We start from the raw sequence: 72,089 nt of genomic DNA on the forward strand, positions 1-72,089 counted from the left end.
GACCTGTCTGTGATTGACTGAAGCGCATCAGAACTGTCTGTCATTGGCTGAAGCGCATCAGACCTGTCTGTGATTGGCTGAAGCACATCCGACCTGTCTGTGATTGGCTGAAGCGCATCAGACCTGTCTGTGATTGGCTGAAGCGCATCAGACCTGTCTGTGATTGGCTGAAGCGCATCAGACCTGTCTGTGATTGACTGAAGCGCATCAGAACTGTCTGTCATTGGCTGAAGCGCATCAGAGCTGTCTGTGATTGGCTGAAGCGCATCCGACCTGTCTGTGATTGGCTGAAGCGCATCCGACCTGTCTGTGATTGGCTGAAGCGCATCAGATCTGTCTGTGATTGGCTGAAGCGCATCAGACCTGTCTGTGATTGGCTGAAGCGCATCAGACCTGTCTGTGATTGGCTGAAGCGCATCAGACCTGTCTGTGATTGGCTGAAGCGCATCAGACCTGTCTGTGATTGGCTGAAGCGCATCAGACCTGTCTGTGATTGGCTGAAGTGCTTCAGACCTGTCTGTGATTGGCTGAAGTGCTTCAGACCTGTCTGTGATTGGCTGAAGTGCATCAGACCTGTCTGTGATTGGCTGAAGCGCTTCAGATATGTCTGTGATTGGCTGAAGCGCTTCAGATCTGTCTGTGATTGGCTGAAGCGCAGGGCTCCACCGCAGTAGTTTGAGAAGTGTCTGTCAAATGTCAGCTCGCCCTGTTGCTCCGTCGGCACCTTTGTCAAAGTACTTTGTACTTTTGGTGAAAAATAAATGTAGCGAAGTTGAATACTTCATTTTTATTCTACTCAAGTAAAAGTAAAAGTACCACAATTTAATTATACTCAAGAACAGTGGTTCTCAATTCCAGTCCTTGTGACCCACTGCTCTGCACATTTTGTATGTCTCCCTTATTTAACACACCTGAACCAGATCATCAGCTCATTAGGAGAGACTCCATGAACTGAACTGAGTGTGTAAGATAAGAGAGACATACAAAATGTGCAGAGCAGTGGGTCACGAGGACTGGAATTGAGAACCACTGCTCAAGAAAGTAGAAAATCAAAAAATCTACTCAAGTACTGTAATGAAAGTATTTGTAATTAGTTACTTTCCACCTCTGCTCAAGGATCATGTGACACTGAAGACTGGAGTAATGATGCTAAAAAATGCAGCTTTGATCACAGGAATAAATGACACTTTACTACATCATATTACTGTTTTTACTGTAATTTTGATCTAATAAATATAGCCTTGGTGAGCAGAAGAGACTTTTACCGACCCAAACTTTTGAATAGAAGTGTTCATTTTCATGATTAATTCTTGTCGTGACAGGGATCGCAGAGAGTTCACATGAGAATGGTGTGGCCTGGGAAGAACTGTAGGGGATGCCTCAGGAGGAGCAGGAGAAGTGTGTGCAGCCCAAACACACAAGATGGTGTTTGCCATCACTGGAAGAGCAGCCGACGGTGAAAGGAAATCCAGGACCACCGGATTTGAGACCACTGGACTTGGAAGTGCTGAGACCACTGGACTTGGGAAAGCTGGGCTTGAGAGTGAGACTGCCAGGCTCATTAGCACTGCTCGTAGGGCTGGGCGATAAAACGGTATCAGTATTTATCAACGGTACACCATTTTCGGTAACGATATAAAAAATGTTCGATATAGCAATCGATATTTTCAAAATGCGAGCACATCACCCGTAGATCTTAGATTAGATTAAAAATGTGTGGAAAGCGTGGCTGTGCCGCTTTCTCCTCCTTTACAAAGCACTTGCGCTCCCGTTATCGACAGTACATAGCATCTGTCGTTGCTATGCAACCATGAACTGCGCTCTTTACATCATGTTGACTGAAGCTGCATTCCATTCAACCGTAAGTGGACTGCGAAGTTAAAGATGGCGCGACCACCACAGTGTTGCCCAACATCAAATGGCAAACGTAATGAAAGCGGAACGAAACCGCGCTACTCATTATTTTGTGCTCTGACCAATGTCAGTGCAGCGCGAGCCGATCTTGATCAATCGACACTGTTACTACCGGTTACTACAGCACACAGCACTAAGAGATCCAGTAAAGGAAGCATTTGAGCATTGGAATTCGCCACTGAAGTGATAACATCCCTGCAAGATCTAGTGAGAAGCATTCACATTTCTCCGTTATTAACAGACTAAACAGCGCTGATGTGCAAACCAGGAGAAACATTGTGCCATGAATGAACTAGTCATAGGCTTTAAGTCCACAGATCAGCAACATTCACCATGGATTTACTGTAGTAACACTCACTATAGTCTTGGAAGTGTGGCAGGAATAGTAAAATGCTTTCAAGTACGTCACACATCTTTTTCCAGCACTTCAAAACTATTTAAATGTTATTTTTAATGTGATGACCAAAACATTATATTTTCATCCTTCAAATATTACCCCAATTTATAAAACTAAAAGTTTCAAGATGTAGAACTCAAACTTAGTTTTTTAACTAAATCATTTTTTGTTTTTGTTTTAAATCAAGGAAATTTCTCTGGCATTTCTTTCTTTTTGCTGTATCGAAAACGTACCTAACGTGACGCCTGTCACAGAGTCAGCCACAACGTCACCGTTCACCTCTCACTCCTTGTCTGGTCTCGTTGCTGTATACACTGCTTTCCTGATCTACTCACCCGAGATCGTCTCATCCTGTATCCAGTCTCCTATCTGTCATCCTGATCCAGATATAAAAAATAATAATAATAATTATCGATACCGAACGGTATGAAACATTATATTGTGATACATTTTTTAGCTATAACGCGCAGCCCTAGCTGCTCGTACTGACATCATCTGTGGATCAGCAACCTTAGATGCCGCTAACAACCGCCTCGGATGTGCATATAACGGCGGTGCACACTCCAGAACCACGGAGCTTGTGGTGATCCCTCTGGTGTGGTCATGGGAGTTGGTATGTGAGTGGTGATCCAAGTTAAAGTCCTTTTCAAGGAGAGTCTGTTCACTTGGCGGCCATATTTGTAATGCCTCCAGGTAGATCCAAGATCAAGCCCTATGTATTTGAATGGGGGAATCCTGAAATCGGTCATCGTTCTGTTACGGTAGAGAAGAGGAGAGGATCTAATTGCAGCAATTTTATTAAACAAACACTCAAAGATAATCCAAACGGGGATGAAGAAGCTAATAATCCAAACAAGAAAACGGTAACACTTTACGGTAAGGGTACATGAATTACCATGAATTCATGTATAAATTCATGCATGAATTATGCATTCATTCATGCATTAATATCTCATGAATCATCAGGAACTAACACGAGTTCAACGTTTTTCATTCATGACTTCATGTATGAACAACACCTTAATTAAAACTTTAACTAAGAGGAGTACATCATCATGAATTATGATTTATTGCGCATGATCATGATGTTTTCTTTGTTCACAGTTATGCCACCATTAATATCACATTGTTCATCAGTGTTTCAAAGGACCTAGTCAACACTTTAGTTGAGGGGCCACACACATGATGAAGTCATTGATAGATAATGCATAGTTAATGATGACTACTGTATTGGACAGACCCCAAAATAGACCAATCACAGCTCATAGCACACAAATTCTGTTGACATTCAAATACAGTAGTCATCATTAACTAAGCATTATCTATCAATGACTTCATCATGTGTGTGGCCCCTCAACTAAAGTGTTGACTACGTCCTTTGAAACACTGATGAACAATGTGATATTAATGGTGGCATAACTATGAACAAAGAAAACATCATGATCATGCGTAATAAATCATAATTCATGATGATGTACTCCTCTTAGTTAATGTTTTAATTAAGGTGTTGTTCATCTATGAAGTCATGAATGAAAAACGTTGAACTTGTGTTAGTTCCTGATGATTCATGAGATATTAATGCATGAATGAATGCATAATTCATGCATGAATTTATACATGAATTCATGATAATTCATGTACCCTTACCGTAAAGTGTTACCAGAAACGAAAATCCGAACCGGAAAGAAGATAATAATAAACCAATGGGGAACAGAAATGCAACAACTTTACAAAAACACATGTAAAGACAATGACCAACATATGAAAGCTGGAACACAGGATAACAATAGGCTTGACCAGGAACAGGTGTGGGTAATGAATCACTATGGAGACTAGCAAGGGTAACAAAAATACACTTCAAAATAAAAGTTCTAGAACACACAAAACAAATGGGAAATCATGACAACATGTTATTACAAGTTTGATAGTTACTACATTAACTTTTAGGGGTAAACTAATTCAATCAGGATCTATAAGAATAAATAAGAAATCATCTGACTTTGAATTATACATGATTTAATAACATCATTTTAAACTGTTAATCTGCAGCTTTGTGACATAAATAATTGGAATGGCCCATGATTGTTTTGCCATTATTTACAATGATCTACAATGGTCTAATTTAACATGGAAAAACAGACTAATAATTACCACTTGTCAGAGAAGGATGGCTGTACAAAGTGTACAACGCAGGAGTTTCACACAAACAGTCTTTAATCCAAAAATTCAACAAATCATAGGTCATAGAAACACATGGAAACAAGAAAACAACCCCTTTACATTGACGAGACCAGGCAAAGAGCTGAATACAACAAGGAGTATTTACAGTATACACAACCACATGAGGGAACTAATGAGTAAATTAATGAACAACCTGAATCAAACTGACACATACTTGGAAACTAGGTCAACAGGCAAGGACACCGCTAAGGGTACGTTTACACGACAACGATATGCTTAAAACGGAGAAGTTTTTCCTTTGAGTTTTCCACGTACAGACGACGCCATTGTCAAAACAATGTCCATTCACACGGATCCACAAAAACAACTAAAAACGCAGTAGGCCAGTAGATGGTCAAGTCAAGTCAAGTCAAGTATATTTGTATAGCGCTTTTCACAATACGTGAAAAGCAATACGATGGTGATGAAACACTACAGACTGAACACGTAATACGCATGTGAATGACGTCCTTGTTTTCAGAGATTCACATTTTTGTTGTTTACACGGAGACCGTTTTCAAAAACTTTTACTTTGAAACCCGTTTTCAAAAGTTTGCATTTTCAGGCATCATTTCAAACGCATCATTGTTTTTATGTTTTTAGTTAAAAATCTGTGTCATGTAAACAGCCCCTAATATTGATCTCTAAATTTGATCTCAACCAATAGAATGGTGTGTAAAATAAATTCATAAAGAAAAAAACTATAAATAATAAATCAGCTCCATAGCGGATTCAAAGTGATCAAGGGCTTAGGGCGTTCCATTTAAACACATATCAAGGGTTCTGCCAGTGGTGTCCACTCGTGCAACGCCAGCAATGACGTACATCTGTGCGAGCGAGCGAGACAGAGGGAAGTTAGCGAGAGAAGGATGTAAAAAAGTGCACTTTAACACAGCCCTGGTAATGCTGGCCTTTTACTCTAATAAATGTTGTCTGCAACACCTTTACATGTGTGTTGTATTGGGATTTTTCACAAAGTTAAGTACAATAATTAACAATTTTTTTGTGGTTTGAATTGATATGGTTTGCTTATGGATTTATGGGCTTATGGATACGCCATATTTTACATGTAAATGTGCCTTATGTGTGTCTTCACAGGTATGTTTGGGATTTCTTTTTATATTATTTTCTATTGTAATTTTCATGACCCATTGGCAGGTGTTTTTGCAATAAATCATTAATCTCACAAGATTTTGATACATTTCTCTAAAAGCAATGGTTAAATTTATAATTTATAAGTATAATAAAGTATAATATTTATAACATCTTTATATATTAATAAGAACATATATCTTCATATCTTCATTTAAATATTTAAAGGTTAATATACTGAGTATGACAATGGTCACCGGGATTTTGCCAGGTAAGACATGATCCTGAAACAACATTCCTGTTTGAAAATGTAGCCCTAACCCTACCCCTACACCCTACCCCTACAAACCCCTATATCCATAAGTAATCCCTACAGTCAGAGGGAAATGATTGTGAACAACACTGATGTAGAAGCACCTAACCATTGTTGTAAGCCTAAACTTGACATAAATTGTAAACTTGTCCCTCAAATCTGATTGGTTGATTAGAATGTTGTTCCAGGATCAAGTAAGATGTTTATCCAGGAACATGTTGTACTTAGTGAAATCATGTTCACTATGAAACCATAGGTAGGAGGGCCCTCTTAAAAATTATGCCTTGTGAATGCATTATTTTGTCATGAGTTCACTTGAGGGGACACATCATAATTAACTCAGTTAATTACTTAGTAAATTCAACTTAAGATTTAGTAAAAATGTGCTTATCACATACACATGTTCTAGTACACATAGTATTGAGCCCAGTTAAGTGTGGAGGAACAGTATCATCACGGCCTGCATCTGGATAGAGAGTGAACTGTAAAGATATCAAGCAAACACAGACTTGGAATATATAGTCTAATGGATGACCTTTATCACGCTTTCACGGTGTAGTTTTTGGATCTTAACAGCCTCTGTCCTAAGAGCAGCTTGAACATTCTGCCAAACATCATATGCTACATGATTGTGGTGTGTCTTTGGCAAGAAATGAGTAGAGGAGAAATCAGCAAAAGCCTCATTAGCCGGCTCATCGCAGCGGGCTCTTCTCTGTGTGTCAGTGTCAACTCAATACCCTTGGCATGTGTGCGGTTAACAGATGCCTTCTGCTGTCAGACAAACGCCTTCTTTAGATTTTACACACCACTGGTTACAGACGCATGTCGCTATGGAAACATTGTCCATCTCTACATCACACCAGAAATACGTTCCCTTGTCAAACTAATTATAGCATATTGCTTTTCTTGTCAAACAGAAGAGGGGTGGAAGTGCTTTGGTGTAATTATGGGGACACAATGTTTGTCGTTCTGTGTGGCGAAATTAAAGAGCACTGTGATGGACTTTGCATGTCAAAATATGTATTGATGAAAAGACCCATTCTGCAGTCATAGGGCCTGTGATGGAGGATTAATAAGGCCGGCCATGGCTGGGATGAGGAAGAGAAGATATACATGAAGTATCAAGGCAGTGCGCATCTAAAATGGTCATGTTAAAAGAAACTCTTTCCCAAGAGTCCCGTGCATCCGTCTTCAGCTGAAGATAAAGCCGTTATATGAATTCCATTGCATTTTACTTCTCTTTATTTTCAAATTACAATTCTTCCTTTTCTCTCCTTTTTGGCTACAACAAGATTTGTACTGGAATTTAAAATCCATTCATAATTAAATCTTAATAAGTGCAAACCACTGGTTAATATGTGAATTATAATGTGTAACATTTAATACCAACAGCTCTTGTTCACTTATGTCCTAACAACACACTCTACATAGACACATGCACATTTAAATTAAAAAGAAAACGTATCATTTCTGGGTAACTTTCTGGGTAACTTTCTGGGTACTTTTATTTATAATTACGTGCTTCCTTTCATGCAGCATATATCAGAATCCGATAAAAGTGTTAGATGAGACACTTCAGAAGAAACATCATATGAATGTCATTTTATTAGACTATTTCACCAGTATTTTAAGCAACTGAGATGTTGAAGACAGGCAGAGAGGGAAATAGAGGAAGACAAAAATAAGAGAGAGATGTGCTGCAGGAGAACGAAACAGTGTGATTATACTCTAAAGCGAAAATTACTACCCATCAGAAAACTAAAGGCAGTTGACACTCTACAATAAGGCAAATAATTTCCAGTTGAAATCCCTGAAAATGTTAATATGAGGCTTGAAAATAGGAGTGAAGATCTCTGGGAAAGGAAGTGGCTAATAAGGTTTAATGATCCGTGTCAGGAAGCCACAGTATGGAGGGAAACACAGCTGCTTTCATTTTGTAAACTACTTGAAATACACCTCCATCTAGAGAATAGATGTCTGTGGCCCCAGGGCAAGCAGGGACGGTTTAGGCTGTGATCGACCTGGATAAACAGAAAATACATTAATATAATCTCACTATAATGACAGGTGCACATGAGTCTATGGGCTAAAGGAACTGAATTTATGTTCTCAGTTAGACGTTCTGGATATTGTTGAGCCCAGAGGAGATGATCAAGGATCAAGTGGGGCTGCCCCGCCACAAGAATCAATGGCAATCTTATTTCAAGCTAATATCTCCTCATGTTTTCCTATAGTGCCATAATGAATACGTATCACTGCTGCTATTGTATTTGATGGCTCAATGTAACTGATTTGTTGTTTGCTGTAATCCACAACATGACTGTCCTGATAAGTATCGCAACATTTCATTTTCTCTGTGTATTAAGAAAAAATTGTTTAAAGCATATAAGGCAGCAGCACCTACATACCCAGACACTGTACAGAGAGACACACAGATACACACTGAACAGAACAGGCTGAGCAGCAGATGGCCACACAGTCTTTGATTGTGTTTCTGTGCGATAGAGTTTATTTGGCTATAGACCTTATTCACAGCAGCACCATCTTTGATTTTGATTTCATGTGTTTTTTCATTTTTCTTCTGACGAAACACTGCAAAAATATTTTCCAAGAAATTCCAGTGGACAGAAAACTCCAGACAACATGAGCTGTGGAAAATAATAAGTGATCTAGAAGCTTTATACAGCTTTTTTTTTTCTTACTCAGTACATTTATCTTTGGGGATATAAATATGAGGACATATTTACTTCTGAGGCAAACATTTAAGATTTAAAAAATATTTTAAAAATATAATAATTTTTAGAAATGTGTCAAATTTTAGTGAGATTAATGCTTTAACCAAGCAAAAATCTTATTTTTATTACCATATTGGAAGAAGGTTTTGTTTGTTTTAAGCATAAATCTCATAAAATTCTGATACATTTCTCACACCATCATCTTACATTGGATATAAAAACTGTACACACCCCTGCTGTTTTTTTGTTGTAATGTGGCTGTTATAGAAAATAGCATGTTGGATCCATAAGCAGTTTATGAGTTTATTTAAACAAAACAACAGAGGTAAATCCAGACAGAGAACACAAGAGTCTAGGCGATGAACAAGATTCTCCATACAAGGGAAAAACAGGAACTGGAACGCACATGATACATCCGAGTAGGACAACACCAGACAAAGAACATGAGGAACACTGGGTATTTATACACAGGGCATAACAAGCTAAATTGGGAACACACAAGGATAACCAAGGGAACTAACAAGAAACACCTGGGGAGACTAATCAACATGAAAAACTACAATGAACTACAAAACATGGCACCAGACAGGAAATAACTAAAGTCCTCACACAAGACAGGGGAACACAGGCTGGGATCATGACAGAACAACAACAGTCCAGGAGAGTGGTGGAACAGAAGTGGAACAGGGGGAGGGATGGGCCAGGCCAGTGTGGATCTGGAGACTCAGGAGGATGGAGTGAAGCGTGAGTACCCCAGAGTAGAGTAGACAGAGCCAGAGATGTGGAGTAACTGGAGACTCAGGAGGATGGAGTGAAGTGTGAGCACCCCAGAGTAGAGTAGACAGAGCCAGAGATGTGGAGTAACTGGAGACTCAGGAGGATGGAGTGAAGCGTGAGTACCCCAGAGTAGAGTAGACAGAGCCAGAGAGGTGGAGGATCTGGAGTCTCAGGAGGATGGAGTGAAGCGTGAGCACCCCAGAGTAGAGTAGACAGAGCCAGAGAGGTGGAGGATCTGGAGACTCAGGAGGATGGAGTGAAGCGTGAGTACCCCAGAGTAGAGTAGACAGAGCCAGAGAGGTGGAGGATCTGGAGACTCAGGAGGATGGAGTGAAGCGTGAGTACCCCAGAGTAGAGTAGACAGAGCCAGAGAGGTGGAGGATCCGGAGACTCAGGAGGATGGAGTGAAGCGCGAGTACCCCAGAGTAGAGTAGACAGAGCCAGAGAGGTGGAGGATCTGGAGACTCAGGAGGATGGAGTGAAGCGCGAGTACCCCAGAGTAGAGTAGACAGAGCCAGAGATGTGGAGTAACTGGAGACTCAGGAGGATGGAGTGAAGCGTGAGTACCCCAGAGTAGAGTAGACAGAGCCAGAGATGTGGAGTAACTGGAGACTCAGGAGGATGGAGTGAAGCGTGAGCACCCCAGAGTAGAGTAGACTGAGTCAGAGAGGTGGAGTAACTGGAGACTCAGGAGGATGGAGTGAAGCGTGAGCACCCCAGAGTAGAGTAGACAGAGCCAGAGAGGTGGAGGATCTGGAGTCTCAGGAGGATGGAGTGAAGCGTGAGTACCCCAGAGTAGAGTAGACAGAGCCAGAGAGGTGGAGGATCTGGAGTCTCAGGAGGATGGAGTGAAGCGTGAGCACCCCAGAGTAGAGTAGACTGAGTCAGAGAGGTGGAGTAACTGGAGACTCAGGAGGATGGAGTGAAGCGTGAGCACCCCAGAGTAGAGTAGACCGAGCCAGAGAGGTGGAGTAACTGGAGACTCAGGAGGATGGAGTGAAGCGTGAGTACCCCAGAGTAGAGTAGACAGAGCCAGAGATGTGGAGTAACTGGAGACTCAGGAGGATGGAGTGAAGCGTGAGTACCCCAGAGTAGAGTAGACAGAGCCAGAGAGGTGGAGGACCTGGAGTCTCAGGAGGATGGAGTGAAGCGTGAGCACCCCAGAGTAGAGTAGACTGAGTCAGAGAGGTGGAGTAACTGGAGACTCAGGAGGATGGAGTGAAGCGTGAGTACCCCAGAGTAGAGTAGACAGAGCCAGAGATGTGGAGTAACTGGAGACTCAGGAGGATGGAGTGAAGCGTGAGTACCCCAGAGTAGAGTAGACAGAGCCAGAGAGGTGGAGGACCTGGAGTCTCAGGAGGATGGAGTGAAGCGTGAGCACCCCAGAGTAGAGTAGACAGAGCCAGAGATGTGGAGTAACTGGAGACTCAGGAGGATGGAGTGAAGCGTGAGTACCCCAGAGTAGAGTAGACAGAGCCAGAGAGGTGGAGGATCTGGAGACTCAGGAGGATGGAGTGAAGCGTGAGCACCCCAGAGTAGAGTAGACTGAGTCAGAGAGGTGGAGTAACTGGAGACTCAGGAGGCTGGATTGAAACGTGAGCACCCCAGAGTAGAGTAGACCGAGCCAGAGAGCTGGAGGATCTGGAGTCTCAGGAGGATGGAGTGAAGCGTGAGCACCCCAGAGTAGAGTAGACAGAGTCAGAGAGGTGGAGTAACTGGAGACTCAGGAGGATGGAGTGAAGCGTGAGCACCCCAGAGTCAGAGAGGTGGTTCCCATACTTTTATGGGAATTACTAATTATTTGGATCCGTATTATAAAGTGAAGATCATGATAACTAACTAGTTACTGAAGTCATTTTAAGCTTTTGAGGTTTTTGGTGAAGTTTTAGTTAGTTTCCATAATTCTTACAGTAGTTACTAATGAAAAGCCAATCCTAAAGTGTAGAATCTTCTAATCATTCACAAGATATTCACACACACACACACACACACACACACACACACACACACACACACATATATGTATATATGACAGCTTTCTCAAATCATAAGTCTGCTATGCTATTAAATATTGATAATGTAAATTACCTTGTGTATTTGTTTACAATATCAGTTAAAATGTTAATGTAGTGCTAGACATTTGTCCTGCATTAGTTATTGATTAGTTTTGCATAAATTATTAAACTTTTTTAGTAGTTCTCTGGGAAGCATTAAAAAAATAGTAGTTATTGATTAGTTAATAGTGAACTAACACTTTCATCCATGTGCTATTACTTACTAATTCATTAATCAGAGTTTCTTGTTAGTTAATAGTAGTTACTAGATTGTTAATACTGTTTCCCTAATTTGTTCCTTTTGTAGTTATTCATTAACGAAGGAACCTTATTCTAAAGTGTTACCAATAAATGTTGTGACTACATCTATCTTTATACATTACATGCCTGTTACATTATTTATATTGTTTAGGTTAGGAGCTCAGAAATATGTTGTGAAACCAAATGTCATATCTCAACATATCATGCCATGATGACAAAATGAAAAAAAATAAAATAAAGACACAATGGTGGAGGATGACAGGACTTGGACTTCACAACAACACAGTACAGTGATACAATCTTTAAACCTGGAATCTGATTGGCTAAGAGGAGATCAGCACCATGCGATATTCCCCCAGTATCAGAACCGGGACTATTCACCATTTGTATCCCTCCACTTGTCTCTGCTGGGTCTAGACAGGCAGCATTTGTGCATCACGGAATGTAGTTTTAAGAGTTTTTCATGTTTAATGTGGTTGTTTAAACCTCAAATATGCAGTTTATTTATAAAGATAGTGCTTATTTGAACATTTGCTTGGATGTTTTGTGAGGTCTGGGCCATCGCTGGGCACTCCGCCGAGAGCTGCCGGCTCTAATGTCTCTGTAGTGCTTAAACATCAGATATAATTTGTATTAGGGGTGTCTAACAGGAAATCTTTGGTCTCATGAATATGTTATTTCTTCCCAGGTAAATCATTTTGACTGAGGGCAAAAATAAAGGTGAAGTATGTAGTTTCTAAGATAGGGATAGGGAGATATTGAGTCCGGTGCACAGCCTTACCCAATCTTCACAAATCTGAAATAATAATTATAAAAGTAATAATAATGCGTATTTTCAAAATGTTTGGGCTAATATAGCTAGCTAGTCTAGTGGTGTACTGTAGCTTTAATAACATGATCCCTTTGGGTGGGCAATATGCAATAAGCAAACCACAGCAAAACACTTGCCATATAACAAATACTTGCATATAAGTAAAAAGTTCTCAAATAATTTAGTAATCAAGTAAAAAGTCAGTAATAAATAAGAACAAAGAAGAAATAAAAAACAGACAAACTTGTGTGAGTGAACTGTTTGTTCACTTAAGCTATATCTGCCAATATGGACATTTTGACATAATAATGTGTCTCATTTTGAAATTGTTTCCCCAACTCATTTTAATTATTTGCACATTGTTGCTTTCTAACATATATTTGTGAATCTTTGTAGATCTTTTTCTTAATTTATATATTTCAGAATCAAGTATCTGTTGGTGAATTTCTGTTTTAGTTGGGAATATGAACCTATTCCAGCCCTATCCCTCTAGGAAAATGGTTGGGAACCGCTGGTCTAAAAGAGAGACCAATGATACATGAATTAAGAATAATAAACAAATGAGAATGCAAACAAATTGTAATACTACTAAATCAGTCGTCATTTGTTTTATGGTGTATGGAATCACTCAGTTCTTGTAGTTTTACAGTAATATAAGTTGTAATATTCTTCAACAGGCAATCATAAGATAAATAATATGATGATGTCCAGATGGAATGAACGTGAGTAATGGCCAAGACACGGAAAGAATGACCAGCTGGTGATGCCAGTGGCGGCAAGGAGCCTTGGAGACATTTCCATCATATCTCTATGTTGAAATTTGCATCTATCATGCTTGTAAGGACTCCCAAATGTTTTCATAATTTGGTTTTATTATAAGCAACTCTGGCCCATGTTGAAATATGAAGGTAAAGAACAACACAGCGGCTCTGGCGGTCATCCGAGAGGACCACACACAGAGCATGAGCAAAGCATTTCAAAGCACATTTAAGCAATCACTAATTCTTCAAATTACTTTTCAAATGTTTGCTTTGTATTGTTTTTTTGTTTGTTTTTTGTTATTGGGTTTTTTTTCCACCAAGGAATTTCTTAAACATCCTGCTCTCATATGTGCGTGTCCAAAAATGTTTCAGGAGCCGAATAAACTGGAAAACTGGAAAAAAATCTGTATCATCACAACTTAATAAACAAACACTGTTTAGAATGTATTTACATTTTCTGTTTGGTATAAATAAAATGAAACCACAGTAATGTAGCTATTAAATCTAGAAGTGACACTCTGTTGATACCTTACCCACGATGTGCATATTCACAGCCTGTGCAAAAACTTAGAGAAGGAGAGTAAAAATACAAGTCAGCGTAATGTTGCCCTATTGGCAAAGGCTGGGTCAGACACAGATGAGCAATGGACTCTTGCCTGGGCTTCATGGCTTCCAGTGTGAAGGAATGTGATTCGCTAGTGTCCGGTAATGTATATTTTTCTCACACAAGAAGATTTTAAAATCTGAGCAGTTTTTCAGTGACAAGAAGAAGAAATATTCTGAGCATACAGTGTACAGCCTCTTCTAATTTCAATCAACTATTAAGTTTTTAAAACTTTAATCCAGCCCAAGTAGATCAGAGAAAGCAGTGGTTCATAAACATTTGCTAAACATTCATGCATTTCCCATCATCCTCCCTGGCATTTAACCATGCACACTGATATCTGTGGTTATGCCGGCATTGTTGTTCCTGCAATACTTTCATAGTGTCACTAAAGAGAAACTTTCCTTCGCAGAATTTTCATATTGCATTCCTGCAAAGATGAAAGAAAATTTACTCGCAAATGCTGTCCGGCGGCAAAACATGCTGTCAATTGAACTTTAGACCATGTGATTTTGCAGCCTGGATGCAACACTGAGTGGTGAGTGGTTTATTTAGCTAATAAAATGAATTAGCTAAATAACTTTATTATGTCTGCTCTCTCTCTATCATATCTTGAGCTCTAAGTATATTTTATGCATGCGCAGTACAGTGATTTAAGCATTTTCAGACGTTTCAGAGTGGATGAGTAACTTTTGGAAATGTATCTGGTTTAATGTAGATGTAGCCTGTGTTATCTTTTGCCTTGTAAAATCATCTTCCAAACACTCATTTTACGAAGCCATTCAGGAATCAGGTAAAAGGGCACGCTGTAAACACATATAACTTGGAAACTAAAAGGCTGTTTTATTTTAAAGCGGAAGTACATCATGAAGCTGCAGGAGCATTTCTTTGAGCATGTGTCGAGCCATGGATGTGTTGTGGGTGAGGCGGGGGGGAAACTGAGACAAAGCTGAATCTGCGTTACTCAATAGGCCTTTTTCACATGAATCAGAAATTATATTAGCGCAGAGCAAGGCTAGTTCTGCTACAGGTCTGCGCCTATTATAATAATGCATCTTACCTATTATTTTATGTCTGTTTTCTAAGGTGTTATATAATCTACTGACATACTATTTCACTTATATTTTACTTTATTTACTCACTGCAATTAAAGTTTTCTTTCGTTTTTCACTTAGGGGTAAAACAAAGTTCGAAATATAAGGGGGCGGATTCAGTGGAATGTTTTGGCTAATTACGCCACAGCACTTATATGATTGCACTGATTGGCTATAGCTGTGAGCAGACAGTGTCAAACAATGTATTGGAGATTGAGAAAACGGCACCCATGACCATAGATGTAAAGAAAACGAAGTTGCTTGTCAGATTTTCCTAACAAGCAACCATATTTTTGAGAGTTGAAATAAAGAGTTGAAATAAAAGCTATTTTTGTGAAACTATAAGAATTGAAATTATGATATGATTAGCAGAGGCAATATAACTTTTTAATATATATATATATATATATTTTTTATTATTATTAGTGGTGCTTGCCATAGGCAAATATTATTATTATTTTACCCTTTTTGTGAACTATTGTAGTACTTGTACTTAACAGGCATGTTTCTGAAAACCACTGTTTTTTTATCTGCGCTTTTTTTCCAAATGGTGTAGCCTACATTTGTGAATGCGTCATCTCTTTCCGAATTGGAGACACTAAATTTACGGCAGGGATAGCAAAAGCTGGCATCACGTAAGATAGAATATTCGAGCCATGGTCGAGACTGAACTTTTTTTAAAATAAAAATTGCTGATAACTTCTGGATTTGAAACAAAAAAAAAAGTGAGTATGTGTTTCTGGTTTCGCGGATCAGTTAACCTACAAACTGCAAACGCAGCATATGTGAAAGCACTATAGCGCGTGCTGCTCCTGTACCGCATACGCACTGCACACGGCTTTCTCGTCTTACACATCACACACTCCACTGTTATGGTGGCCATTTCAGTAGATTTATTCACTAACATTGTTGTGGAAACACATTAAGCATGGAAACTAACATATGGTAGTATCGTGCTACAGCGCGCATTCTATCAGCTGCAGTTCTGGCGCCTCAGTCCCAATACTGTAAAACTCGACGTACATTCACATCACATGTTAATGCAATGCAGCGGTAGAGTTACACTCACAGGACAATGCACTTATTCGCAATCACAAAAGTTCATATTTGCTCGTGCTTTAAAGCTCTGCCAGGTAAACATTTCATTGGCGTTCTGTTCTCACATGATGCACTTTTTCTGAGTGCGTACCCCCGAAGCGCACGCGCACTGTCAAACAGCGGCAAACTGGATTTTTGCTGGGTCAGACCCATCTGCTAGCGATGGAAAAATATGCACAAAACAATCCACTTTTAAATTTTAATTTATCATCAGATGGACAGATCATTTCTCAGGGGAGGCAGGGCTTATCCTAGGGGAGGCACTGCCTCCTCCAGCCTCCCCCTAGACACGCCCCTGCACCCGACATGAACGGCCATAGAAGTAGTAGTAGGTCATGACGTCCCCCGACCGTGACGCTAACTCTCGCCAATGGACTAGTTGACACGTGCTTCAGACGCAATCACGCAGGGGCGTTCCCAAGGCGTCATTGACGCAGAGCGAGTTCCCTCGAAAGGGAACTCCTTTATATCAGTATAAGTGTGAGCAATGTAGCAGTTTTTTGTCCACTACCTATATGAAAAGGTGTATCATGTATTGGATGAAAATAGTGTAATCATCATTGTCCAATAAAATGTTATAACATGCTTTTTTAGTTAGATGAAGTAGGTAGAAAAACATGGGTTTCCTGCATTAGTTCTGTTGTATTTTTATGTTTTTTCTAGTGTCTAGGAAGGTCAAAGTGTAGGGGATATAAGAACGTTCACATCTATTCTGAATCAGAGATTGAGAGAAAAAACACGATTCATGGTACACATCAGTCAATAAATTGATAATATATTCAAGAGAGCTACATTGTGTCTGTATATAACATACAGTTGGAGTGATCTTTGATCTTGTTTAGATGTTCCTGTTTAATACAGCAGTGGCAGAGAGAATCTGTAACTATTGTAAGTTAACTTTCAATACCTCTGTGATAGAAGATGAGAAGCATTTCTTGTATGATTGTTCTTTGTATGTGGCTCTGCCTAAGAAATATTTGGGTGATCTCGCTCTTGTTGGTGATTTTTTTTTTTATGTGTCACATGTTTGTGATTCGGAGTATGCATGGAGATTGCCACTGTATACAGTATATACTTAATATAGACCATAAAATGAACAAAAGAGCATCTGCCATGCTACTGTGATTCTGTGGAACTATGGGCTGAGAGGCCTTGTATTCCTGAAATAATCGTGAAAAAAAAAAAAGTATTAAACATGAAAACCAGTGCCAGAGTCTCATTTCTTCAGTATAACAACTCCATTTTCTACTATAAAGCGGTTTTCCATTGTGTTCATGTTTTCACGCACGGATGTCTGACCCCGATGGACTGAACAGAAGAAATTAACCAGAGCAGATTTCCATGTGAAAGAAGATGGAGCCGCAGAGCACACTTACCTATTACGTAATCACCACGGACCAATGGTAGAACGAAGGTGATCACCAACCGGAGCGAACTTTTCTGTGCCCAAGAAGACTTGGAATGCAACACGAGTTGTTTGTCATACATTTATGCTTTTTTTTGGATCAGTTTTTGCAATAAATACTTGTGATTGTAGGTTTATATGCCTGTCACGTGTTTTATATAGTTGAGAAGTGGGTAGGTTTAGGGTAGTGGTGGGGTTAAGGGCTCCAAAATATCTATGAAAGTATAAATATTGATAAAAACATTGCTACTTTTACAAATGCATGAAAATAATTAAATGTGTCTTGATCTGACGCATAAGGCAAACAACTGAAAGCAATGAAGTACCCTGCATGTCAAAGGGGTTCCCTGTGCCTTAAAATCCTGACCAAGCGTTCATACTAACTGAATGAAGCTAGCATTTGTGACGGCCCAAACAGACTCAAAAAGTTAATATATTGCAGGATCATAGTTGTGATATGTTCAAAGTTTGTAGAGTAAAAGCACTGGTAGTTCAAGCATTTTCACAATATTTAATTTGTAAAAAGACTCCCAGAGTTGTTTGACACTGCAGTTGTTGCCATGGAAAAACGTTCACAGAAACACAAGTATGAAATCGACTGCACTTATATTCGCTTGTGATGGACAGGATGGACAGGATTGAATGATCAGGCTGCTTCCCAACTTTTTTTTAAGGCTACTGTGACTAAAAATGCTAAACTGATGAAGAGTGAAATCATAAGTTTTTGGTTAAATCATTTGTGCAGGATTATTGCATATGACAGCAGATTTGTATAATGGCTCAAATGAATCATTAAAGCTGTTTATTAAGACAGTATTTCAGTGATAGAAATGGGATTTCTCAGTATAAATCCACACAGGCAGTTGCAGATTCGAGCCAAACCTCTCACCACACAGGCTGAGACTGGCACAAATAATTAATGTTGCTCCCTGTGAGAGGAGGTGTCCAGTATCGCTTCACCTGCCCAGAGGATTCACGACTGAATTATACTATACAGGAATATAGCTTCTCGCTGTCACATTTCAAAACACACTTGCAAACATACATTATACCTGAAAATGAGGTAAAAAATAAAAAAAGTGTATGAACACGAACACATCACACAAACTCATCAGAAATGGATTTTTGCTGATTGTCAGTTGCAAGTTGAAATCACGTCTACAGCAGCGATCCCTACTGCTGTCAATATCCCCATGAGTGTTGGCTGAGAGTGTGGCTTAAAATTGATTGTAAGTGTTACATTATTTAGGCAGGTTCTTACAGTTTAAGAGAGTTTCTTTGGTTACATTAGAAATGCTTTGATAGCAAAACAAGGGAATATTAGACCTCGCAGGGCCCCTGTGGACAGACCGATATCTTTCAGCCAAGAGACAGAGAGGGATCAGTATACTGAGTGAAAACACAAACACAAGTCCGATGCAAGCAGAGACGGGAAGATATAACGAGTGGCCACTTGATATCAGTTTATGCATATACACATGTATTGAAGTGTATGCTGGCCATTCATTTGTTCATATTTCAGAAGCACTTCAAAAGCATTTGATCATGGCGGATGGGGGTATTTGGGAAGGGGGAGGATTTCGCCATGGGGCCGGCGGAACTGATTTTAAGTTTTATTTTTTAATCATTCACTTAACCAATTAATTAAAAAACAATGATTAATTCATGCATAAATACCACTGCTTTGTGTTGCTCTGAAACACTTGATTCACATCTCACGGTGGTAAATAACAAAAAATATTGCCTCCACGTGAAGCACCGGGACTAAATCTTGCAACACGGATTGTTGTATAATAAGTTTCGCTCATCTCCCAGACATGCACATACAAAGCACACACCTCCACCTTTACAACCTCATCATCACCTGATATAGACCAAGACTATCCAGGCTGAAGACTTCATGTCATTGAAGACAATGATGGCTTAGATTCCAAAAGTATTTATCCACTAAGGATCGATTGTCCATCTTCACACCTACAGAACCTCATCGCCTCACACACATAGGACAGAAGCATAATGATCAAGCACTGTACCTCTGCCATTGGGCTGATGACTTGCGTGGCTCGACCTGAACAGACAGGACCAGTGGCAGGGTTCCAGAGTCATTTGATGTTGATGCTGTTTGTTCATTAGCAGATTTCCCGTGTTTTATTGATGGCGATGGCTCAAGCTCATTAGAAGGAGGTTGAGGTTCATTAGCAGCTGCAGGTGGTCTTGTTCCACCTTTTGTTTCTTTTTTTTGTTTCATATATATTCTTTTAAAATATATTAATAATAACAAAATATAAAACATTTATGTGAGTCCCAGAAAATAAATCAAATAAGAATTTGATAGGGGATGTGATCGCAGGGGTTTGCATCTTTGGGTAGACAGAAAAATCGATTTGACTCATGATTCAAATGTCTTAGATTTGATTCTAATATGTTTATATTCAATTCAGGTCCGTCTTAGGTAAGAAAAAGAAAATGTCAAACTTGGTTTATTGCACCAACTGAAAGGGATAGTTCTCCCAAAAATTTTTTTTTTTCATCATTTACTCACCCTCATGTCGTTCAAAATCCATAAGACTTTCGGTCCCTCTATTGACAGTCCACACAACTACCACTTTGATGCTTCAAAAAGTGCATAAAGAGATCGTAAAACTAATGGATTATGTGCTTGCTTGAAGCATGAGAACAAACCTAATTGGTTGTTACGGAAGCTCAAACGTGATGCGTAACACGAGAATGAACCTCATTGGTTCTTGCAGAAGCTCAAACGTGCTGCTTAACTCGAGAATGAACCTCATTGGTTCTTTGAAAACCTAAAAACTGAAGTTTAATAATTGCCTTGATACTGCTGTGTTGTCATTGCTCAAATAAAGCACTGGGTTATCACTTATCCAGCTCTCTTGAGTCTGCTATATCCTGACATCAACTTCAAAATGAAGTCAGTCCTGAAACTACAGTAAAAGCTGTTGTTTAAATCACTTTAATGCAGTCATATGACTGTCATTAAAGCAGTTGTGTTGATATGCCATATCGATCGCTTTCTGTATCTATGCAGAAATGTTCTCTGAAAACACCTGAAAGAGAAATAAACTAACACAAGTCAAGGGTCAAGAGTCCAACAAAACCAAACACTGATAACCATAATGGTGACTTCAAACGAAACTTATTTTCTACCAAACATCAACATCTAAACCTATATTATTGTCAATAAGAACTTGTGTAGATGTATGACATAAATAAAGTCAAACTGGTTAGTAATAAGTGAAGCTGGTAATGCGTCAGATTAATCCTCAGATCATCATCCTCAGATTAAATCAACTGAAGATAAATGACATTCAATCTTTCAAGATCTCAGCAAAGGCTGTGGCTGGAAGTGAGTTCTAGTGCTTGTGTTCCTGCTTGTCTCTTCTCTTTTTTTCTGTTCTTGTTTCTCTTTTCTTCAGTGATTCTGCTTGTTAACAGCAGGTGTTCGAATGTTTGTTGAAAGCTATTTTTCCTCTGAAAAAGATGACACCTTGCACATGAAGAGAGCACATTGTTTTAGAATTTTACAGTCAAAAAAATCAAAATATGTGAAAAACACCTATTTTAGCTTCAGGTTCTAAAGGGTTAAAGAATGTTTCATGGACATCATCCTAACCTTTAAATTACATTTTATAAATGATAAGAAAACTGGATTCATAAATTTGTATGTTCTTGGAATGATACAAATCAATGTTACTATTGTCATGGAACAGAAGATTGCAAACACAGGTAAAATCTGAATAGAGTTTATTGAATGACACACAGGTTAAAAGTAGGTGATTCCCTGGATAGCAGATCATTCTGGTGATACTGGCATATGAATGAATAGTCTCATCTTGTGTGAAGAAGAAGACAACAGTTCAATGCACAGATAAGTGTCCGAAAATAAGTGGCCAGGTTGTGGTTCAGTATAGAACGACGAGACCAGACATTTGCGGTATGGAAGGTGACTGCTTATGAAGGGTGAGATGAGAGGTGCAGATGAGGGCAAACACAGACAGGAGTGGTGATTGAGAAGTGAGTGCAGGAGATGACCAAGGAGGATTGTGGGAGATGTAGTGCACATAGGTGATAGACTGGTGACTGAGGATGTGACAATGTTTAGTTGTTGATCAAAATTAAGTAGAATGTTTCAGGAACATCATGCTAACCTTTTAAAAAATGTTCCACTGAAATTAAGAAAACTGGACATTTTAACATTCTCATAACCAAAACTGTTAGCTGGGCTCCGGTTTCCCCCCACAATCCAAAAAATAAATAGAAAAAGAAGAATCTTTGGGGGAAACAATAGAGCTCTGTACAATCTTATGGTGCATGGTAGTAATATCTCACATTAATGTACTAACATGAACCTTTTAGGGGTAAATAAGGTGCAAAGCTGTCCTTTTAAGGGTCCTGCTCAGAGTAAGCTGTTATACCCCTTAAGATACAATGTGTGCCCATTTCTGTTTTATTTGATATTTTGAAACCGGATTGAAGGAGTTCCCATGTATGCTGAACATTTGTTTGGCTTATTTTCCACCTCAAGGTTTAATATGTAGTAGCTGTTTTATAAAAGCAATAAGACAATCATAGCTGTGCTACTGTATTTTGTGAGTACATGGCCACAGAAACCCAAAACCTGCATCTTGCATCCCGAGACCCAGGTTGTCACTAAATGATGTGTTGAAAATTTAATTCTCTGATCACATTAAGTGCTCTGAGAAGACAAAATCTGAACAGAAGATCTTGGCAGTGTCATCTTTTTTTCTGGAGTGAGATAGGCAGTGGCCCTGTAAAGTCTGTGTTATTGTGGTGTCTTGTGTCACCCTGCACATTTAGATGATGAAGGTTGATGAATCAATTCATCAGGAAAACGTATACACCACCAAACGTCATGTTTTACTAGACACTCTCAGTACCAGCAATGAAACATCATCAAAATGCATAATTAAAATAAGATTTGGTATTTACTATTATACTATTTTTTTTAAATTACTAGTTGTTCTGTGTAAGACATTTTCTTAGTTCTGAATTTAACATTTTAAAGATAGGGGACATCCTAATTTCTGAGAGGACTGAACTTTATTGACAACTATTCTGTCTTCTATTTGAGGTTCTTCAAAGAGGTATTAGCATCTGGCACCCCAGATATGGCTATGGCCAGACCTGCAAATACTGGTATCCTACTTCCCCCTGGTCATCATGATTTGAAGCATTAATGAATGCGGGTGTAGAATCCTCGATCGGACATAGATCACATCAACCAGCAGCTAGCATTGCAGCTAGCAGGCACTCAAGGTTGAGCAGACAGCATCATTCAGTTGTTTGTGCAGCAGAGCCCAGCACTCTGATAGTGTGCTTCATTATCAGAAACATTCGTAGCAGGACTACAACTACATGCTATTTTCCTCAAACAGCCGTTTCTGCTGTAAACAGGGAAATGAAAGCTTTAGCGTTCTTCCAGGAAGACTCAATTGTTACTTCACTTATTACCTTCTCATCTATCGAATCGTGTTCTAATACTTGTAGTATAAAAGATCGGTACTTACACATGTCTGAGTTTGCAGATGCTGACGCCTACATTCAATTGGCAGAAACCGACTCCGGCGTTAGCTCACCCCCGTCTCGACTGCAGGCATAACAATACAAAATCATATCATGGATTTTGATCTCACCAACTCTGGCGGCCGCGCCAGAGCAAGAGCGAGACCGTGTGTAGGAAACCAGTGCATGGAGATTCTAAAAAAAGAGTCGATCTCCTCACACTGTTTTTCAAGTTCAATTCTGTTGTGTTCTAGTGTCCTTTTATGTTTAATTGTGTCTTGTCACTATATTTAATAACACACCATGAGACCAAAACTCTGAGCACTGTGCATCCTTCTTTACTGAACTCTCAAACAAGACACAGACATGAGCAATCAACAGATGATCAGTCTAACACATAAGTCAATTTAATCAGACACAGAGAGTGTCAAACCAAATCCACCACAAGTTCCACTTCCAAGACTTTCAAGTTGGTTTTCAAGTTTTTGCTAGGCGCTTCTACCAGCCACTGTTAATATGTACTCTCTACCATGATCAAACTTCATTCAGGTAAGTATATTAACTTGGCTACTCTACTGCTGCGGTGACTTTGCAGTTTTCTTAAAAACTGTTGATATAGACTGTAACGCTTTAAACAGTAGGGCCGGATAGCTTGCCTGAATGGTTGTAGCAAAGATTAATTTAACTGATATTCCACAGTGCAGTGGTAATTTATTTGTGGCGTCGTCTATCCCATGCACACATGGGCAGTTTTGCAAATATTTCACTAACAACTGCGTTACTGAATAGAAATAAAACAAGCATAAAAGCAACAGAAATATTAAACCGGCTTTACACATATATGCTATATTCACGGCTCGCGCTCCTCATACCTCTGCCCACTCACCAGCGTCCCACCTTAAAGCAGTACCTAATTCAACTTGTTACATGCCCTTCTCTGAATTCGTTATTGCTTCTCCATTTACAGAGATGTTATTTGCCAATCACTTCCCGATCGCCATTACAAAATTAAAATACCCAAACATAAAAGAACAGCCATCAGTAACGTTAAAATATATAAAAGTTTACAAAAATATATAAAAGTTTACAAAACAAACTAAATTAATGAAAAATTCTGAAAATTTTACATGTAATTATATGGATCATATCTGAAAAAGGAAGAAGCTGAGCTAAGAGAGCAAATTGGTCTTTGGCTGCTATGCATATGCTGTAGTAGATGTATAATACAATGGCAGTAAATGACTCATTTACAAAAGTGCTGAAATTACACAAACAACTATTTTACACAATATTTACCTTTAAGATCTTTTAATACTTAAAATTAAGATCTACAATAATAGGAAACGTAGTACAATCGCTGCAACACGCAACCTTTCCTGGTGACCTATACTTTAACCCACTGATATGTTTTAGAACTTTTAAAAAGGGCCCAAATATTGTCCAAAATGAACTAACTGGCCTGTTTGATTCACTACTGTTCATATGTTGGAGTCTACAAGATTATGTGAGATAATTTTATACGTTTTTATGCTCACCTGAATTTTTGATCAAACACAGTAAACAGTAATAATATAAAATAATAACATTTTAAACTATTTAAAAACAATTAAAAACTACAATACAAAAAAAAAAAAATGTAAAGGTTGTGAAGCGTGATATGCTTCTCTGCTCGGTCACCTAAATTTCGCTATGAGTATTATTCCTCAAGGTAGGGCATTTATCTCTTGTCTGTTAACGATGGCCCACTCCATGCCTAATTTAACCCTCTGAGGTCTGAGCTGTTTTCTGGGCCCTGGAGGTGTTCTGACATGCTCTGACATTTCTGGTTATTTCTGTTACTTGTGACATTTTCATGGCTAAAGTCTAATTACACTGTATTCAGCACAAACTCTGCTACAATAATATATCAGCAGCATGTATGTAAAAGTTTGTAGTTTTGAGATAATGACATTTATGCGTGGTTTGTGAAAATACCAAAAAAAAATTCTCACTGAAATAAGGCCATGAAACCCATACTGATTATTTCTTCACAAGACTTTTGAAAATTGTATCACGTAGCCTAGAATATTTGCTCTAAAACTATGTGAAAATCACCCCGACTGCTCATTCAGATAAGACAATATATTGATTTAAAAATTTTACGACGTGTTTTGTGTGAAAAAGTTTTATGCGGAGGTCATTAATATGTAAGCTTTTCACACCTGAGAAAGACAAAGACCCTCCCCTAATGGCCCTATTAGGAGCTATCAGGCCCTGTCATTCTGAGCAACTTTGCACAATACTGTAAATGAGGAGATTTAAAAAAGAATGGCTTTTAAATTGTTTGGATTTATTTACAACACAACATAGTCCAAAGATACACAACAAATGCCAAAAAGCACTTATTGAAAACAATGATCCAAAGACAGAGACCTTTGTGCCATTCCTAAAAACATTGTACATACCTTTCATTTCCAAGGTGTTTGATTTTCACTTTACCATGTTCATGTACAGAGACTCATGTGAATGTTGAAGTCCTCAGTGGCATCTGGGCCCTGAAAAAAAAAAGTGAACATACTGATATCAAGAGAAAGGCCTGCACGATTTTGGGAATCAATTTTAGATTTTTCTAAAATTGCTTTTTAAAATTCACAGAATACACACACACACACACACAAATGTTTCCAACAATATATAATATAATGAACACCAGGTTTGTAGGCATAAGCTATGCGCGGTGCTGGATAAAATGATAATAACAATAACCTATAGCAGTATAAATCTTCCAAAAGATTTCAGTAACAACTAAGCTAGAGAAAAATATATTGATTATCATGTTACTTCAAATGTTTCCATTCGTTATGATGATATGAAATGAGATAATAGTAAAAACATGAAGCCGTTTGCTTTTCAAACGTGATCGCACTGCAAAATATGATACATTCAAACGCGATTGCGCTGCAAAATATGATACATTCAAACGCGATCACGATCCAAAATATGATACATTCAAACGCGATCGCGCTCAAATATAAAACATTATGGTTACCATATACATATCTACGTTTGAGCAGATATCCACAAACACAGTAACAGTAAACACGGGTCTAAATATTATAATATTCACCATATATCTAGCAACAGTTCAACTGCAATGTGAAATTTATGCAACAACAGCAAACTAATATGTAAGAATTTCTTACCTTACATCTTTCTTGTCTTCAAATCACGTTCTTCTTCTTCTGATGTAAATCCAATGTAAGCTCAGGCGCATCTAAAAGCAGAGACTTGTGAAGTGTTTTGGTGTTTTGTTTTTGAGGTAATGAGCGCGATCGCGTTCCATGTGGAGATTTGCATGTGAATCTCTTTTGCGCTCGTGGGCGTGGTCAAATTAAATTTAATGAGCAAGCGTTTGAGATACTGGACATCTTGTTGGTTTTATACAAATTACTTAAACAGAGAATATTTGTTTGAATCCGATCATTTAAAAGTACACACTTAAATGTTTATAAACGTATATGGCTCATAAATGTGTGACAAGTATTCGCTGAGTTTTGTTTCAGTTTATAGACGTGCTCAAGAAAAAAAAGTTCACCGCGACGGAGAGGCAGAACGCACACCCTGTTTATTTTCTTTATTTTACAAAAGCACAATGTTTTGATTTGATTGTAAGTGGACACATACAAAAGTAGAAATATCACAGATTCTTTTTTTATATTTCTTTTTTCTGTATGACCATAAATGACGGAGTAATTTAAGTTTATAGTGCTACAATGTGGAGAAAATCCAGCAAAACGCGCCCGCGCGTTTGCCGACCTCAGAGGGTTAAGGGACCGGCTCCAGCTAAACGAAGAGTGCATGTCCGATCTTGGATTTGGATAGTTGGAACGGCAAAGGCCAGATGAATTTCCAAGCTCGCTCAGGCTTCGGTTAGTCCGTGTTTCACGAAAATGATCCTATAGTGGTCGCTAGTGTCCTTTGGGGTTTGACGTGGTCGCAAAACACATTATATTGTTTGAGCTAACGAAGCACGGTTGCCATCATTAAGACAGATCTTATTGTCAGGCGATCATGCCATTCCTGAGACATTAATCTGTCTATCAGTCGTCTTTAATTTTATAATTAACGTCGTGCATATTCCTGGCCACTGCAATGCCATAGCTACGCGCTTTCACGCTTTTGTTTTCAGGCTTTCAGACGACTTTGCCCTTCAGCAACCCAGATCCATCACCCTGCCCTGCTCTAACAGAGATAATGTTCAAGTAGTTGCTCTGCTCAATCCAGCTAGACCGTACATCACTAAAGGCGTACCTCCATACACTTTAAAAGCTTTTACTTCTGCGGCCTTTGTTTATAATGTTTTGCTTTTCTTTTCAGATTCCTCTATTTCCCATCCTGATCACCGCCGGTTGTCCCTTCCTTGTCTACAATTACGCATCTGTATACAATTACAATTAAATCATAATTAAATATTTCTTCCATTCGTAGATTGCTCGCAGGCATTCAAATTCACGCAAGTATTTTAATCCTAATTATCCAAGTCTTTTCACCCTACTTTCTGTTCACTTGCTACTCAAAGGCATAGCCAAGTCCTCTAATAAACCTCCGATAGATGCCTGCCAATCACATTATATACATTACAAAGATAAAAAGGGGTGGTCCCGGCACAGAGGGTGGAGTTTCAACAACTCGTTTTGCAGTTTCGATTACCTCTCACAGACAAATTTCAAAACTTTTAGCTTTTATGTTCAAACTGGAGTCAGACAAAGATGGAGAGACTCAAAAAGTGTCAACATGTAGACAACATTTCTGAATGGTTTGTTGATAAATTATGTAGCTTATGCGCAGTTATCTTCTATTCATTGATTAGCATATTCTGTCTTGATAATGTGTAAATCCTGTTCCGGGAGCAGGATTTATGAAAATTTTAGGGTTTGTGATGTCACTAACCCAGGAGGAATGTCAAGTAGTCCCTACCAGCGTTTGTTGTAGTCCTTAAAAAGCAATTTCTAGAAATGAGAATCTCCCATTGCTTGAACTTTGAGCGTTGTAACTTTGCAGATGTTGTTTATGCTTAAACAGCAACATTACATACTAACTAAAGTTAGAAAAGTGAAATCCATTCAACCACCCCGTTAATTACCTCCCATCCGCAATGGTCTCTTCGCTTCCTATTTTCATATTCAGATTGTAGCCGTGTTTTTAACAGCGTTTAGTGGCTCATGCATCCAGGGGAATTTACTTCAGAATCTAAACACTCTGATATTGCCTGTGGTCTTTCTTTTTCTGATTTACGTTTCTCACCTAATTTCTTTACTCTCTTTTTTAAGCACTCCAAGAATGACTCAAGGATCTGGTGTCACATTAACAATTTCTAAAATTAACAATAGTTTCTGTCTCTTCTCATCCATGATTAAATTCCTGAAAATTCGTCCTAGAACTTCATATCAGTCCCCCCTATTTATCTTATCTAATGGAGCACCTCTCTCTAAGGCCTGGTTTAGGACTCATTTATCTACTGTCCTCAAAAGCTGCAGTCTATCTCCCTCTCTTTATACCGGACAGTCCTTCAGGATCGGGGCAGCCACTACAGCGGCTGAACGCTGTGTTTCTACGTCAGCAATCAAGATTTTGGGCAGATGGTCTTCCTCTGCATTCGAATTCTATATAAGACTCGATTCCAAAATCATCCACTAAGCTCAGCAAGCTCTTTCCAGCAACGATTAAGGTTATCCTCATGCAAATACTGGTGGTGGTGTCATGCTCACACATATTACTCATCTATCCTGTTCGATAGTCTTTAGCTTGCATTACTAGTCTGAGTGGACATTGTCTCTGTGTGGCTTAGTGGCCGTTGTTTCTGTGTGACCTCGTCTCTTTGTAGCCTTTAGTGGCCTTGTGGCCTATCGTGGTATTGTCCTTTGTGCCTATTGTGGCAGTGTGGCCTTTCTTGGCATAGGTTCTGTGTGCTCGTTTCTGAGTGGCTTGTCTCTGTGTTACATTAGCGGCCTTGTGACCTATCGTGGCCATGTCTCTGTGTGGCCTATCGTGGCCTTGTGGCCCTTAGTGGCCTTGGTTCTGTGTGGCCTAGTGGCCATTATCTCTGTGCGACCTCGTCTCTGTGTGGCCTATAGTGGCCTTGTGGCCTATCGTGGTCTTGTCCTGTGTGGTCTATCAAGGCCTTATGGCCTATTGTGGCCTTGTCCTTTGTGCCTATCGTGGCAGTGTGGCCCTTCAGGGCATAGGTTCTGTTTGGCTATGTGTCTCTGTGTCTCTGAGTGGTTTGTCTCTGTGTGGCATTAGTGGCCTTGTGGTCTATCGTGGCCTTGTCTCTGTGTGGGTCTTCTAGGCCTCGTGGCCTATCGTTGCCTTGTCCTGTGGTACCTATCAGGGTCTTGTGGCCCATCGCGGCATTGGTTCTGTGTTGCCTAGTGGCCTCGTCTCTGTTTGGCCTTGTCTCTGAGTGGCCTATAGTGGCTTTGTGGCCTATCGTGGCCTTGTCCTGTGTGGCCTATCATGGCCTTGTGGCCCTCGTGGCTTGGTACTGTGTAGTCTTTAATGGCCTTGTGGCCTACTGTGGCCTTGTCCTGTGTGGCATATCATGGCCTTGTGGCCCTCGTGGCTTGGTTCTGTGTAGTCTTTAACCCTCTGAGGTCTGAGCTGTTTTCTGGGCCCTGGAGGTGTTCTGACATGCTCTGACATTTCTGGTTATTTCTGTTACTTGTGACATTTTCATGGCTAAAGTCTAATTACACTGTATTCAGCACAAACTCTGCTACAATAATATATCAGCAGCATGTATGTAAAAGTTTGTAGTTTTGAGATAATGACATTTATGCGTGGTTTGTGAAAATACAAAAAAAAAATCTCACTGAAATAAGGCCATGAAACCCATACTGATTATTTCTTCACAAGACTTTTGAAAATTGTATGACGTAGCCTAGAATATTTGCTCTAAAACTATGTGAAAATCACCCTGACTGCTCATTCAGATAAGACAATATATTGATTTAAAATTTTTACGACGGGTTTTGTGTGAGAAAGCTCTATGCGGAAGGTCATTAATATGTAAGCTTTTCACACCTGAGAAAGACAAAGACCCTCCCCTAACGGCCCTATTAGGAGCTATCAGGCCCTGTCATTCTGAGCAACCTTGCACAATACTGTAAATGAGGAGATTTAAAAAAGAATGGCTTTTAAATTGTTTGGATTTATTTACAACACAACATAATCCAAAGATGCACAACAAATGCCAAAAAAGCACTTATTGAAAACAATGATCCAAAGACAGAGACCTTTGTGCAATTCCTAAAAACATTGTACATACCTTTCATTTCCAAGGTGTTTGATTTTCACTTTACCATGTTCATGTACAGAGACTCATGTGAATGTTGAAGTCAGCTGGACTCAGTGGCATCTGGGCCCTGGAAGAAAAAAGTGAACATACTGATATCAAGAGAAAGGCCTGCACGATTTTGGAAATAAATATGAGATTTTTCTGGTTAAAATTGCTTTTTAAAATTCACAGAACACACACACACACACACACACAAATGTTTCCAACAATATATAATATAATGGACACCAGGTTTGTTGTGCCTTGTAGGCATAAGCTATGCGCAGTGCTGGATAAAATAATAATAACAATAACCTATAGCAGTATAAATCTTCCAAAAGATTTCAGTAACAACTAAGCTAGAGAAAAATATATTGATTATCATGTTACTTCAAATGTTTCCATTCGTTATGATGATATGAAATGAGATAATAGTAAAAACATGAAGCCGTTTGGTGCGTTTTGCTTTTCAAATGCGATCGCGATCCAAAATATGATACATTAAAACGCGATCGCACTGCAAAATATGATACATTCAAATGCGATCGCGCTGCAAAATATGATACATTCAAACGCGATCGCGATCCAAAATATGATACATACAAACGCGATTGCGCTCAAATATAAAACATTATGTTTTATATTTTATATTTTTATATAGTTTCATATCTATGTTTGAGCAGATATCCACAAACACAGTAACAGTAAACACGGGTCTAAATATTATAATATTCCCCATATATCTAGCAACAGTTCAACTGCAATGTGACATTTATGCAACAATAACAAACTAATATGTAAGAATTTCTTACCTTACATCATTCTTGTCTTCAAATCGCGTTCTTCTTCTTCTGAGGTAAATCCAATGTAAGCTCAGGCACGTCTCGACGAAAAGTGAAGTGAAGTGTTTTGGTGTTTTGTTGTTGAGGTAATGAGCGAGTTCGCGTTCCATGTGGAGATTTGCATGTGAATCTCTTTTGCGCGAGTGGGCGTGGCCAAATTAAATATAATGAGCAAGCGTTTGAGAAGCTGGACATCTTGTTGGTTTTATACAAATTACTTAAACAGAGAATATTTGTTTTCGTTTTGAATCCGATCATTTAAAAGTACACACTTAAATGTTTATAAAGGTATATGGCTCATAAATGTGTGACAAGTATTCGCTGAGTTTTGTTTCAGTTTATAGACGTGCTCAAGAAAAAAAAGTTCACCGCGACGGAGCGGCAGAACGCACACCCTGTTTATTTTCTTTATTTTACAAAAGCACAATGTTTTGATTTGATTGTAAGTGGACACATACAAAAGTAGAAATATCACAGATTCTTTTTTTATATTTCTTTTTTCTGTATGACCATAAATGACGGAGTAATTTAAGTTTATAGTGCTACAATGTGGAGAAAATCCAGCAAAACCTCAGAGGGTTAATGGCCTTGTGGCCTACTGTGACTTTGTCCTATGCGGCCTATCGTGGCCTTGGTTCTGTGTGGCCTAGTGGCCTCGTCTCCATGGCCTAGTCTCAGTGTGGCTTTTAGTGGCCTTGTGGCCTATCGTGGCCTTGTCTCTGTGTGGCCCATCGTGGCCTTGCTTTGTGCGGTCTATCACGGCCTTGTCATTGTGTGGCCCATCGTGCCCTGGCTCTGTGTGGCTCATCATGGCTTTCTCTGTGTGGCCTATCATGGCTTGTGGCTTATAGTGGCCTTGTCTTTATGTAGATATGTTAGCCTCTCATTTTCAGTTTAAATGTTCCACTCTTCCCCAGCTCCCTTGCTCTCCTTTCAACACGTCTTCATATAGTACCTTACAGGTTCACTGTTTCTCACAATGATGAAAGTGGCCCTCTTTACTAATTAAGCTATTGGTCTATGAAGTCTTCCACATTTCTATGTTTCGTCATGCTTATTTCATGTTAACTAATTTTTTACTTTCTATGTTTTAGGAACCACAGGATACATGGCTGGTGGGTATATTTTTTTCTTTACAGTTCTTTGGGTGTGGGCTCTGTCCCGGTGGAATTATTTTCTCAACCTATTTTTGGGGGTCTGCTGCCGCTGCCTTCGTCTTCAGGCAGGAAATTCAGATTCCGTACCCTCAGATTGCGAGCTACAGATGGGGCCTACGCCAATAAACTTTATATCACAGTAATTGCTTGCTGGGCTGTTAATAAATGTATGCTTGTTACGTTATTTTTCCTCCCGAGTCTTTCTGGTAGAACTTCTGAACATTGTCACGAAGCTTAAGACAGCAAATTTGGTTATTTTTCATGTGGAAAAGAGTGATAATCAGAAATAGCAGTCAGAACTCATAAAGAGGGATTTCACGGTCACTTGGTCTTAATACATGGCTGCAAAAAAAAAAAAAAAAACTGCAACATGAGAGGACTGAACTTCAGTCTTCTCTGGAGTCACAGACAACTGTTTAAATCACATGTCATTCACATTGAAAGTGACCAGCAAGCAAACAGGATGACAGCCCCTTTCCACACCGAGGGCCCTATCTTGCACCCAGCGCAATTGACTTTGTACACCGACGCATGTATCATTCCTATTTTGCACCCGTGCACAGCGGACTTTTCCCTCCACAGACGCACGTCGGTAAACTATGAAATACACTTGCGCTCCCGGGGGCGGTTCAGCGCAAAGAGGAGGCGTGTTCCGGCGCAAACGTTCCCTGATGCTATTTTGCAGGTTTAGAAAACAATTCCTCCACTGACCAGGAGAAACCCAGTTTAAAGTCAGTGGCGCGTTGCGCATGTTATTCATATGCTATTTTAAGGGCGCATGCTTGGCCATAATCAATGTAGCGTGTGCACAACGCGCATACACTTTGATTCTCTCATCTACACAGAAGCAGCAGTCTGCTCTTAAAGGTAATGTGAGATGTCGCTCTGATTGGTTTATGTCACGTTACGCCCAAACCACACCTATGAATAATGAAGCTACTTCAGACCAACCAATTCTAGATTTGCGTCGGGTGCAAGAGTCATTTATCCCGCCGGTATAATAGCAACAGCGCCCAAGACCCACCCACAAAGTTACTTGCGTTTTGCGCTTGATACTTGCGTTTCAGATCGTTAAAATAGGGCCCCACATGTGCAAAAGTTTCATTTCAATGTGTTCAGAATTCTGCTGACCACACAGATGATGTCTTTTGCCTCCGAGAAGACAACACCATCTATTGTGAAGAACAAACAGGTGTGGGGGTTAATATTAACATACAGCCCAATCACAGGAACAGCTTTTTTCTCCCTCATTCTTACCCACAAGTGTGAATGATCTCCAAGGGAAAAAAAAGTTTTGCAAGGACAGTTCTTCACATTATACAAAATGGACAGAATAGAACTAATCCTCTCCATATCTATTTTAATATCTATATATGCTTAATGAGTGCTGTTAATGGCACAACAATGTATACAGACATATCTATTAAGGTATATATGAAGGCATGGGTGAAGGTTTAACATTACGCAATCATATTTGGAATCTATGCATTCAGCATAATGCCTAGGTTAATCTAGAATTGGTTTGAAAAGTGAATAGTGTCCCCATCGATAAACTGACCCCAAATAGGTCCGCCCTGCTGTACAAATCTACCTAGGGCTTCCCAGTCGCCTTGGCTCATGGATCCCTCAGCTCCACCTCAAGCCTTCAGGCCTCTGACTCCACCTTGGCCCTCCAACCCATTGGCTCCACATTGGCTCAACACTCTCTTGGCTGCACAATGGACTGCCATCCCTCAGGCTCCAGATGGCCTCCCTTGTCCCTCTGGCTCCACCTTGGTGCATCATTGCTCTGGCTCCACCTTGGTCCATCATTGCTCTGGCTCCACTTCGGTCCATCATTGCTCTGACTCCACCTTGGTCCATCATTGCTCTGGCTCCACCTTGGTCCTCCAACCTATTGGCTCAACACTCTCTTGGCTCCCCCATGGACTGCCATCCCTCAGACTCCGAAGGGCTCCCTTGTTCCTCTGGCTCCACCTTGGTCCATCATTACTCTGGCTCCACATTGGTCCATTATTGCTCTGGCTCCACCTTGGTCCATCATTGCTCTGGCTCCACCTTGGTCCATCATTGCTCTAGCTCCACCTTGGTCCATCATTGCTCTGGCTCCACTTCGGTCCATCATTGCTCTGGCTCCACTTCGGTCCATCATTGCTCTGGCTCCACTTTGGTCCTCCAACCCATTGGATCCACATTGGCTCAACACTTTCTTGGCTCCCCCATGGACAGCCATCCCTCAGACTCCGGAGGGCTCCCTTGTCCCTCTGGCTGAGGAATGATGGAGCTTCTCCTCATCCCTTCCCCCCTCTGGCTCCACCATCTTTATCTCCTACCTGGTCATTTTCTCCTTTCTTCCTCTGCCTGTTCCTCGTTCTCATCCAGAGCCCCCAAGCCCACCCACACTTCCTTCCTTCCTTCCTTCCTTCCTTCCTTCCCTCCCTCCCTCCTTCCCTCCCTCCCTCCCTCCCTCCTTCCCTCCTTCCCTCCTTCCCTCCCTCCCTCCTTCCCTCCCTCCCTCCCTCCCTCCCTCCTTCCCTCCCTCCCTCCCTCCCTCCTTCCCTCCTTCCCTCCTTCCCTCCCTCCCTCCCTCCTTCCCTCCTTCCCTCCCTCCCTCCTTCCCTCCTTCCCTCCTTCCCTCCTTCCTTCCCTCCCTCCTTCCCTCCCTCCCTCCTTCCCTCCCTCCCTCCCTCCCTCCTTCCCTCCCTCCTTCCTTCCTTCCCTCCCTCCTTCCTTCCTTCCCTCCCTCCTTCCTTCCTTCCCTCCCTCCTTCCTTCCTTCCCTCCCTCCCTCCCTCCTTCCTTCCCTCCCTCCTTCCTTCCCTCCCTCCCTCCTTCCTTCCCTCCCTCCCTCCCTCCCTCCTTCCTTCCTTCCCTCCCTCCTTCCTTCCTTCCCTCCCTCCTTCCTTCCTTCCCTCCCTCCTTCCCTCCCCCCTTCCTTCCTTCCTTCCTTCCCTCCTTCCCTCCCTCCCTCCTTCCTTCCTTCCTTCCCTCCCTCCTTCCTTCCTTCCTTCCTTCCCTCCCTCCCTCCCTCCTTCCTTCCTTCCCTCCTTCCCTCCTTCCTTCCCTCCTTCCCTCCTTCCTTCCCTCCTTCCCTCCTTCCTTCCCTCCCTCCCTCCCTCCTTCCTTCCCTCCCTCCCTCCCTCCCTCCTTCCCTCCTTCCTTCCCTTCCTTCCCTTCCTTCCTTCCTTCCTTCCTTCCTTCCTTCCTTCCTTCCTTCCCTCCCTCCCTCCCTCCCTCCTTCCTTCCCTCCCTCCCTCCTTTCTTCCTTCCTTCCTCCCTCCCTCCTTTCTTCCTTCCTCCCTCCCTCCTTTCTTCCTTCCTCCTTCCTTCCTTCCCTCCTTCCTTCCCTCCTTCCTTCCTTCCTTCCTTCCCTCCTTCCTTCCTTCCTTCCTTCCTTCCTTCCTTCCCTCCTTCCTTCCCTCCCTCCCTCCTTCCTTCCCTCCTTCCTTCCTTCCTTCCCTCCCTCCCTCCCTCCTTCCCTCCCTCCCTCCCTCCCTCCCTCCTTCCCTCCCTCCTTCCTTCCCTCCTTCCTTCCTTCCCTCCTTCCCTCCTTCCCTCCTTCCCTCCTTCCTTCCTTCCTTCCCTCCCTCCTTCCTTCCTTCCTTCCCTCCTTCCTTCCTTCCCTCCCTCCCTCCCTCCCTCCCTCCCTCCCTCCCTCCCTCCCTCCCTCCCTTCCTTCCCCCCTTCCCTTCCTTCCCTTCCTTCCTTCCCCCTCCTTCCTTCCCCCTCCTTCCTTCCTTCCCCCCCTTCCTTCCCCCCCCTTCCTTCCTTCCCCCCTTCCTTCCTTCCCCCCCTCCTTCCTTCCTTCCTTCCTTCCCTCCCTCCCCCCTCCTTCCTTCCTTCCCTCCCCCCTCCTTCCTTCCTTCCCTCCCTCCCCCCTCCTTCCTCCCTTCCTTCCCTCCCCCCTCCTTCCTTCCTTCCCTCCCCACCTTTTAAACAAATGTGTCCTGCAGCAACCTAAATAAAAATCACATGATAAGCAAAGACAGATATTACATTTATTGTAAAATGTAGACGTTTATTTTTTTTTAAATTATGGAATCCTTTGAAACGAGTTTAAAATTGCACCAGAAGTCATTTCACCAGAAGTGAAATGTTATAATTTCAAATGTGTTGTCTGTGTTAATTAAATGTTATTGCATTGGAAACATAATTAATTAATACAACTAAATATAAATACAATAGAATAAACCTTTTATGTGTTCATTTGAAAATTATATATTTTTTAGATGCTGTCAGTATTGCATGTTTCAGTGTCTATGCAAATGTAAGTAAATGTATGTGCTAGAACCACACTTTACATAAAACACAAATGAATACTCATGAGATCATGTTGTAAACATACATATTTTTGCAGACAATTGCAAATCTGACAGCGTAATCCTGCCGTGAGCATTAATTCAGGAAATCCCAATTGATGTGTCCACACAAAAACAATAACTGACAGAGGACAGCTGTGTGTGTGTGTGCGTGTGTGTGTGTTGTGTGGCTGGGGAATACAAACATAAATCTTTTTTCAACAATCTATTTTCCATCATAGCTATTCACAGGGGACGTCTCAAAGTGCTCTTTAGCTTTTCTGTCAATGGCTGTCCCCATCCATCAGTTTCATAGAGAATTATTCCCCAGATCGATGGGATCACCAGCGCTCAGCACTATTAAGGCTAATAGGAAGCTGTGTGTGTGTGTGTGTGTGTGTGTGTGTGTGTGTGTGTGTGTGTGTGTTAAGCTGTCACACACTCATCGCAGCTGATTTACATCTAATTATACATGACACTGCAGTATGTTCGTACTCAAGCATATGATTTGCATTACATAATGCATAATAAAGACTATACTTGATAATTCTAGGTGTAATTCCACTTTTTGATTATTTTTTATCCTGATAATGAAAATTACATAATTAAATGAAATGATGTCCATCACGATCTGAAAATGTTTAGTACACAGAGGTATCTTTTACCCATCTGTAAAATACAGATATCCTGCCTGAACGACCGCAATCTTCAGTTGTAGCGCAATGGCATTCGAAAAAAACGACAACAAATGTTCCAGTCTGACTAGATGAATAACTTTAACTAGGTCATTTCAGAATATTTAGTGTCCATTACATACCCGTGACAAGGGTATTCAGGTCAGATAATGCAGCTATGAAGAGAAGCTGAATGCGTAATTGTTCTCAATGAAAGATTTATGAATGAAATTGGGAAGAGGCGACGAGTGGGCCGGAGATCAAATTCATAAATCAAATGACAATACATTTACATTACACCTGCTTAAATGGACAAGCGTTCTTTAGAAGTGAGCATTTAATTTGCACCAGAGCGAGGTAAATTAAGTAGGCATAATTATGCCTATCTTCCACTCAAGCATTGTTTCACATGAATTTTTTAGCAAGGCAACCATTAGCTACAAACTAATGCCAGAGACACCTAAGCAAACTGAATTATTCAATCTGTCAGTGAATATCCCATTACATTCTACTTATGAATACTTGATTTTATTTTGTATAATTGACCAGGCTTGTTTGTCAGACAGGGTTTGATCTGTCTTTCAGTATTTTTTGTGGATGTATGAAATCGGTGACCAGGCCTTTTTAATTTATTTTTTAGCAATGTATCTAAAGCTTCATATTTTGAAATCTAACAGCCTTTTGTGAAATGTTTCCAAAGAATAATAAAAAAAAAATAGGTGCCTTAATATTAATGTATATACTGCATGTATACAAGTATATTTAACTGCTTGAAATGTAAATAAACATTAAACCTATTGATATTTCTAGCAATCACACTTGTCATCGAATCTAATATTGAATGTAACAAAGGTGTCATGTTTTCTTTAATGCAAGAATTTAAATTCCCTTTCAAAATGAAGTGTACAAAAGGTAGTAGAAAAATACGTCCACTTGAATTGTGATTCTAAACCCATAGCACATTATAAATCATACCTCATCTTTCACAAACACACAGAGAGATCTAGTCACTGGCATTTGCTATAGATTGATGAAAATGACTTCCAAAGTGTTTATTTCTCTTAATACCCCTGAAAGAAGAGTTAGCACTCAGGAGATATTTGATCGGAATGAGGGAAACTGATGGAGCAACTGATTAATTGGAATTTAATCCATCAGTCACCAAAGCATCAGCCACATCATTTACATTCCAAACAATCAGCTGATGGACCAATAGGACATGGGGTATTAATACGCAACAGTCAATATGATACCGCAGAGCTGTCACGTACCTTATTGACAAGCACAATGGGTCTTTTAATCCTGCCTTGATCAAATTGCATATATTTTAGGATTTCCGCAAGATTCGGTACGTCTTTTGAATGCTTCATCTGAGAGAGGAGGGGGGGGGGTTGGGTTGATGTAGTCCATACATTTTCATTGTGATTTGCTGGAGTTGTGTGGCTGATATTGCACAGGTTGCTTGTGTCAAAGTATGTAGCTCTGATGAATGATGAATGAACATACCGATATCATTTTACCATGCAAATCAGCAAGAGACCAAATCAACTATTATTAATGATGAAGAAAGGAAACCAATCTGCTAGATGTGTAACAATAAGTTGATGCATCTCTAATTTCAACACTCTTTCTGAAAATGCTCCACAACCCAAATTTAGCATGTTAAATTTCAAACGGAGTTCAAATAAGATGCAAACACTGATCAATGTAACACAAAACCTCTCTCTAACAGAAGTCAGCCTGTTCTCGCACTTTATATATTTTGGTCTTAAGCATGAGAGTGTTTTAATGAGGTCTGTTCACTATATCAGTGCTCTTTTACCTCTTAACTCCTCCACTCTTTTCTCCAATGGCGCTCCATCACTGTAATGAAGTTTGTCTTGACGTATGAGGGTTGATCTAGGCGACAGTATGTAATATCGCCCTTCACGGATCACATATCTGAGACATTTAATAGGCTGCTTATCATGTAGCCCTAGGTTAATCATTTATCAGTACTCATCAGATCACTCTGATGGATTATTCTCAATAAAGGCTCCTAGCCGAGCTCATTCACCACCGCTTATTACCCTGAATTACACCACATCGAAGCATCCTCCTTACACTGTGTGATCCATCGCTAGCAACACATGCTAAAATGGTGTCAAACGTGAGTCAAGTCAGAGGCCTGAATAAAGATGACTGTTGAGCTTTTGAAGGCGAGATTAAGGCTCTTTGCTGTGGATGTTGGCAGCTGCTCAGACCCTATGGAAGACTTTAGTACTACCATTTGTCACCCTCCAAAGCAATATGTCAGTGAGTGTCAGCTTCTCCAAACAGCCAGCTAAAAACCCCAGAGAGGTTGGCTGATCACTACATGTGTGCAGAACCAATGTTTTTTTTTTTTTTTTTCTTCAGATAGCCAGAAAATTTGTTCATTCCGGTGATTTTTTTCCCTGCACATTTTGTGTGATCTTGACCTGACTAAAAGTACATCGGTTAAAAATGCAATCTCTGATTTACATTCCATCCTGGTAACTATATATATATATATATATATATATATATATATATATATATATTTAGACATTTGCACAATCACGTTTAAAGATGGCAAGTATAAGTGTGTGTATTGAACACTGCAGTGGCCCCAGTAAACCTCTGATCTAGATCAGCTGCTTCCCACCGAAGAGACTGGCATTGATTCTCCAGAGCTGAGCTCAGATTACCTGCTTCATGCCAACACAGAGAAGCTTCACCACTGAACACTCGATTCTGACACAGAAACCAACACACACACACACATGCAGACCGGGGGCCGGTTGCATAAACCGCTAATACTAGTCTTACAACTTAGACATCTTTTTTTTTTTTTTTAAGACGTTCATATCTTTTTAAAGTCAGTTACAGAAAAACTTAGATTGGCCTAATCTGATACCGAAGAGTAAGACTGGTTGCCCCTTGACTAACTGTTAGTGGGACATACTAAGTCTTAAGACACTGTCTTAATATAATGGCTATGTTTATGCAACTAGCCCCTGAACTGCTGTGAAATCATGACTCTGAATAATCAATTTTTAATCAAAAAGATGAATTAACATTGTACTTTAGAATCCAGGTAAACAAATGGTAAATGTAGCACTGATTTCTGTCTAAAGCATCATGCATGACCCAGATGTGTGATCAACCTCTCTGAAGTAAGACGGACGGCCCACTCCTAGGAATAGGTCAAATGTGTGCCTGAAAATTAATTGAATTTCATTTTAAAAGGTTACTTCTGAACTTTCAAAACATAAAATGGATATACATGCATTGAGGGGCTACCACATAAATAAATAAATGAATAAATAAATAAATACTATTTTATTAATTTTATAATAATTTTGTAATAAATCAATCGATAAATGAATCCTGTTTGAACCATGTAATCAAAAAGGCTTTTATAATGTCACTCCCTGTTATGTTTATGTGTGTGCGCTGACAGATGACAATATCTCCCTCCCGTCCTCACACAAGCCAGGTTTCCATTCACTTTTTACACTGTTTTTTAAATGAATGTATAGCCTGTTTTCAGCCTTTTACAGATAAAATGCTGTGCATAATGTCATCCTTAACAAAATCAATTGTCACATATGTTTTGGTGTATCTCAAAAGAGATCTGCCCACTGATATTCATGCTCTCCTAAAGCTGACTTCTGACTGCATTCGCTCTCTAAACTTCTCTGTTTGTCTGTCTTATATCCCTCATGTATTTACCAGCTAAACTAAAATGCGATATGTTATGAGGTAATTAACAAAAGGAATGCTTTTTCCATTTGTGTGTATGATACCATTGTGGTTAAAGAGTTTAAGTGTGTCTGTCACACAGTCCAAGAGCATGAACTTCAATATTTCTATCATTTAAAGGGCAATATCAGAAAATTTCATATTTCATTTTTCAGTTATCCAGAAAAAGTGACCTGCTAAACTTCTTGATTTAAAAAATAAAATGTTAAAAAATAAAATAAATAAATCAATAAAAAAGGTTAAATGTTTGCAATTTAGTTGATAATACAGGTCATAATTAATTCCTCTATGCACAATATAAAATGAAGCATTGACATTTAAGATCCATGTATCAGGCTTGGATTGTGTTGCACTGGCTTGAAATTCAAAGCCAGATCGAAACAAGGCACAGGCATTTAAGATAACCAGATTGAACCAGTGATGGAAGGTTATATGAAACAAACTACAAATGGACTCAATCATCAGGAAAAAAAGCAGATATTAGTCATTTTAGTAGCAAAATCACTACATCAAAAGGGAATCCCACACTGTTATCCCTGAAATTGTTTTAATTCAAACTACTTGGGTACAATAAACATAAACTCCAAAATGTTTGCACAATTACTCCATGTTTTTAGTTTATTGTACGATTTGCATGATACTTTTCATTCTATTGAATTGTTTAAATTGAAAGTACTTAACTTAGCTTATTTTAGTCTGTTGTCAATGCAACGCAATACAAGGAAGATGTTGATTGGCTCTTTGAACTGACGTCAGATATGGATGCAGCGCGCATTTTCATCTGTTCATCTGGACTTTCATCATGCACGTTTGCTGGTGAGTAGGACTTCACATTTTGGTCTGAAACAGCGAATACATTATAAAACATCGATAAATGAGATGTTTAACATTTAGCCAGTAAAACTGAATGTAAGTTTAGGCTGTGTTTACATGTTAACGTTCGCCATCGTGTTGTATCGATCAGTCGCAACCGACACTTTTATATAGTTCTATGTTACGACATGCTCTTTGGGGTCGTCACATTTAAAATATAAGGCTTAACCTTTTTTGATCAATAATTATCATTAAACAAATGAACGAAAACGTCGTCTGTTGTGTAAAACGACATATTTTTTCGATGGTGTTTTTGCATCTTGGCGGTTTGCCATATTAGAAATGTTTAACATGGCTTAAATACAGTGCAACTTTAAAATTAACCTTTTAGAAGTTTTTACATTTCTTTGTGAGTGAAGTATTAAACAAAACATCTTAAATTGAAATTCGACTGCCCGCAAGAAGCTAGCCCATGCAGTTATCTTAAAGAAATGCAAGACATTTTTTTTTTCTTTTTTTTGCAACCTCGTGCTCATCAGCGTGGTGTTAGCTAGTACATTTCAGTTAATGCAAGTCTATTGTATCATGGCATGCTAAATAAATAAATGGATAGCTAGATAGTACTTTATTTTGGAAATAAATTTTGTAGATAACAGATCAAAAGATTTTTATTTTTCTTGTAATGTAAAAAGCAATCTAATGTTTTTCTGTTACTCTGCAGATTCAAGTTCAAAGCAAGGCGAATCAAGATGATCTGGAAATGTAAGTATTGCATATTTGCTTGTGAGAAAAGGGGATACTTGTTAAAACATTACAGACTTAAACATGGGAGCTATGCAAGAAGCCAGCCTTTTCCATGCCTATATCAAGAATGTTTATGTAGTTTTAAGTCTTTCAATAGCCTTAAAATACACTTATCCCGTTTTCATACAGCAACTGAAAAACAACAATCGGAGGGAAAATTTGAAGCTAAGTTTCGCTGTCAACTTTGTGATTTTCTTGAACCCTGTCAGATTACTGAATATTTTGCCCACCTTCGACGTAGACATCTCAAAGACCACCAAAAAGTTCAATGTCCATTTCAAGGCTGTAGCTTTGAAAGCAATGTATATTCCACGTTCAGTGCACACAAAAGTAAGCATCACCAAGATCAAAATGAGAGAATGTTTAAACCAGAGTTAATAGTAAGAATAGAGAGTAATGAGAATGAAACTGATGACAGTGTAATTGACACTCAGGAATGTGCTGTGCAGCAGATGCTTCCAGGTGAATTTGGCCAAGATGATTTCAATGCAGAAGCAAGCGAAACACAATCTCAAGATTTAGGAGAACAATTGGAACATAATTTAGCAGCTCTTTTTTTAAAAATGCAAACCATCCTTCACATGCCAGAGAACTCTGTTCAGGAAGTAATTCAACAGCTTTGCCAGATAGTTCAGTTGTCCCTGCCACTTTTGTACAAGAATGTGAAGGCTGTTCTTCAGAAACACTTTGGAGATGTAGATGAGTCAGTTTTGAAAGAGGTGGTTGAGACTGTGGCAGAGAGTGACATATTGTCCAAATCATGTGGAAAAAATGGATGTCTTGCAACTAGTAAAAGGAGAGCATCATATGTAATGCGCAACTTTCCTCTAGTAATGCCTATAGAGTTTGTTGTTGAGAAAGGAAGAAAAACAGTAGCATATGTTCCCCTCTTACAGATGCTACAAAAACTGTTAAACAAGAAAGACATTTTGGATAAGGCTATGTCAAAACAAGAACATAAAACACATGAATATAGGACATGTAGTGATGGCTCAAACTTTAGAGAGAATGCACTTCTTATTTGTGATGAATTCACAATCGCTCTGGGTCTGTACATTGATGATTTCGAAGTGGCTAACCCTTTAGGAACATCTAAAAGAAAACATAAGATGTGTGCACTTTATTGGGTTATTGCAAACTTGCATGGAAAATACAGATCCACACTAAACTCAATTCAGCTTGCTCTTCTGTGCAACACTGAAACAGTTAAAGAGTGTGGTTATGAAAGAGTTCTGTACCCACTTCTTTGTGATTTAGCCACTCTCGAACAGCATGGGGTCTACATTGAGCATCTTGGTAGAAGTGTCAAAGGGACAGTACTCTTTGTGTCAGCAGATAACCTCGGTGCCCATTCTCTTGCAGGATTTTATGAAAGCTTCATTGTGGACAAGTTTTGCAGATTTTGCATGGCATCCAGGATTGACACACAACACCAAGAGGTAAGATCTGGTGCATTTCAACTCAGAGAGAGAGATAAACACAACAGGCATGTGCAAGAAACATTGCAGGATCCAAATTCAGGTCGAAACACAGGCGTGAGAAGACAATGCCCACTCACAGCAAATTTGGAGCATTTTCATGTCATTGGTGGTTATCCCCCTGACATACTACATGATGTCTTTGAGGGAATAGTCCCAGTGGAGTTGTCTCTTTGCCTCAAAGACCTGATGGCAAAGAAATACATCACCTTAGATGTGTTGAATGAAGCTATCAGATCATTTCCTTATACATTTGCTGACAAAACTGATCAGCCTCAGCTGATTTCAAAGACCTTCTCAACCAAGGGCACAATTGGGGGAAATGGCCATGAGAATTGGTGTCTAATTAGGCTTCTTCCTCTGCTTATTGGCCATACGATTCCTGAGGGTGACAACACATGGGAAATACTCATGCTCCTCAAGGACATTGTTGCATTAGTTGTGGCACCTCAGTTCAATGAAGAGTCTTTATACATCCTTGACTACAAAGTAGCAGAGCATAGGGACCTTCTGCAGTCAACCTTCCCTGACTTTACACTGCGACCAAAACACCACTACATCGAACACTACGCTGAACTGATTAGGGTACATGGTCCACTTACTGAAGTCTGGACAATGCGTTTTGAAGGAAAGCATAAGTTTTTCAAAAAGGTTATACGTGATGCCCATAACTTCAAGAATGTTGCCATGACACTTGCAATGAAACACCAGAGGGCTCTTAGCCATCAGCTAGACTGCAGTTCTTTTTTCAAGCTGGACGTGGAAATGGCTAAGGTTACGCCAGTGTTAGTTACCACCTTTCCAGAGAACATTCAAAGAGCACTTGGTCAAAAACTCCCTCAAGCTCAAGCACTTCTTGTTGCACCATCTGTCTGCATTAATGGGACTGATTATAAGACAGGCATGATACTTTCAGCTGGATCATGTTCAGGGCTACCTGATTTTAAGCAAATTACTCACATTGTTGCAGTGAATACAGAGGTACTTTTTGTGTGCAAAGTGATGACGTCATGGTATTTTGAGCACCTTCGTTCTTTTGAGCTTTGCTGCCCAGATATGCCATCTTTTTGCATACTTCAGCTTAAAGACCTGAATGATATTCTTCCACTTTCAGCCTATAGTGTACATGGTAAACTGATGGTGACATTGAAGCGTTTTATTCTTTGCTAAATGAACTCTCTTTTGTACTTTCCTTCCAGATGGCTTCAGAAACCATGACTTTGCGAGTTATTCTTACGGAAGCTGATATCAGAAAAGTAAAGCTGACATCAAAGCCAGGCTCAGTTGAAGAATTAATTAGTTGTTTAAAAAACACTCTGAGACTGGACTACAATTTTACTTTACAATTTCAAGATCCCGAGTTTGATAACGAACTTTGCAATCTGACCGTTTTGTCAGAGCTCCCTCAGAAGCCAACTGTGAAAATCATACCGGTGATTGAATTGGTGACACTCTCTTCAGGTGAAATAGAGACATCAAGTGATATGTTGAGTGATGCTCCAAGTACTGCAGAGACAGTTTTGATCTCGGAATTACCCCAGGAAAAGAGAATGCCATGGCCTGATATCTTTTTGACTCCAAAATTCTCTGTCGATGTTGAATTTAGGCTGCGTCAAGCAAATTTAATCTACTTGAAAGATGGAACGCACCTAAAAGTGACAAAGGAATTGAAACATGACATTCTTCAGAAACTTGCAGAGACCATATATTCCTTCAAAGCATACCCGACTACTGAGGATCTACGAGCTGTTGCAAAGGCACTGGTCAATACTCACCCCTGCCTTCAAGAACCTGGATCGCCTTCTGGATACTGTGGATGGACAAACAGTTTGAAAGACAAAATGGGAAATTACCGATCCAAAATGAGGAGCCTTGGACACACAGACGTCATGGTTAATGCTGGGAAAAGAGGAAGATACTCAACGAGCAGTGATCCACCTAACAAGAACATTAAAAAGCCAAGAAAAGGGGAGGTCAACTACTTACCTGACCTCCCAGACGGGCAGGATGCTTCCAGTCTTGAAATGCTCAGACAGCAATTGGTGGATGAAATGAAGAGAAAAAACCCTGATGCCGTCTTTATTAATCAGAAGATGGACATGACTCTGTCCTTGAGGAGAAAGGATGTTGTGATCAACAAGCCTCCCGTAAGCCAAATACTTCAACGTTGGCCAGCACTTTTTAGAGAAAGTCAGGTAAAGGGAAATGCCTATGTTTGCAACATTTGTACTGAAATGAGTATTGATAAACATGATGGTTAGATATTAATTTGAAATTTGTTCATTTTTGACAGTTCTCTTAACAAATGCTTTTTTCCTTTACTATTTCAGGTGTATCAAGAATTCAACCGGGTGGTTGGGAAGAACCTTAAGCAAGAATTTTATGGGTCTCTTGATCGTCACTGTCCTCAACTGATTCAAATCTTCAGGTCAAAGAGAGGTCTCGCCGGGCAGATTTTGAGCGATCTTCTGCAACAAGCCAAGGTTTGTACATTTAAGTTGATGCCATTGTTTGCTTAATTTTAAAATGCAGTCTGATATGATTATTTTTAAAAGGGTTAGTTTACCCTAAAATGAAAATTCTGTCATTAATTACTCACCCTCATGCTGTTCCACACCTGTTAGACCTTCGTTCATCTTCAGATCACAAATTAAGATATTTTTAGATATCATTCCATAGAACGCAATTTAACCTCCACTTTCAAGGTCCAGAAAGATAGTAAAGAAATTGTTAAAATAGTCATATTTATCAACTATAGTAGTTGAACCTTAAAGGATTAGTTCACTTCTGTATGAAATATTCCTGATAATTTACTCATTCCCATGTCATCCAAGATATTCACGTCTTTCTTTCTTCAGTCGAAAAGAAATTAAGGTTTTTGATGAAAACATTCTAGGATTTTTCTCCTTATAGTGGATTTCAATTGGCCCCAAACGGTTGAAGGTCAAAATTACAGTTTCAGCTCAGCTTCAAAGGGCTGTAAACGATACTAGATGAGGAATAAGGGGCTTATATTGAGAAACGATTGGTCATTTTCTTTAAAAAAAAAACAAACAAACAACTGTGTATACTTTATAAACACAAATGATCGCCTTCCAAGTGCTACCGTCTTCCGTATTCTTCAAAAAGCTTTGCTGTATGTCCTACACAAAAAAACGGAACTGACGCCACATTCGTTCCGTAAGTTGAATAAGGAAGGTATAGGACATACAGCGTAAGCTTTTTGAAAAATACGGAAGATTTAAAATACTTTCAAGAAATACTTAAGAATGCACTTGGAAGGCGATCATTTGTGTTTATAAAGCATGTACATTTGTCATTTTTAGAAAATGACCAATCATTTCTATATATAAGACCCTTATTCCTTGTCTGGTATCGTTTACAGCCCTTTGAAGCTGCACTGAAACTGTAATTCTGACCTTCAACTGTTTGGAGGCCATTGAAGGAGAAAAATCCTGGAATGTTTTCATCAAAAACCTTAATTTCTTTTCGACTGAAGAAAGAGAGACATGAACATCTTGGATGACATGGGGGTGAGTAAATTATCAGGACATTTTTATTTAAAAGTGGATTAATCCTTTAATATTTTGAAGCGACGAGAATACTTTTTGTGCACAAAAATAACGACTTTATTTAACAAAATCCTCTCTTCTGTGTCATTCTCTTATAATGTTTACGTCCAGCGCTTCCAGGTTCTACATCAATAATGATTCGACATTCTGATGTAGAACCTGGAAGCTCTGAATGTAAACTGTGTATGAGAATGACACAGAAGAGAGGATTTTGTTGAATAAAGTCATTATTTTAGTTTTTGTGCACAAAAAGTATTCTTGTCTCTTCATAATATTAAGGTTAAACCACTGCAGGCACTTCAACTGTTTTAACAATGTCTTAAGTATCTTTCTGGACCTTGAAAGTGCTGGTTAAATTGCTGTTTATGGACAAGTCAGATACCTCTCAGATTTCATCAAAAATATCTTAATTTGTGTTCTGAAGATGAACAAAGGTCTTACAGGTGTGGAACAAAATGAGGAAGAGTAATTAATGACAGAATTTAAATTTTGGGGTAAACTAACCCTTTAAGAACCCGTTAAATAGAAATGGCCTTCCTTTCATGTTGACAAATGATACAATGTTTTCTCTGCAACCACCACACCTCAGACCTCTGATCTCGTTGACATGCGATGTGTTGCCATGAGAGGGCTTCCAGTACTTCTTGGCGATGACCCAACTGAGTTCTTCAAAGCATGCTTTGTAAGTATTATTAATGCATTTTTACAGTCATAGGTTTATTTTACTATTTTCAGCTGGAAATATGTAAACCTTACTGTGCATTTGTTAGTAAGAACAATAAAAAAACACCAAAAACAATGTTATATTTTACATAAATGTTGAATGAAATGAGTGATGAAGTTTTAATTTTAAATCATTCAGGAGAAATTTAAATGTATGTCATGACACCATTGAAATACTAAAATACAATCAAGGTTAATCTCATAATGTTTTATTTTAATCAGTAATTCATGTCATATGCAAAGACTTGCATACAAAAGAAAAACATACTTAATGTTTAAATATAACTGAACTCCTGGATGCACTTGTGTACATAATTCACAAAAAATGATGCTTGCATACAACTAAACAAAAAAATGTCCAATAAAATTAATATCTAGAAAAAACTGTACACTGCTAAAATGTATTTTAGTAATCTCCAATCTCTTGTCCAGGCTTCTGATGATGGAGACTCATACCAACATGTGCCAGTTGGAATCCTCAGCTTAGAAAATGAAGATGTGGCTCTGCAACCCCTGTCCATCCACCTCCACCCATCCTCGGTGGGAATCATCTTGGAGGGGATTGTTGTAATGGACAATTTAGACAACATACCCCAGGCCATGTGTCTTCTTTTTGGTTTAACTTACGCACTGCACCTAGACTACCCAAAGTGCATGGGCAACACCTTTCTTTTCATTCAGCAAGTTTTGCTAGGTTTAGGCAAGAAGGAGTTGAAGGGAAAGATTCTGGCTGTTACAAATCAGCTTACCATGTAAACAGGTACAGTAAATGCATGTTTCTTAAGGTTCTCTTTCAGAATCGTTAGATAAAAAACTTTCCCTTTCATTGAACTATGCCTTAGGGTTGGACAAATGTTCATGTTATTAATACAGTGTAACAACACTGTGCTTGTTAAATAATTAGAAAAGTTTTAAAATATCGTTTTAAAGATTTAAAATTGGGTAATTGGTACTAAAGATATTTCATTGTTTTTGTCAGTCTTTGAAAACTGATTTTGATAAGTGAATTCAAATAAATTGTAAGTTCAAATAAATTATTGTTGTCCTTTGTCCTTATTTGTAATGCAGGTGTATTTTTATTTAATCATTTACAGTAAATAGCTATATTTAAATTAAAGTTTTGGGTTCTGTCTATACTTAAAACATTCATCCAGATTGTAAGTTTCACATATGTTTTCTCTGCATAATTGTAAGCCTTTTACAGGTTGATTGAACTTAAAAAATTTATGGAAACTCGTTGCCCTAAAAAAGTTGATTTTGTATTGTTGAAACAACAGCACATTTTAAGTTTAATGTACTTAAGATTTCAAATGCACTGCATTAAAAACTGTTAGTTCAATGAACTAAAAGTTTTCAATTAAATGCATTTGAAATCTTAAGTACATTAAACTTAAAATGTGCTGTTGTTTCAACAATACAAAATCAACTTTTTTAGGGCAACGAGTTTCCATAAATTTTTTAAGTTCAATCAACCTGTACGGGCTTACAGTGCATGTACAAAACTATTTACTTTCAAATTTGTCAAATTTGTGTCATATGTGAATATTTACCTTATATTGCTATTAAATCAGTATAGCCAGTTGCTATATTTTAAAGCAATTATGTTAACAGTTTTCACTGTAGCATATGTTTTATTATAGGACCGATTTCTGTTTATCTATACTTTTTTAGAACCATATGATCTGAAATATATACAGGAAACACAATGTAGCACAAATTAAACGTTTAAAAAGATGTCCTTGTTCCGCAACCCACATGCTTAAAACTGCCTGTTACATTTGAGATGCAAAATGTTATTAACAGCATGTATTTCTAATTATTCAGTAACCAAACAAGTCCCATTTGATGTCAGAAAAGTGCAGCTCCCTCAGTATGTCACTTTCAGTATGTGCACCAAATGATTGGCTTTAGTCTTACTTGTGCCATTGTTGACCACAGTCTGTTCTTCACCAAGGACAGCTTTAAAAAGGAGGCATTTGTGGCTCACCTTTACTTTTATTATACCAGCCACAGTCTCAGAGAGTTTGGTCGTTCTTTAGTGGGCATTCCCACCATTGTCCCAACTATTAACCTTTATCTATGATATTAGCTGATGTTTTTATACCGCACTCTCTCGTCTTGTGCAATTATACTATAATGGTGTGTAAATCCATTTTAATCATGACAACTCTCGAAATAGTTTTAGCATGTTATTGAATATGGCAATGTTAATGTATTTAGTCTTGGCTGACTAGCCATGCTAAGCTGCTGCTAAGCAAATATGGACTTGCTGCTGCTAATAGACACACAGACACGCTGCTGTGAGAATGTAAGATATGCTGCTGCTCCATTCATAGACACACATTAATCCTGTAGCAGGTCTGGGCAGGTGGAGCTGGGGATGGGGAAGGGTTCAATTCAAGATTTTACTTGCTGCTATTATTAAAGTGTAAAATCACAGATTTTCAGTCCGCTTTGTTTTGTTATAATGTTGATAGTATATGTAAATTAACATTTACTCATTCTCTGTGTGACCTGGACCGAGAAATATAGAATTATTTGTCAGCAAAAGTGTTTTTGACAGCTTTTATGAAAACTACAAATTATGCTTCTACATTTCTGTATCCCGCCCACGGACAGTCCTATCGACTTTATCACTGAAAACCGACTTTCGCACTTTGTCTAAAGTACTGTGTTTTGGTACCCTACACTCTTCTACTCTCTGAAGCTATCACTATGGAGGGTAAACTCTTTGAAGGGATTAGGGCGTATGAGGCCTTCATAATGGAACAGAGCCATTGCCATGACTATTTCAAACAAGCAACTTCAGTCATTCAATGTTGTTGGACAAGAAGAGCTAACCAAACTTACTAGAGCACTGAAATCAGCAATATGTGTGCCACTCTAGATCCTATAACCACTAAGATATTAACCCTCTGGGGTCTGGGCTGTTTTTGGGGCCCTTGAGATGTTCTGACATGCCCTGACATTTGTGCTTTTTTCAGTTGCTTATAAACATATTAATGGCAAAGGTGTAAATTCACTCTATAAAGCACAAACAGGGCTACCATAATATGTGAGCCACGTGTATGTACATGTTTTCATTTTTGAAAGAATAATGTTTATGCATGGTTATTGAAAAAACTAAAAACTAAAATTTCTGAAATAAGGTCACAAAACACATAGTAAATATGTGTCAATAAGACTTTTGACTAATGGATGTCCTCGCCTAGAGTTTTTTCTTCAAAATTATGTGAAAATAGTCTTGCTTTATCGTTCACATAAAACCATACATTGATTTAAATTGATGTAAAACAGGTTTTGCTTGGAAAGCCAATATGCGAGGGGGGCGTGAACGAGGAGTGGTTTACACCTTAGAATACAATGTCCCACCCACTCTGCATAATGACTCTGCATAATGAGCCATGCATTCAGGTGTGACACTGACTGAGCCACAATGCAAGGACAAAAGATATATTTAGAAGAAGACTTATATTGACCATTTAAGATTTTGCTTACATCTATCTTGTAAATATGTTTTGCTATTTTATTAAAAAGGTTACAATTACAACAATAATTACAATTTCAACAATATTTCAAGTGTACTCTTTCTTTGTAAAAAAAAAAGATTATAGGCCTACATTTTATCTATGTATTCATTAGTTTGAATATAGTCAACATTGGAACAGCTAACATCTTAGTTGATGACTTTTTATCATTTTATTTATAATGAGTATTTTATATATAGAAATTGCTAAACAAAAGCTTATTTGACATGGCAGTATATTCTACAGTAAAGACTGTACCCAAATCTAGTCAACAAGATGTTGTCTTTCATATTTCGCCTGACTGTAACGTTGTTTTCATGAAATATTAGGGCATATTGTTAATTTGCAGTTTAATACGTTGCTTATACAAATAGCCTACATTTTATTTCAACATATTTCAGTCGATTTTTACTCATCTCAGTATAGCAATACAGTTTGCTAAAACATCATCATTCATTCACACACGCGATTTAAATTTAACTTCTGGCAAAGATGAAGTTGACGATAGGCTATTGACTCGCGATCTTCGCAGTAGGCTAGTGAACGCACCGGAGAAATGCACATTTATTAGGCTACATAGTTTTTTGTTTTGGATGGTTTTGTTTAGAACCAGCTTTCTGTAAATATATTTCACATTTTTTAGACATGTGAGGCGAGTAGGCTACGGTCTGGTTCATGATGATCTCCAGTTCAAGCACCTTATGTTGTGATTGCTATATTTACTTTAAATCCAGGAAATTTGTTAATGAAAAAAATATTAAAATTAAGATACAATTGATACAAAACGAAATTCGTTTTAAAGAAAGGATTTGTACTTTCTGTTTTGAGGTCTCTGTGAAAGTTTGAAAGTCTTTTAGTGCTTTTTTTTTAGCGCTCGCGTCCATAATGGAGAACTGTCACGTAATATTGTTTTTTCCTCATAAATGCGAACACGAAAAATAAAAGACAAAAGACTTTTAAGTAAAACTTACTCCGAAATTGTGTCCTCGGCGGAATTCGCTCTTCAAAATGCTGCCGTTCGTCGTCTGAGGTATTGATCGGGGGGCGGGTGCGCTGCATACTAGATCACCTAACTATTTACATGTGAATCGCGCCGGGGGGCGGGGCGGCCTCAGCTCATTTAGAGATAATGAAGGGAGAAGGAAAAACGGTACCTCTCCTTGCTTTCAAACGGATTTCATGAGTTGAAAACATTTGTTTTTTATATAAATTACTTCATTTAAAAGAAGAGATTTAAAGCTTCATCGAGACATATCTCACGTGCCTGTGTGAGAAGTATTCGCTGAGTTATGATTCATTTTCGGACGCGTTTCAGAATGGACTACACTGGCAGAGAGAAGGCAGAACTCGCCTCGTGTTTATTTTTCTTTATTTGGCAAAAAGCACAACACTTTGTTTTTATTGTGAGTATACACAAAAATAATACACATTTAACAGAATCGATTGATGTATGAAACTCCTATGGAAAATCAAAGTCAACAGAGTTTTTATGAGTTTCTTTTACACTGATAAAAAAAAGCGAGCTGGTATCGCCGGCGATACCGCCGACCTCAGGGGGTTAAAATAGATGTTTTCTATAATTGTAAAATGTCTTCTCAATATTATTAACTCTTTTCCTTTTTTTAGGACACATCCTAGAAAAACTTTCATACTAGAATTTATCAAATCATTTAGGAAAAAAGCATCTCAAATCTGCCATTTATCTACAGTTTTTACTGTAGCATATGTTTTATTATAGGACCGATTTCTATTTACCTATACTTTTATAGAACCATATGATCTAAAAAAATAATAATAAAAAAAAAAAAAAAAAAATGGCAGCAAATCTGCCATTTATCTAAAAAATTTGAAGTAGTTTTTCCAATTATTATTTTTTTCTGGGAAAAATATTTGTAAAGAATTTCACAGTTCTTACTCCACCATGGAGAAGAGGCAATTATTAGAATTACAGATGACCTGCTGTTGTCATTTGACCACGAACGCATCACTCTTCTAGCGCCATTTGATCTCAGTGCTGCTTTCGACACCATAGACCACATTCTGTCTCAGATGTGCAAAGCTACGCTGGTGGTTCTTAACTGTGAACTGGGGGAAACTCTTTTTTTCCCCCTTAGCTAAAGTTTATTCCACCTATAATAGATTTAAAATATAACAACTGGGGGCTCGTCCATCATCTACACACAACTATAGGAGACTCATTCCTTCATCAAACTACTAATTTCTTTAAGCATATTTTATTTTGATGGCAGAGGCGTTTGCTTTAAATGGCCATGAAACACTAAATACATTCTCTGAGATTTAAACAGAGGTGTTTTTGTTGCACATGTTAGCATTTGTTCATTTTAATTCTAGGAGACTACTGGTCAATTTTGGGCTTTTTTGCGCTATTATCATCTTCTGGTTTAAATTCTTCATTGTGTCAACTTCATGCGTCAATGCATTCATGGATTGTAATGTAAATGGTTATGTTGCTGCTATTGTTTTAATTACTTGTTTTGTAATAATAAGATTTTATTTTTAATCTAAAATCATGATGATTGTCCCTGTTCTTGAGTTTGGTTTGGATTGATATCTGTGCATGTCAGGTTTACAACATATTAAAAGTTCACCATGCAAAGATAACAAACATATAGTTCAGTCGAGAAACTGTAGACGGTGCAGAAAATTAAATAAAAGTAAACCAGGTCCAAGTTCCTATCCAAAGACAACACTAATCAACTTAATGGATATGAAAATTACCAAAGGGTTATCTCTAAAAAGCCAGTTTAAATGAATTTCCAGGTGAGTGTTATTTTAGGTTGTGCAAACTCTGGTTTTTCAGTCTCAAGAAGGCTGATTGGTTTTTACTGTTGTCCATTGACACAGTCTGCTAGCTTGCCATATGATGAATATGATCCACTAAACTGGAAAAGCTTTATCGAGGTAGTCAGTCCTAATCTGATTGGCCAAATTTTGCAGAATTTTCAGAAATCTAGTGTCGTGGCCCTAATGGTTTTCCAGGGTAAAATTTTTTTTTTTAAATAAACAAAAAGCATTCAAGAGTTGTGTTTGAGGCTTTTAGTGGAACTTCAGCTGGATGTTTTTGTATGTTTACAGATGGAAAAAATTCCTATTACACAGTACTTGTTAGATCATAAGATATTTAGTCTCTCTGTTTATCCCGAGGTTTACCATAGTCAGCCAGATCCGAGCCATATCCTGATCAGATGGAGGACCTGCGCCTAGACACGACCACAACTCATGATGTAGTCAGCAGGATCCAGGCCGTATCTAGATCAGATGGTGGACCTGCGCCTAGACACGACCACAACTCATGATGTAGTCAGCCGTATCCGGGCCGTATCTAGATCAGATGGTGGACCTGCGCCTAGACACGACCACAACTCATGATGTAGTCAGCCGTATCCGGGCCGTATCTAGATCAGATGGTGGACCTGCGCCTAGACACGACCACAACTCATAATGTAGTCAGCCGGATCCGGGCCGTATCTAGATCAGATGGAGGACCTGCGCCTAGACACGACCACAACTCATGATGTAGTCAGCCGTATACGGGCCGTATCTAGATCAGATGGTGGACCTGTGCCTAGACACGACCACAACTCATGATGTAGTCAGCAGGATCCAGGCCGTATCCAGATCAGATGGAGGACCTGTGCCAAGACACGACCACAACTCATGATGTAGTCAGCCGGATCCGGGCCGTATCCAGACCAGATGGAGGACCTGTGCCTAGACACGACCACAACTCATGATGTAGTCAGCTGGATCCAGGCCGTATCTAGATCAGATGGAGGACCTGCGCCTAGACACGACCACAACGCATGATGTAGTCAGCCGGATCCGGGCCGTATCCAGACCAGATGGAGGACCTGTGCCTAGACACGACCACAACTCATGATGTAGTCAGCCGGATCCGGGCCGTATCCAGACCAGATGGAGGACCTGTGCCTTAAGCTGGGACCGAGATGGGTCTTGTGCATGTTGCCCACTTAGGTCCCACCTAGTACCAAGTGCAATCCTACATGAAATCCATCTGGGCAATTAACATGGGGCCATTATGGAACTCGCGGACAATCCCATACAGAGCCCATTTTTCAGCCCATTTCAAACCCACATGGGCCTCACATATAAATGTCTACTGGGTTAAAGCTGGGACAGAGATGGGTCTTGTGCATTTTGCCCACTTGGGTCCCGCCTAGTACCAAGTGCAATCCTACATGAAATCCATCTGGGCAGTTAACATGGGGCCATTATGGAACCCGCGGACAATCCTACATGGGGCCCATTTTTAGCCCATTTCATACCCATATGGGTCCCACATACAAATGTTGGCTGGGTAGACACGACCACAACACATGATGTAGTCAGCCGGATCCGGGCCGTATCCAGATCAGATGGTGGACCTGCGCCTAGACACGACCACAACGCATGATGTAGTCAGCCGGATCCGGGCCGTTTCTAGATCAGATGGAGGACCTGTGCCTAGACATGACCACAACACATGATGTAGTCAGCCGGATCCGGGCCGTATCCAGATCAGATGGAGGACCTGCGTCTAGACACGACCACAATGCATGATGTAGTCAGCCGGATCCGGGCCGTATCTAGATCAGATGGAGGACCTGCACCTAGACATGACCACAACACATCACTGAAGTGTCAGCAGAGATTATATCAACTATACTCTCCCCTGTGAAGGCCTCATCGACAAATGATCTTCAACTAGATGGAACTGGATTAAATATTCTGAATGTTCCGATTCTAATCTGACCTCTGACCTGTAATGCTGCCTGAATCATAATCATACACTGTTCGTTCGTTGGCCAGAGGAGAACAGGCACTAGCTGGAAGTCCAAGGCAGATCCAGAGGGACAAGGGAGCCCGGCAAAGCCTGGGGGATGACAGATCATGGTGGAGCCAAGGGAGCGTTGAACCAAGGTGGACCCAATTGGTCAGAGGGCCGAGGTGGAGCTGAGGGATCTACAGACCAAGGCGGAGGTGACGACCAGGAAGCCCAAAGTGGATCCCAGCAGCTGCTGCTGGACGAAACCATCCGCAATGAAGGAGACTTGGAGCTGGGCAAAGCCAATACAGATGAAAGAGACTTGATTCTGGACAACGAAGGAGACTTGGTGCTGGACGGAACCAGTGGCGACGAAGAAGACTTGGCGCTGGGCAGAACCAGTGGTGACAAAATCTCATAGCTGGGCTAAACCAGCAGAGTCAAAGACGGCTTGGAACTGGGTTGAATGAGTGGCAAGGAAGATGACTTGGAACTAGATGGGACCAGCAGAGACTAAACACCTTGAAACATTTCTTTATCCAGCTCAAGTAATAATTCAGTGGAGACACAGCTTATTGAATGCACCTCAGTGATGGGAGTGGCAGAAGGCTGGCTGGGCTTTGGGTCAGGAGTGGGGCTAGTGTTGTCCTCATCCAAGAGACAGACGGTGAAGAGCGAGTCACTCTTAACCAGCACCCACTCCACATATTCGGCAAAGCTCCCCGGAGGACCTTGCACAGGCAGGCTTGCCTTCAACCGCTCGATGAGGAAAAATGTTAAACACTACACACATAAACCATTAAAGGGATAGTTCACCAAAATATGAAAATAACCCATGACTTACTCAACCTGAAGCCATCCTAGGTGTATATGACATTCTTCTTTCAGACGAATACAATCGGAGTTATATTAAAAAATGTCCTGGCTCTTCCAAGCTTTATAATGGTAGTCAATGGGTATATTTTTTTGGAAGTCCATCAAAGCGCTAGCTTGGTCCTACCAGACTCTCGTACATTTCCATTGACAAGCGTTAACTTCTGTGAAGGCATGTACTCTGTTGAAGATTAAAACTATTGGATCTGCCCAGAGCCACTCTGGATCTGCCATAACCAATCGCTAACGTTTGGGCGTGACGTATGTCTACAACTCAAACTAGTGCACGACATCAACGTCATCGTTCGCAGCCACTCCCTCTGTTCACTGATTGGACAACCCGCCAATATACCACAAACCCAGACGACGTACTGAAGGAAAATTAAAATTGAGCGGAAGTACGTTGGAGGGCGGAGCCAGGCTTTTAATATACAGTGCCTTGTGTTGTGTCTGATGAACCTCAATACCAAGCTTCATGTTTTAATATTAGTGGTGGTAGGATCATGCTCTGGGGTGTGTGTCTGTGACTGGGGGACTGGTCAGGGTAAGAGTAAACCCGAATACAACAAAATACAAAAGAATATACTTCATGAAAACCTGGTCCAGAAAATGCAGGACCTCAGAATGGGCCGAAAGATTGCCCTCCAACAGGATAATTACCCTTGGCACCGACACACAGGAGGCCAGGGACTGTGTAGATGATGATGTTAAACTGGACCAACAACCTCCTGGGGCAAAGCCAGAAAACACAAGACTGACCGACCAAACCAGAAGCCGTGGGCTCACATTAAAGACCAGAACCAACCGACAGGATCTTGACAGAAACTGGATGACCGTGAAAACAATTGTTTCATTACAAAAAAAGAAGTTCCTGTATGAGGCTTCAGATGTTATGAAGGTTGGTGTGCAGGACAGATTTTATCCCGTTTGTGCTTATGATTTACACAACATGAAGAATATTCATCAATATGAAAAACTGCACAAAGATGTATAGTAATAGACCGCATTGCTATAAATTATCTTCAAAGATTAATATCCAACATTTTATAAACGAAACAGTAAACACACATTCACAATGTAATGTATTACCATTTTCATGGGCTGTATAAACACTACACATTATTAATGTTTAACTTTTTGTGGAGGTACTTGCAACGACACATTGTTATTGCTATTGCAAATAATTATAGTAACTTGTAAAACATAGACAATGCATTTTCAGAGCATGCCATTACTTCAAAATGTGTTCTGCTAATGAGGATTGTTCTTCAGTTCTCCAGACACAATAATTTATAATTAACTTAATATGTGAGAGTTAAAATAAATTAAAGTGGATGACTGATTCATAATTCAAAAATAACACCAATTAGCATGAACTAACTGTCTGTCACATGGGTCTGATTTGAAACATTGAATAATACTATAACCAAACAAACAAATAAACAAACAGCTGTAAATGCATCAATAACTGTATGAATGAATAACTGTGAAAACTTGCAGTTATTGTTTTTCCGTCGCTCGGCCTGTAGATGGAGCACACAGCTGGCAAACAGCCTGAGCTGAGAAAATCATAACCTCATATAGCGTATCATACTCTCTCTGAATCATCTGAGAAAATCATAACCTCATCCAGCGTCAGGAATCATATCATATGACAGTCACAGATTATATTTTTTATGATGAAATCATTTTTAAAACATTAATGAATTAATTTCATATATCAACAAATACTTTAGATTCAGGTAAATTCACTGATGTAAGTAGTCACATTCTCAGCATGGACCGCTGTGAAGTCTCTGGCTGTAAGTGTCAGCAAAGACATGTTTAATACCAGCAAATAAACAGGCTGGACTATTTTAGCTTCTCCAAAATATATTACATTAGAATAAAAACAATGTGTGAATATTACAATGCTAAACTTAATGGTCAAGTTTGAATTCTTGACAATTGAACGATACATCTATGATCCGTTTCACAGTTGTAGTTCCTGAACACTGAAGACATCGGCCAGTTCTGCAACTCATCCTTCCCGTTTCGTTGATAAACTGTTATATTTGTGCTATTACATAATGTGTGTCACAAGTCCCAGCCAGCAGGAACACTAATAACTGCAGCAACATCACATTCAATTAAATGAACTATTTCAACATAAAAAACCTGTATTATTCTTGTTAACATATTTGTTCACATCTCCGCAGTAATTTGATGTAAATAAAGATTTTGATTCAGTATACAGTGATTTCATGAAGAAATTCTGAATACAGCAGATCTGAAATGCTATTTTTAATTATAATAAATTGCATTAACTTATGATTACATGATACTGATGTGAGACACATTGTTTTCATTTGCTTCTATAACATGATTATGATCAATAATCTCATGGAACGCACTACTGTCAATGAACAACTTTGGAAAAGGCTAAGAATCTTTAGCCGATTCTAAAGATTGTATTGGTCATGTGAATCTCAGTACTGATTGCCCACACCAAACACTGATCCCTAACCCTACCCGTCATTATAACCCTAACCAGTGAAATTAAATATTACTAATGCAGGGCGGGATTTCCGCTTAACTGGTTTGCGCCCAGTGGGTTTTTTTAATTTATTTTAAATTTTTTATAGAAAGATTAAAAATACGGGAGAAATACGGGAAAACATTTAAACGGGATGATAGCGGGATAGCAAGGTAAAATACAGGAGAATCCTGGGGAAAATGGGAGGGTTGACAGGTATGCGTTATTAATATTGTAAGTATCTAAGATTATGAGTTTATCTGTGGTGGCAAATATGGTTCAGAACAAAGATGGAAATTCCTGAAAGGCAACAGAAAGATGACAAAACTAGAATCTAACCTATAAGAATCTCATGTCCAGGAGAGACACTCATCCATATCTGTCACACAGCACATTCACAACAACATATTACTGAGAGCATTATGGGAGAATTCAGCGGACTCTTCTCTATATAGAGTCTTCTGTGAACTGAAGGACAATGAAGTGCTCGTGTATATCTGTGTTTGGGCTCTCAAAACATATTTTCAATTCAGTTGGTGATAAATATGAACAACAGTGTGTTTTGTGATGAATAATCATACTCATAAACACACACACACACACACACACACAGAGACAGTACATCCAGCACCGCTGCTAAATCTGAATCCAGCTATTAAATCATCCGAGTTAAAAAAGCGTGCGTTAACAAAGGGCTTTTAAAACTTCAGCATATTAAATTACATGATTGAATTTCATAAAATTACTCCACTCCCAGACTAAAACAAAAGTCTTTATATTTTTGGTCAACCCTGAAAAATTAAGATTGCAATTTTTTTATTCGATAATTGTAAGTGATAAGCACAGGAATGTCTGGAATGCAATATTCATAAAAAGAGGGCAAAAACATGGGGAAAATGCAGTGTCTTTGCAGACAGAGAGAACGGGAATCTGTTTTCCCAAAGACAATCTGTGAGAGAGTATTGGACGGAGAAACAGATGTGAATAATTATGATTCATTTGATTAACACTCTTGACACAAAACATCTTTTTTAGTTCATAGTTTAATAGCACAACCCAGTTCTTGTGCAGATTTTGGTGCCACTGATTCCTGATTCTCTTCAAAACTTCAGCTCAATTTTGCTCTCTCTTTTTTTCTTACTATAAGATCAATCCACTAGTTGTGTTGATTGTTTAAACTCATTTTATAATATTTGTTGCATTATGATCAGGCCTGATTGTGTCTGGTCATGAATATCATCTGTTCATGCGGCTGGTGAGGCGTTTCTCTAATTTCATTTACTCTGGTGCTAAAATGCATCTTTTATTTTGGTCCTCTGGATTCTATTCAGTGTTTTAAATTTAGTTTGGAGCTGGTGTCATTTAACACCTAAGTACCCAATACATACTTTTAGTTACACTTTATGTGATTTTTATTATTTAATCACACAAATAACTGCTGAATAATTTTAATAACTACATGTACTTAAGGTTACGGTTTGGTTTAGAGTTAGTTAATTGTATTTATGCATTGTATTACAATAGTAAGTACATGTAACACATCACTTTGCAATATAATGTTACCATATATTGGGCATTATTTAAGCATTATTTAAGCTCATTGTGAGATCTAAAGCAGGTACTTGAAAATCAGTTCATAAATAAAGCAAATAATGTTATATTCTGTTGATGCAGAGCTTAGGTTAAGCTTTAGGTTAGGCTTAGTCTGTGTTAATTACAACTAGTCTTATTTAAAAAGCCAGCAGTGTCAGTAAATGTGTGTGTCAGTGCATATGCCATGACTGAACTGACACACACTGTAATATCGCATCAATAACACATTCTTCTCTCACACACAAACCTGACTTCATGCATCCAAAAAAATGAATAAGAAAGTGACTCGGAAAAATTCAGTTACTTGTGAGAATAGCCTCGCTTGTTTGAGATCTGGCATCTAATGCAATGAAAAACAGGAATGTCTCTGAGTGTCCAGTTCTTTCATCCACTGCATGTTGAAAGTGAGAGTGCTCGAATTTAGGTTACAAAAATATTTTTAAATAATATATTTACAACTATTTAAAAACTGATTTGTTTCCCCAGTTTAAATATCTGTAGACAAAAATCTTTAGATGGAAGAGCGATGAAAGAGAGACAGCATTACACAGACAGAATCTGTTCTCAGTTTATTTGAGCTTGACTGGACAGAATGTCGTGAGGCTCGGGGACAGAAGCTCATATTCCTGTGCTACACATTTACAAACCCCAAAAGCAAACAGGAAAAAGAAGTTGTTATAGATCGCTCAGTCCCACAGTAATGCAATCTCACAAACAAGACCGTTCCTCCAAAAAGTGCATTCACAAACATGACAAATCAACATATTTTTTGTGTTGTGTTACAAAATGTGCATAACAGTTCTGTCTGTACTCAGTAGATTTGCAGTTCTTCAACACAAACTGTTTTTGTAGAACTCTGTTTTATTTCTTTACAAAGGATAAAAAGAGGCTTGTGAGCGTAGCAGCTTTAGATGCCGTGCCGTCTCGTGGTGTAGCTGTTACACAGCAGGAGATATCCACAACAAAACACCTCAGTATGATTGCATTGATAGAACAAAGATTATTTTTTTTATGTCTTTATTTCAATATATATTTAGAATTCAAAATTAAATTAAATTAAAATAGATTAATAAAAACTCAGGGCAATTAAATATATTTTAATACCTACTGTTAATTTATACCATAAATATTAAGACACAGAACATTAATATAAGAACATGGCTGAAAAATTAATGTAAAAATTTAAACGACTTTTTCGTCTGGACAAGTGTCTAGTTTCCATGATTGAAAAAGATGACTAATATATCCAATTTCATGTTTCCATCCGTTCATGTACCACAAAGCAACCAAATAAAATCCCTCTTCTTTTCTTTTTGCCCATGTCAGCTGACACTCACCAGCCCGATCTCACGGCAATTCGAACGAATTTGACGAGGTGGCTAATTCCTCACTCGAATTCGTAAGGTTTTTGCTAAATCTTACATATTTTACGAGTTGCCCAATTGGCATGAATTCGTACGAATGACCTACCCCTGACCCCTGACCCCCCCCCAAACCTAACCCTAACCCATCACTGGGGTTTAGACAAATCGTATGAATTTGTCCAAATAACCCTAACCCTAACCCCCCAATTAGCCACCTTTTCCTCACTCGCACGAACTGGCCGTGAGATAGCGTTGCACTGTGTGTGTCAGAGCGTCATACTATTAAGAAACATACAGAAACCAGTAAGTACCATGCAAACCTTTCAAGACAAACGTTTTTCAAACGAGACACATGTTTTCTTTGTATGAATCAATGTACAGTAGGACTGAAGAACACTAAATATCTAAACAGCATATCAGACTTCATTTGTACAATATCATACATAACTCAAACTGGATTAAGTATTTTTGTCAGTATCCTTTTCTAAATGTACATCATCAATTAATCCCAATTTCTTTGTCCTTTTCCCTGAATCTGGAGAAGGGGTGTCCAGCTCCCACTTCCAGGTTGGTCTTGTCGAGTGTGTTCCCGGGAGAACTGCTCCCGGTGTGAGACCTCTCCATCCCTGCGGACAGTCCTCCCACAGCAGGAATGCCTCCGCCGCTCAGACTAATGGGAATCGGAGGAATGCCTCCATTCTGAATGACAGATATCTCATTGTTTTTCATTGCCAGTCCATTGGTGATGGCTACAGCATACTGATTCCAGAAGCCTGGGTCTACATTGATTGCTCGAGCTGTGAGATCCTTCTGAAACATCTCGCTGAACTTTATGGCATCTCCCCCTAGAAGAGCCATTGGGTTCTCCACGGAGAGGCGTCTCCCCCGCCGGGCCGGGGCGTTGTTCCACATGTGGGTTCCCATGTGGACCTGAAGTGAGAACGCTGCTTCAGTTTATATTAATCGCAAAAAAAGACATCATGCTCTTTATTTATATGCTTTTCTGATGTGGTTATGAGAATGTTTTTGTCATTTACGTCTATATTACAAATATATTTGATTCAGTTCAATTCACATTTATTTGTATAGCGCTTTTTGCAATACACATCGTTTCAAAGCAGCTTTACAGAAAATGCATGAGTCCGCATTACAACTTACAGTGATCTGTTATCAGAGGTTATGTATTTTAGAAATATACAAATCACAGCTATTCATTTAAACAATGTAATCATTTAAGGCAGAAACAATGAGCTCACTGAAATAATGAATATTTATATCACAGTTATATATATCAAATACGTTTAACTTTTAAAAAATGTGCTTTAGTAAGCTTAACCTCATTTGAAGATAGTAACTGGTAAAAGCTGCAGGCAGCAATTACAGGGACAAGCTCATTAGAGGCAGATCTGTTACAGGTAAATATAAAAATAGCATCCCGGTGGAGATTTTATGAAATGTGATTTCAAAGCCTTTATTAAAACTGCTTGTAATGTAATACAGTTGTTTATGACTTTTAATCAATAGGTACAGTAGCACCATCAAATTAATATGGTATTGTCAGGGCACATGCAAACTTTCATGTAAATATGCCAAAATGTTGCTTTGATTTTTTTTTTTTTTAGGTGAAGATCCGATGAGCGCTGTGGGAGGAGTTAAAAAAAAAAATCTTTTCAATTCAGTTTCAAAAGGCGCACAGGCAATATGGCCGACCATGGCAAAATGGGTATCACCGTAATCTGCATGACGCAGTGAAACAAAGGAGACCAGATCATGAATAGGATAAATATGAAGGTAATATTTTTATTATTTTATTTTTTTACCTCTAGGTGGTGCTAACACCAAACTTGTATGTACCAATATGCAGATGCATTTGTTAAATACTGCATTTGTAAATTTATCCTGTTTTCATTCACATTTTATATAGTTTCACATAAATATAAACTAAAATACACAAATAGGCCAAATATATTTGAACCATACCTTCAGATTTCCCTTTGTGGTGAAGGCTCTGCCACAGATGGAGCAGCCGAAGGGCTTTTCTCCAGTGTGAGTGCGCTCGTGGATCTGAAGAGCGCTGGCGGACGAGAAGTTCTTCCCACAGGAGTGGCAGTTGTGTTGTTTGGGGGTCCGGCGGGGTGGGGGCGGAGCCAGCATTGGAGCCAGGTTGGGGCTTATTGTTGTGTGAGGGGTTGCGGTGGGAACCTGGGGGCCAACTGGTAAGTGGGGTCCCTCACACAAGGCCGGTGGTTTACTGTGTCCATTCTCATATTTCACTGTGCTTGATTCTGAGCTCATAATACTGGGAGTGTTTAAACCTATAAAAAAAAACAAATTACAGGAAAATGCTTCAGTTTGATTTTATTTGATTTTAATGTATATATTAGTAGTAACAACATGAAGGAGAGTAGTTAAATTGTCAGTCATTTGTCATTTTGTATATATATGTATATATATATATATATATATGACTATCTCTGCCTAAAATTAAAAAAACATGACTACCTCTGTCTCTTCCCAGGAACAGCAGACTGAAGTGATTCTCATCTTTGACAAATGGCCTGTTGGGCTGTGTGGCAGTGAGATCTAATGCGCCTGTGTTTTCTGCTCCAGGAGAAGGGGTGTCTGACTGCTCAGACTTCACTGTTGCACTCACTGAAGCAGAATGCAGAGCCTCGTCCTTGCTGCTATTCGCCTGAGGAGGGGACTCGACTCTCGGTGGCTCGAAGCGATGGCTCTCCGGCTGGCTGTAAGTAGGAGACAGAGCCTGCATAGAGCCAGAGGATTCAGACTGTGCTGGACTCCCAACACTGTGGTTCTCCAAGTCTCCCATAGTGGAAGATGAGTCATTCTTAAACATGTCTCCATTTTCCCCATCAATTTCACTCCCATTTTCTGGAGGCTTTAGGCTGAAGGAATGGGTTACGTTAACTGTTGGGTCACTCAGCTTCATTTCATTCTCCAAAGCAACAATGTTAGAGATAAGAGAGGTTGGGGGAGAGGTGCTTGGAGACATATCTGAGTATAAATTGAGTTGTTTTGGAGAGTCCACGTTCCCTTCTTTGAGACATGTTTCATCTTCCGTTACTTGGTCCATCTCGTCAAGTAGCTCATCATCATAGTTGCTCATGGTGTCTAAGCTCTTTTCATCAAAGGAGAGATCTGTGTCCATGTCCTGAAAACTCTCAGGCAGGGGTGTGTTGGGAATCTGTCCACCCATATGCATGCGGATATGTTGCTGCAAAACTACGGCATTAGTAAACTTTTTCTGGCATATGGGGCAAGAGTGCTGTACCCGGAGAGGGGGCTTTGATCTGTGAACCCCAAAGTGTGTTTTCAAATTACCCTTGGTTGTGAAAGCACGACCACATATCTTACATTTAAAGGGTCTTTCTCCTGTATGGATGCGATAGTGCATCTTCAGGGCACTCTGACAACTGAGCACACGATGGCAGATAACACATTGGTTGGGGTCTGTCATCTTCTTATCAATATTTTCCACCAGTTGCTGTAGTTTTGAGGTCTCTGATGTTTGCATAGAGTCCAGGAGGCCACCAAAAGGAAACTTGGGCTTAAACTGACTGGACATCATTTGTAGGGAGGGATGAGAGACAGCAGACGGAGTATTCGTTGAGTCTGTGATCTGTGTTCTGGTTGTGGTTGTGGTTGTGGTTGTAACTGTGGCTGTAGAAATCACTTGGGGTATGGAAGAAATCGATATGCTGCTTTCTCCAGGCCTGGTGGGGGAGTTGGGTGGTAGATGAAAGGCTTCAGGTTTGAGAACTGGAGGTGTGTCACTCGCCACATTAGGTTGTGGTGAACTGGAAATTTGTGCAATACTGGCCTCAGCAATGAGGTGATTCGGAGACAAAGATGTGCACTCACTTGATGGCGGTGATGGCCTTTGAGGTGACCGACTTAAAGGGGTGAAACTAGTTGAATCCCCATAGTTTCCTAGAATACTGGGCATAGTTGGAGGGAGTTGCAGTGCTACCGATGTTGGGATTGTAGACAAAACAGGTTTGCTGTCCAGCCATGTGGTAACAGGTTTTTCTGGGGGAAAGGACATCCCATAAGGTATACCTGAGCTAGTTGGAACATTGTCCAAATACTCAGGAACAGGATAGGGGTTCATTTGGATGTGAGGATACTTTTCTTTGTGTCTTTGAAAATGAACCTTTAAGTTACCCTTTGTAGAGAAGCGATTACCGCAAATGTTGCATTTGAAAGGCCTTTCACCAGTATGGGAACGAAGGTGAATTTGCAGGGCACTGTCACTTCCAAACACCTTAGCACAAAATCTGCACTTGTGTTTGAAGAAGGGATCTTCTGAACTGGGTTTGGTGTCGAACATAGAGACATTTGGGGGCTTTCCTTTGCGGTGCTTCATTAGGGCGGAAAGAGGATCAAGAGCATTTGTTGTTGCTGCAATACTGGCGAGAGGATTAGGGAAGATAACACTGTTGGGTGAGCTGTGAGGTACAAGGGGAAGGCTGGAGGGGGATGTTAGCCTTCTCCCATGAGTCAGCGTTAAAGGACTAGGTGTGTTCCTTGGTAGTGAAATACAACAACTGACTTCACCCCCAGTTCCTGTGCTACTACTGGTGCAGCCACTGCTGCTAATCGACACTGGGCATGGTGGCATTTGAGGGGGAACCGCATTACTGGCTGTTGGATACAAGGAACTCATTGTGATATTGCTTTTCATCCCAGAACTCGCCAGTTGGCCACCTGTCTGAGGGACATTGGAACAGGCTCCCTCCAGAGCTGAAGATAATGAGGCTGAGACCTGTCCGTTTAAATTGGAGGGTCCCTTGATAGGAAGCTGATGCACAGGGGGTGTAATGAAGCCACGTAGATGAAGCTGCCCAGACATAGTGGGTATGCTGGAGGATGAGGTTACTTGTAAGGCAGCATTCATGCTGTGGTCTACTTGATGGTTGACAGTGGTCTGTGTGGGGGCTTGTTTGTTTATTAGCGCCACCTGGCTCCGAATCTGCTCTATGAGTTGAAGCTGATGGAGCTGTTGCTGCTGCAAGGCCATGAGCTGGTCCAGGATCATGGGGATGGCCATAGTGGACACTTCACCAGCTAGAGCTCCTCGGGCACCCTGAGAGAACTGGGCCACCGCCACACGGGTCCCATGAAGGGTTTCCAGCGTGACGTTAGTGCTGGGAATGGAGTACCCCGCCCCGGAGGACTGCGTGTGGTCCTCAAGCTGAGGTAGGCTTATGTCTGGCTCTGCCAGTGTAACTTGATCTTCAGAATCTGTGGGCTTCTCAGGAGACAGTTCCACTTCCATGGGCTCGTCTTCTTTCTCCAGGACAGCCCCTGGATCCAGCATCATGTCTGCTCCTTCATCAGCTTCGGCGTGTGGGATGAGGCTTCCCCCGGGATCGTCCTCGCTCTCGGCCGGCTCGCTGCTGGGCACTGGGGATGGCTCAGGCATGTAGTCCTGGGCTGGCTCTGAAGTCACCTCATTATCACTGATAATCAACACAAGTGGGTTCTTGGTACAGGTGTTCAGATGTTCACAGAAATCCGACCACTTAAAGAACTCAGCGCAACACTTTTCACACACATGGGTCTCTTCACTCCCACTGCGGCTCTCATTTCCACTGTCTGAATCCTCCACTCCTTCACCTGAGACTGAGGGGAACAGGAAATTAGAATAAACTTTTTTATTAATTTGCATAAATCAAATCAATTTTGCCCTTTTTCCCTGGATTTTTGTCTCTCATCTTAGCCATCAGTTTTGATAATTCCACTGTTCCCTGTATAGCCAGCTAATAAATCTCTTAGTGCAATCAGTCTAATCAGTACTGGATGTTTCCATTTCACCTCAAATATCGGTCTCTTCACTGGTTCTGTCAGATGCGTCATCTATGGGTTTGCAAACACTGGCACAACATGTCTCCTGACAAACTACAGTTGTTGAAGAAACCGCATGTTCTGTTCAGCTGACATACAGCCCTAAATCATATCTGATCATGCCTGTTTAAATCATACATTTCTTTGAGATATTGAGATATTATCTGTACAAACTATTCCAATGGCATAATATTTTGTGTGTTTGTATGTGTCTATGCTTTATGGTAATTATCTGGTAATAGTGCTTGACTGCAGAGATTGGGTTGGGTCTGATATTTTGTTAATTATGTTATGCAGACAACTGTGAAGAATTAACTTTATAAGCTGAATTAAACATGTCTAAATTGTGATTAGACCTTGTGAAGTAAAACATTTCTTTTTTTCTTTTTCTTTTTTTTATCCAACTGGCGGTTTAGCAGATAAAATATAGTGTATGTTCTACTGCAATATTGATGAATATTTTCAAAATATCAAGAATAAAATTAATTATATTCCAAAACAGAAAATAGAATCAAATAATACATATAACAACAAATGTTTTTGACAACAAAGAAATTATGATAATGTACTGTAACCCTAATACTAATACTAAGAAGAAGAAGAAGAAGACGACGAAGAAGAAGTGAGGAAGGAGGAGGAGGAGATTTATTTCCCCATGTCGGTAGTGACTGGAATAAAATTAATTGGAAATGCTTATTTTATTTAAGAGAGAATAATAGTTAACTATGACACATTCATATACTGTCTATTTCAGACAAACTGAAAGTATAATTTTTCCTATAATTTTCTAGATGAGTAAAACAGACTGATATAGATTATACACTGAAATTATGCAAACTGAAAACACTGTTAGATTTGATATGTTATATTCTACCAGTTGCTATATTATAATCTCTTTTATTATACACTATAATGTATTTATGTTATTATAAGTGTTATGATAAGTGTTAAAAAGATAGAGTAAATACATTTCTCATCCTTCGCCATTTCAAAATTAAATAGATATATCATGCACACATGTAAAACGCCTAAATACACAAATGTGTTAAATGCAACTAATTGACTACTTTTTATTAAAAATTATAATAAATAAATAACCTTTTTTTGTGATAGTTCAAAATGGCTGAAAGTATTTTTCATACAGTAGCACACACACACATATAAACTACTGTATAAACACTTGTGCAAACCTACAGCATGTGCTAACTATTACTTTGAATTTCTAATATGAATCTTGTTCAGTGTTGATGGTGCCCTGTCCGCTCGCAGTGCCAGAGGAACACATGAACGAGCTCACCCAGAGACTTCTGCTCAGTAATGCCTCTATATCCGCCAGAACACCCGAGCTTCTGTCAATGCTTGCAGATGTGCAGCACAAATATTAATATTCTGTATTAGCATGTGCTCTGACACCAGATTTAACCACAACATGATGCTGACTGGCCGTTCTGAGAGCTGGGCCCGGATTAAAAGGTTAAACCAGCATATTTTGGCGTATCAATACGCATTATCTATAGATACATTATCTATAGACCTCATGTATAATTTGAGCATTGAAAAATGCAAAAAATGTGAGACAGTTACATTATCTACATTGAAAAGATCTAAATTAATAATAAAATCCCAACACTATAAAAATGTTTCATGATTACTGTCTAAATTAATTGGTCAAAAATATACTTAAGTATGACTGAACAAACTGGACTACATTACTGTAGATTACACCAGTCATTTTATGTAAGAAAAAAACATCTGATATAAATGCTGTCAAAAAGTATGGACTCAGCGGCCTTGGAAACATGGAATGAAGGAAAAGTATTGTTCAAAAACACACAGAGAATTCAAGCATGATTAATTATGAAACTTTCCATAAGATGTATAAATATTAAATAAAAAAAATAATACTAAATTGTAAATCTCAGCAGAAAAAAAAGTGTTATATTTTGTTTTAAAAAAAGTCATAAACCGTGTTAGATGCACACGACAGGACAGAGCATGAAAGAGCTCATTAGTTGTGTGGAGATGAAGGACGACAGAGAGATTATCATAATTAATACACCATAGGACATATGTAAGCCACTTTTCTCGGGTCAAGCGAACATCTGCACAAATTGCATGTAAAGCTTGACATCTCTGGGCCACCCATGCCGGCGCGCCCAGCCGAGGGTTAAGAGCATGCGGCCTCAGAGCAGCTCCTCGGGGACAGAGAGCATCACCGCTTCTTAATGCCTCACCATTCACACACACACAAAAGAGTGTGTTCAAAAGCCAAGCAAACAAAAGAGAAGAAAACGAGCATTTAAAGACTTGTGCGGAGAGAAACACTGCGCTCATAAAGAAAAGGACAGAGTCTTACTGGAAACCTCTCGCTGAGATGTGAATCCGACAACTGAAGTCAAGCTGGAGATTCAGAGCACACGGTTAAATCCTCAGCGTGACCGATCGAGTCATTAGATTAGAAACAATCAATACTTCTGTTGCTATTCAAATGCAGTCGAAGTCAGATCATACATCAACAGTGTGTGCCAGAAACTGAAACACCAGTCAATATAAACGCTCAGGACTGCAATATGTTACACTTTAATTTGTCATTAAATTTTCAATTTCATTTCTGGTTATTTCTCTCTCTCTCTCTCTCTCTCTCTCTCTCTCTCTCTCTCTCTCTCTATATATATATATATATATATAGGCCTATATATATATACACACCTAGGGTTGGGATGTTTGAATTACTGTGAATTATTGTAGTGTATTATGTGTAAGTTGCAAGACTGGCAAATATGTGCTTAAATATGTATTAATAGATGAATGAGTTTTATATGGATTACATACGTATTTACTATATTCTTGAATTATTATTTAAATAAACATTTGTACTGTATTTCTATCAGGCATAATGCTTGCTACTTGATGTCTTCTTCAAACTCAGTCAAGAGCTGCTTTAATTTTGACATGCATTTTGATTAGAGTTTCATAGATTAAAGCCACATAAAATCTTCTGAAGAACGTGACAGAAAATAATGTATAATAATCGCCTAAACAGATT

General features: G+C 39.4%; 2 protein-coding genes across 4 annotated transcripts in view; one reads left to right on the forward strand and one right to left on the reverse strand.

Moving 5' to 3' along the window:
• The first annotated feature begins 41,754 nt into the window (after positions 1-41,754).
• Positions 41,755-49,754, forward strand: LOC311067430 (sterile alpha motif domain-containing protein 3-like). 3 transcript variants are annotated; one of them, XM_084089273.1, is made up of 6 exons: positions 41,755-42,702; positions 44,107-44,183; positions 45,422-46,417; positions 46,553-46,705; positions 48,384-48,476; positions 48,950-49,754. In XM_084089273.1, exons 2-6 carry the CDS (start codon positions 44,151-44,153, stop codon positions 49,271-49,273), a joined length of 1,599 nt encoding a protein of 532 aa, XP_083945399.1. In that variant the 5' UTR covers positions 41,755-42,702; positions 44,107-44,150; the 3' UTR covers positions 49,274-49,754. The 3 variants fall into 3 exon arrangements, with proteins under 3 accessions (XP_083945399.1, XP_083945397.1, XP_083945398.1); XM_084089271.1 differs by lacking the exon at positions 41,755-42,702 and having other exon boundaries at positions 43,540-44,183; XM_084089272.1 differs by lacking the exons at positions 41,755-42,702; positions 48,384-48,476; positions 48,950-49,754 and having other exon boundaries at positions 43,540-44,183; positions 46,553-46,764.
• A 12,600-nt stretch (positions 49,755-62,354) lies between these two features.
• The window catches only part of sall3a (spalt-like transcription factor 3a), a 12,294-nt gene continuing 2,559 nt past the window's right edge, over positions 62,355-72,089 (reverse strand). The window contains exons 2-4 of the mRNA XM_084088353.1: positions 65,678-68,821; positions 65,156-65,490; positions 62,355-64,105 (exon numbers count right to left, since the gene is read on the reverse strand). Of these exons, the coding sequence (XP_083944479.1) occupies positions 63,674-64,105; positions 65,156-65,490; positions 65,678-68,821 (3,911 nt within the window). The 3' untranslated portion in view covers positions 62,355-63,673. The remainder of the gene's footprint in view (positions 64,106-65,155; positions 65,491-65,677; positions 68,822-72,089) is intronic.

The sequence above is a fragment of the Abramis brama genome (assembly GCF_963993115.1).
Source record: "Abramis brama genome assembly, chromosome: 17".
In the NCBI taxonomy this organism is placed as follows: Eukaryota; Metazoa; Chordata; class Actinopteri; order Cypriniformes; family Leuciscidae; genus Abramis; species Abramis brama.

Bases quoted from the DNA above. Each gene is read 5' to 3' on its own strand.
- LOC311067430 (XM_084089271.1), top strand. From the start codon at position 43,557: ATGCGCAACTTTCCTCTAGTAATGCCTATAGAGTTTGTTGTTGAGAAA. The intron at 44,184-45,421 runs GTAAGATCTGGT...CTTTCCTTCCAG, and splicing joins TTGACACACAACACCAAGAG to ATGGCTTCAGAAACCATGAC. The intron at 46,706-48,383 runs GTTTGTACATTT...ACCACACCTCAG, and splicing joins ATCTTCTGCAACAAGCCAAG to ACCTCTGATCTCGTTGACAT.